At 43.5% G+C, this 70,347-nt stretch overlaps 1 protein-coding gene, 1 non-coding gene and 1 pseudogene across 2 annotated transcripts; 1 reads left to right on the top strand and 2 right to left on the bottom strand.

The window, feature by feature from the left end:
* Positions 1 to 21,864: 21,864 nt before the first annotated feature.
* Positions 21,865 to 28,087, bottom strand: NRN1 (neuritin 1). Its single transcript, XM_086706358.1, is given in 4 exon segments — positions 21,865 to 23,058; positions 26,324 to 26,468; positions 27,920 to 28,010; positions 28,013 to 28,087. Coding segments are annotated over 4 exon segments (525 nt in total). The 5' UTR covers positions 28,073 to 28,087; the 3' UTR covers positions 21,865 to 22,829.
* A 6,929-nt stretch (positions 28,088 to 35,016) lies between these two features.
* LOC112853803 (U1 spliceosomal RNA) lies at positions 35,017 to 35,179 on the top strand. The gene has a single exon (XR_003222932.1). It is a non-coding gene; the product is annotated as a U1 spliceosomal RNA (small nuclear RNA).
* Positions 35,180 to 45,949: 10,770 nt separating this feature from the next.
* Positions 45,950 to 46,381, bottom strand: LOC112853760 (large ribosomal subunit protein mL42 pseudogene; annotated as a pseudogene).
* Between the last annotated feature and the right edge of the window lie 23,966 nt (positions 46,382 to 70,347).

Below are 70,347 nucleotides of genomic sequence, written 5' to 3'. Positions count from 1 at the left end.
TCCTGTCTTACATTAAGGTCTTTCTCCCATTTTGAATTAATTTTTGTGTATGGCATAAGAAAGTATTAGACCCTGAATTTTTGTTCCTATGTCTGCCATGAGCTAAATTTACCCATGATATTGTCTCTCTTTTACATTTGAAGAAAATGCAATGGAGTTTTTTCTGTAGGGAAATGTTTGAAGTATAATGCCAAGTGGGATGCATGGGTGGCTCAGTTGGTTTAGTGTCCAACTCTTGACTTTGACTCAGGTCACGATCTCATGTTCATGGGATCGAGCCTCACATCGGACTACTGTGAAGCCTGCTTGGGATTCTCTCTCTAACCCTCTCTCAGCCCCTCCCCTACTCATACTCATGCTCTTTAAATAAATAAATAAATAAATAAATAAATAAATAAATAAAGTAACTCATATAATGTGACTTTTAGTATGCATATATTTCACAATATACTTTTTCTATAGTCTATAAAAATTAGAATGCACACAGAAAGGATAGTGGAGGAAGACAAACTGAACATAACCTTTCACTTTTCCTCCAATCCTGCATATACTAAAATAAAAAAAAGCTGTATCTTAAAAAGCACAAATTTACAATGACCAAGAAAAACACAAACACATCTAAAGACGAGAAATGTTCAGACATTTCTGAAAAGAAGATAGAAAATGGATGGAATTGTATTGCTAACAGACGTGAACAGAAAACAATCCAAGACACCCATAAAGAGAAGAACCAATCCAGAGAAATTTCAAGATCAGACAAATGGAAGGAGAAGGGAGGGACCATTGAGGACAGAATGGAGAGGACAGTCCAGCAGCCAAGCCTCCCCTGGGTTATACAGCCAACACATGTGTTTGATTCTAGGTTGAAAACACAACCACACTCTGAAGAAAGGAAAATTCCTTCTGTGGAGACAGACTATCCTGATATAGGGTCCTGAGAGGATAGGAAAGCAGGGCTTGGCAGAGCTCCAGACCTCCACAACAATCAGAGATGGAAGCTGGGAAAGACAACTCTATCTGGGAAAGAGCTATCAAAGGGCTTCATCTCCAACACAATGGAAATATCGCCACCTTATCTTGTACATTGGTGTTGAAACTTAAAAGGTGGCATTGCCATATAAAGAGTGGTGTTGCCATATAAAATGTGATGCTTATTTTTCTTTTCATTTTAGGTAAGTGGCTTTCTTCTCTCTTGAGAAGTCACTAGAAAGACTCTTCCAATCTGACAACTCATGCTTTTGCTCAGCCAGGGAAAATTTCTTTTATGATTTCCTGTTTTCTCTGTTTTTTTCTTCTGGAGAGCTCTTTAAATGAAGATGTGAGCTTCTGGGTGAAAACTCTATGTCTTTTAATTTTTCTCTCATATTTTTCTTTTGACTGATTTGTTGGTGTTACTGTTCCTTCCTGGCTTCTCCTTTCTTGGATCCTTGCAAGGATAGGTTCTTAATTTGCTCACGTTTGGGGGTAAATGCATCTTAGTGCTTTGGGGACCTTTTGAGAAACCATGTAGAATGTATCTCAGAATTGCCCAACCAAGGAAGGGAAGATGGGAGTATTTAACTCGCCAGCTCTCCATCTTCCACTGATTAAGAGCTACTCTTAGAAAGTTAATTTTCTAGCACTTTCCAACTGTATATGTGTGAGTACTGGGTGGGGTTCTCCCCAACATCCCTCACTTTAAAGTCAGAGAAGCTCTGGGGCAGGGAGAGGTGTGTGGTGCTGCCAAGTTCTACCTGCATGAAGATGATTGCTACAGCATTGCTGGACTAAAAGGTAGGCTGAGAGGAAGCGAGACAGGGGGACATGAGAACGTGTTGCCAGGGGCCCTCCCATGTAGCTCCCAACTAGCACCCACTAGAGTCCCAGCTTAAACTTTCTTAGCCTCACAGTAAATTCACCTCTGATAGACACTTTATAAATGCACAAAATTGGCTACAACCTCATTCTTTGTTTATTTAATATATATTATTTTATATTATATATTTAAATATATTATATATATTTATACTATATACATTTAAATCCAAGTTAGTTAACATATAGTGTAATAATAATTTCAGGAGTAGAATTTAGTGATCCATTGCTTACATATAACACCTGGTGCTCATTCCAACAAGTGCCCTCCCAAATGCCCATCACCCACTTAGAGCATTCCCCACCCAGTATCCCAACTCTCAGTTTGTTCTCTGTATTTGAGAGTCTCTTATGGTTTGTCTCCCTCTATGTTTTTATCTTAATTTTGCTTCCCTTCTCTTATGTTCATTTGTTTTGTTTCTTAAATTCCATATAGGAGTGAAATCATATGATATTTGTCTTTCTCTAACTTATTTCACTTAGCATAATACACTCTAGTTCCATCCACAGTGTTGCAAATGGCAAGATTTCATTCTTTTTCATCTCCGAGTAATATTCCATTGTATATATACACCACATCTTCTTTATCCATTCATCAGTTAATGGATATTTGGACTCTTTTCATAATTTGGCTATTGTCAATATAGCTGTTATAAACATCAGGGTGCATGTGCCCTTTCAAATCAGCATTTTTGTATTCTTGGATAAATACCTAGTAGTGTGATGGCTGGGTTGTAAGGTAGTTCTATTTTTAATTTTCTGAGGAACCTTCATTCTGTTTTCCAGAGTGGCTACACCAGTTTGCATTCCCACCAGCAATACAAGAGTTCCCCTTTCCCTGTATCTTTGCCAACATCTGTTGCTTCCTGAGTTGTTAATTTTAACAACAGGTATGAGGTGGTATCTCATTGTGATTTTGATTTGTACGTCCCTGATAATGAGTGAGTAACAACCTCATTGTTAATCAAAATCAGTTCTTTGCCTTTGGTGTTGGCCTTTCAAAGGCCAAAGTTGAATGCTGACCTCGTGTCATTTCTGGCATCCCCATCCTTGTGCATCAGCAAGCATGTGAGTGCCTAAGTTATCACATATAATCAGCATAACAACACAAATAAGATGGGTTAGACATTGTTGAATTATAGTGTCAGTATCTGAATAGTCAAATATTCCAGATGTAACTGAGGGTGACCAGTCTTCTTGTGGTGCTTTGCAGGTTGAAATTCCATTGTCAGTTGATGTGGAAATAAGTGTCATTTCAGGAGTAAAATATTATATTATTAATGCTTCCTTCAGAAACTTAATTTTATGGACAAAAACGATTATGAAAACTTTCCAATTAACCGAGTGGATGTGCAAGTGTCTGAGGTTAGAAGAACAGAAGGAGGCATGACAAGTAGATGCAACATGTGGTCCTGTGTTGGATCTGGCTCCAGAGAAACACCCCTAGAACATTATTGGGACAATGTGCAAACTGGCTTCTCTTCTGTTTTCACTCTCCTCATCTAAACTTGTTGCCTTCTTCTTTGCTGGCACCTCTCAGGCTACTATAATCCCTGATGAGGGACCCGCTAATCATGCAAAGATGTATCACAGGGGGAAAAAAAATGAAGCTAAACTAGTGTCCATAGGTGAGGAAGCTGGGAACGGTAGCATGATGACACTGCTTCATACTGATCTAGCGCTCAGGAAAGGAAATTTATCAAATCTTCACAGCTCTTTAAAAAATTGTTTTTAATGTTATTCATTTTTGAGAGAGAGAGAGAGTGGGGAAAGGGCGGAGAGAAAGGGAGACACAGGACTCAAAGCAGGCTCCAGGCTCCTCGCTGTCAGCACAGAGCTGGATGCGGGGCTCAAACCCATGAACCATGAGGTCATGACTTGAGCTTAACTACCTGAACCACCCAGGCGCCTCAAATCTTCACAGCTCTTAACAATCAACATGCTATCCATAGAAAATAACAGGAAAGAGAAGACTGTCACAAAGCCTTTTTTTTCTTCTTTCTTCCCTTTTTTTCCTACTTTAAGACATTTGAATCATCAGATTCCCCATATTACTAACTTCTACCACATGAGGCATGCACCCTTTGATGGCAGAATGCCAAAACATTCTTAGAAAGCGGTTTGGAAGGGAGAGGAATAATCACTTCCTCGGTTTGGGCTTGGTGTTCTGATAAGAACCACTGTCTCCAACACTCAAGTCTAGACTTTTCACCTGACTCCCTGGTAGAACGTTCCAATGAGAACCTGAAGCACAGAGTACAGTCACCTCGTGTGTAACTATCCTCAAAAGTGGTGGGTGTGTTCATTAGTTTTTCACAGTGCAACACAGAGATATTGATACTGTTGGCCCATTTTTTTATTCACATTCATAGATTCATGCATTCAGCAGTCAGAATTGAGTCTCTGTCTCTATGCAAAGACCTGGACCAGGTGCTGTAGATGTGGAAACATAGATGAGATGGGCTCTGCTTATGAGAACAACCAGGCAGTTCCCAACAGTCTGAATTCATTCATTCATTCAGCAAATATTGATTGTCTACTCTCAATCAGGCAATGTTCTAGAAGTTTCTATCTCAATTGGGATGGATAGTCGGCAATTAATTAATTAGTCCTCCACTCCATGAAGGAAATGAAGCTACTGTGTGTAAGTCATATAATCATGTTATTTGACCAAATAGAGCTTAAAATACATTATCTTGTGGAGAGACTTTTAGTGAGATATCAAAGATGACCTACAAAATCTATTTAAGCCATCATGCCTGATTATCAAACAGGATTACCAAATACATCATAGATCTATGGCAGTTTCCCAACCTTACCACTATTTTCTAGCAATCTGAGGCTAGAAAATTCTTTGTTGTGGGGACTGTCTTATGCATTGTAGGATGTTTAGCAGCATCCCTGGCTTCTACCCACTAGTTCCCACCAGCACCCCTTCCCCAGACGTGACAATTCAAACTGTCTCCAGACGTTGCCAAATGTCATCTGGAAACAAAATAGTCCTTGGCTAAGAAGCAATGGCCTATGGGAAAGTTTTCCAAATTTCAGCTAGGGACCCTAGACACAATATATTCTGCCTTCACAGTGTCCTTACCCAATAGTCTCAGGGAACTTCTTTTACTATTTTCATTTTTTCTTTACCTAATCTCTGCCCTGCAACAAGGATTTCATTTTCTTCTTCCCCTCCACTCTGTGGCAGAAAGGGCAAGAAGAGAACTCAAGAGAAGAAAGCAAAGGTGCTTTCCAACGGGGCAGGTCCTCTCTTAGGTGGGAGGAGGAGGGAACTGAGAGGTGCTTCCTTGGAGACAAACTTTGCCTCCTGATCCATTTTGCCAAGAATCTGGATGACCCTCAGCCACAGTTGAAGCAGAACCCTGCATTTACTCATGTAATAATGGGTTGATGAGCTGACAGAGGGCCATGAAGAAGGCTTACTTTCTATTCTTCTGGATGTACAATTAGCTGCATTGCTTTCATATTTTAAGACAAAGACCTCTTTGCTACTGTGCATATCTCTTGAAGGGAGAGAAGTTTTATTGTATCAAATTCTGATATGGTAGCCTGTGGAGTGGGCCTGGTTTTAGGGGTGGGTTTTTCTCAAGAGAGGATGATCAGTCCAAAACTAATAAGACTCCTTAGGTGGCAAGAACTCTAGCTGGGCCAAGTGGAGAAGTGGGAGTCATATGAGTCATTCCCTGAGCCCTGTTGTGGGCTTTGAAAGAATCTAGATGTGCTTCACGATGTCTTTGGTTATTGGGTTTCAGCAGTGATATACATTTAGGAAATTACGGGTTGAACAACCCCAATGGGTTCTTTTAACTGTAGGACTTTTAGGAGATTTCAAAATGCAATGCTGCATCATTGCTGTCAAGATTAGGAGCAAATAACTAGCGTGTTCCAAATTCATTTGACTATGGAAACTTCTTACATGTTTTAATTTTGACATAACTTCTTTCTAGATTACTGTTCCTTTGAAACTGGTGCTGTAGAGAACTCCAGACCAGAAAATTGTAATCTTGCTCATCTACTTGGATGTTACTCTCTGTTTATTTTTCTTTCCCAAGGACTTCCCTAATATCTTTCTAAAATGATCTCGTTTCATCCATGCTGCTTAATGGAAACTAAGGGATGATTTTAAGGTCTGTACATCCACATTTAGTGATCATCACCCCCAACTCTGGCCCAGAGTCATTTGCTAAGTCCACGACCATCACTGTCCCCACTTGGCCTTCAGATGCTATATAGGACTGGGATAGGGTCCAAGCCAGGATGTCCTGTATCAAACCAAACATCACCTAGGAGATTGGGATGTACAGCCAAGATTGAGACCCTCCCCCAGGGAGGGGCAGAACATATTGTCATGGGGGGCGGCACTCCCCTGGGGCCAGTCTGGTGGTAGCAGAAGCAATCTCCCAGAGACTCTCAAAGGAGTAGTAAATCTCCTGGAACAGAAGTCAGGTGGATGAGGTCTGCTTCATATAGAAATTCTCCCTCCATGGCCAACTCTGAAGGGCCAGGGTTTGGTTTTACTTAAGAGAGTGGGAGTTTGTTATATATGTTATATCATATTACAAAGAAAGAGAGATCTTTCTGCAGAATGACATTTGTTAAAAAATGTTTGAGGGGCGCCTGGGTGGCTCAGTCGGTTGGGCGGCCTACTTCAGCTCAGGTCATGATCTCGCGGTCCGTGAGTTCGAGCCCTGTGTCGGGCTCTGTGCTGACAGCTCAGAGCCTGGAGCCTGTTTCAGATTCTGTGTCTCCCTCTCTCTGACCCTCCCCCATTCATGCTCTGTCTCTCTCTGTCTCAAAAATAAAGAAACATTAAAAAATTTTTTTAAAAAATGTTTGAGTTATTTCTAAGGTAGTATGGTTTTCCCACAAAGTGAATATTAATACCTAAATACCACCTTATCCTCCATATTCTGTGTTCGTGCAGATGACAGCTGGACAGGGGCTTTGGGGCCTTGAACCATCTGGACCATTCTACTATAATCAAACATTGATTTCCAGGGGTGTTGACTGCGGCTGGGGTGTAGTCGGCCATCCTTGCCCACATTTGCTCCCACCACCAAGGCCACCCAGGAAAGACCAGGCCAGCCTGCCATTGCCAATTACTACCTGTGCTGGTTCCCAGGGAGGCTCCACTTGATTCTCTGGAGAGCTTTCAGCAGGTGCCAATCTATGTCATTTTGAGACCTGCTTACAGTTAAAACCAAGACAGCCAAACTGTGGGCTGAATAGTGTAGGTAAATTCTAGATGTGGAACTGTAGAAATGTAAATGCAGGGAAGGGAGCAGAGGGGAGACCCAGAGATGAAACTCAAGATCTTTAAGGGGAGAGACCTGCACAGAGGGTCTATCTGCCCAAGGTCTGGGGCACAGCTTTGCCCAGGGCATCAAAACTCAGAAGATACAGGGTGCCTGGGTGGCTCAGTCGGTTAAGCGTCCGACTTCGGTCTAGGTCATGATCTTGCAATTTGTGAGTTTGAGCCCTGCATTGGGGTCTGTGCTGACAGCTCGGAGCCTAGAGCCTGCTTCAGATTCTGTGTCTCCCACTCTCTCTGCTCCTTCCCTGCTCATGCTCTGTCTTTCAAAAATAAATAAATGTTAAAAAAAAATTAAAAACTCAAAACTGAGGATTGATGGGGGTGGGTGATGGGTATTGAGGAGGGCACCTTTTGGGATGAGCACTGGGTGTTGTATGGAAACAATTGGACAATGAATTTCATATTAAAACAATTAAAAACTCAGAAGATACATCAATGTTAGGCAGGAATTTATTAAATGGTACAAGGGTTAGAGGGTATAAACAAAACACAACCAGACAATGTGATCATGCCTGTTTGTGGGAGAAGTTTCAGTGGAGGGTGGCTCTCACTTGCAATGTAAGGTCAGAGAAGGTATCTCCGAAGCGGTGACATTGAGGTTAAAACTAAATGACAAGAAGGAATCTTCCATGCAAAGATTTTGGGGAGAGGCAGAGGAAATAATAAGTACAAAGACATTAAGGCTGATAAGCTTGTGGCATGCAGAGCATCGAAAGAGCAAGTAGGGGCGCCTGGGTGGCGCAGTCGGTTAAGCGTCCGACTTCAGCCAGGTCACGATCTCGCGGTCCGTGAGTTCGAGCCCCACGTCGGGCTCTGGGCTGATGGCTCAGAGCCTGGAGCCTGTTTCCGATTCTGTGTCTCCCTCTCTCTCTGCCCCTCCCCCGTTCATGCCCTGTCTCTCTCTGTCCCAAAAATAAATAAACGTTGAAAAAAAAATTAAAAAAAAAAAAAAAAAAGAAAGAGCAAGGAGGTTGGTGAGGTCAGAGAATAAGGCACATGTAGGGTCAAGTAGGGACATGAATGTTAAAGAAATAGCAAATTAAGATTCAAACCTTGATGGGTCCTCCCATCTCTGCTTTCTTTCCATGTAGCAGACAAACATCTGTGACTTGATATTTTTCACCCCTTTTCATAGTGTTGCAGCATGTGCTCAGAAACCATTGTCTCTATCAGGGAGCTCTTTGAGCTCACTGGCACAGTGCCGACTTTCTTCTTTTCATGTTGACAGCTATATTATAAAAAAGACCCCAAAGAGAGAAGGACAAAACCAATATGCTACTCTGGGATATGTAAGTGTGAACTTTGGAGTTACTATCCTAGAAAGAAAGAAACACATATTCTTTAAAACAAGCCATTCATCTTGAGGAAAAGTTCTGTGTATTAATTCTTCTTTCCTAGTGCCTCCATTCATAATCACACACAGGCACGTGGCCATCAAAATAATAGATCATTTTTTCTTTTTACTTGAGGTACCCAATTTTTCTCCTCTGGCCATGAGTGAGGCAAAAGGAAAATGATTGGTTTATTATATGAGTCTGTACATGAGATGACTAAAAAACAATAAACAGCTTTCTCCATAAATTGCATGGAAACTCGTCTCTTAAGTTATAATCACAGCTGTGGAATCCTTTCTAAGTTTCCATGTCAATGTTCTGTTTTAGATGCCCCTCCTGGAGGTCAGGGATTGGGTCCACTTTGGCTAACCCAAACATACAAGAATACTCTTAATGGGCCTGGAGACAGCTCTGGGCCATGTGAATCCTGCCCTTCTGCCCTGATAGGCCAATCACATTATTTAAGAAGAAGCATTAATGCTTCTGCAATTAGACTCAGTGGCACTAGGTACTCCGGGTCTGCCATCTAAAATTACTGGAGGGGGCTCCTGGATGGCTCAGTGAGTTGAGCATCTGACTTTGGCTGAGGTCATGATCTTGCATCATGAGTTCATGAGCCCCACATTGGGCTCTGTGCTGACAGCTCTGAGCCTGGAACCTACTTTGGATTCTGTGTCACCCTGTCTCTCTGCCTCTCCCCCACTCGCGCTCTGTCCCTCTGTCTGTCAAAAATAAATAAACATTAAAACATAAATTGTTGGAGAATTATGTCACTACTGTCCTTCTGCTCCTTTTCAAACCTAACAGGCAGGACCCACGTGTGGTCTCCAAGAAAAAAGTAACATCTTCAGAAAATAAGGGTGGTTGGCAGGAGGGTCTGATGCTATTATACGATGAGTCCCATTCCCCCACCCCCTGCCACATCTCCTTTCTCTTTAGCCTAGTCTCTCTCAAGGTACAAGGAGGATGTCACTGATGATTTCCAGGTAATGCAAATCACTGGCTCTTTGAAAGCAGCATATCATAGATGATAGGGTGCAATTTCTAAAGAACAAATCTCTTCCTCCTCTGTGCCTCTCTACTGAAGGAAAGAACTGAGGTGAGCTTGTTGACATGACCATCTCTAGGTTTTTGTGTGGGTACAGGGGGCAAGAAGCAGCACCACACTTGTGGTGTTCTGAATGGAGTTTCATTAGTGTCCAAGCACACAGCTTTCCCTCTCACAGGCCCACCCAGGATGCCAGTTATCAATCTTCCTCCATACTTGGGTGTGGTATTTCCAGACTAAGAATACTTTTACAGAGAGCCCCAGATAATTTAGGAACCATGGCCTTTCTAATTCTGAAAGAATTAATAGGTCACATTCTAATAGAGTCAACATTTGGACAGAGTCAAAATTAACCCCATGGCTCAGGGGTTGGGTTTCTGCTGGCTTTGTCTTTCATCCCTTTGAACATTATTAATCTTTTGGAATATTCTAGGCAGAGTTGTAACCAGTGATTAGCTCTCCCTTTCAGGTGGGGTGAGAAGAACACAAGCGGCAGTACAGTGGAGGGGTCAAGCATATGACCTCTGAAGCCAGGCTACTACGTTGGGATCTTGACTTTGCTAGTCACCATCTAGGTGACGTAATTCCTCTGGGATTGAATTTGCTCACCTGTAAAATGGATCCCAATAGGACTGACATCATAGAGATGAGTGAGAGGTAAAGAGTTAATAATTGAAAAGCAGTTACTATAGTGCTGGGTCTATATTGCATGCTTAATGTGTTAGCTCTTCTTATTCCATATGTTCTTCCACAATTAATAACAAGGCCTTTGGTGTGGCAGCTCTTTTGAAGAATTTAGTTTTGAACGTATTGCTACTGAAATGTGTCTTAAAAGATGAATGTGGGGATATTTGAATTTCTCTGACTTTCTCTAATAGCAAATGACTACCTTATGCTGGATATTTTATTTTTGAATAGAACCTCATCAAACATGCACACACTTGTTTCCGTTATCTCTGTTGTTGTTCCCAGTGATAAGTAATGTCTATTGGCTCTCAGCTCCTCAACTGAGATAGGAAAACTTTCTATTGATATCTTTTCTCTAGTACCCATGCAGGAAGCTTGAGAACTACATTTCCCAGACTCCATTGTCTACTGATGTCTCTTAGTTTCTGCCAATGGGAGGCTTTGGCAGGAGACTGGGGTGGCGCGGGGGGAGAATATTGAAACCAGCTTTTTCCCTTTAACTTCTGGGGTATCTCCAGCTGTACAACAGCAGCCTTGATGTTGAAGTGGCCATGGGCTCTGGTTAATGCCATTTTCCCTTTTATTCCTTCAGAACTAAGTATTGTGGTGTTTTCCTACTACTAATCTTTGGGTAGCATGACTCCTTTTTATTCTTTAAGTTTTTCTTTTAAAAAATTTTTTTTTAATTTAAAAATTTTAATTAAAAATGTTTTTAAACATTTATTTATTTAAAAATTTTTTTAAATGTTTATTCATTTTTTGAGAGAGAGAGAGACAGCACACAAGTGAGGGAGGGGTAGAGATAGAGGGAGACACAGAATTCGAAGCAGGCTCCAGGCTCTGAGCTGTCAGTACAGAATCCAACATGGGGCTTGAGCTCACGAACTGTGAGATCATGACCTGAGCTGAAGCAACCCAGGTATCCCTAATGTTTTATTTTTGAGAGAGGGAGAGAGAGAGAGGAAAAGGGAGAGAGGGAGTGAGAGATGGAGCATGAATGGGAGAGGGGCAGAGAGAAGGAGACACAAAATCTGAGCTGTCAGCACAGAGTCTAACATAGGGCTCGAACCCACAAGCAGCGAGATCATGACCTGAGCTGAAGTCAGACGCTTAACCGACTGAGCTACCCAGGTTCTTTCAGTCTTTCTAACACATTTTAACCAATCTTTTATATTAAGTCACCTCTCTTTGAGATACCTAAATTGTTTTCTGTTTTCCTTTTTGGACATTTCTTGATACATTCCCAAACTACTTTATGGTACCACAGTCACTCGGCCAAGAATCACTATTTGAAGTATTTAGATACTCAACCCCCCCCCCCCAAAGTATGTTCTTATTCACTATACAACAGTTCAATACATAATGTCCTTTCTTTTTTGGGTCCCACCAAAAAGAAGTCTTCCAAAATTCATTTGGATATATGGACAAATGAGCAAACACTGAAGAATAAAATGAAAGGAAATACCAGATGCATTTTATTGGCCATCTAGCGCATCTTCAAACATTGGCTTGACAACAGTAATCATCTGTTATCTCTCCTGGTTTCTGTGCACAAGGAATTTAGAGCAGCTTGACATGCATGGTCCTGGATTCAGGTCTTCGTGAGGTTACAGTCAGATATCAGCTAGGGCTGCAGTCATCTGAGGTTCTAACTACGGCTAGAGAATCTACTTTTCAAGGTGGCTCGCTCACATGGCTGGGAGGTCAGTGACACTATTGGCAGGTGGATACAGTTCCTTTCTGTTTGGACTTATCTTCAGGACTGCTAAAGCATCCTTATGGCTGGGAAACTGACTTCCGCTCAAAAAAGTCATCTAAGAAACTAAAGAGGAAGCTGCAATACCTTTTATGACCTACCTTTGAAACTCACACATCATTACTTCATTTGTATTCTATTGGTCACATGGGGCCAACCCTGGTTTGTTATGCAAAGTGACTTCGCACAGGCCTGTAGTCAGGAGTCAAGGATCATTAGAGGCCATCTTGGAGGCTGGCTATCACATGCATAGTCATTGTGTATATGTGAGGTGCTAAGTGTATAATCCAAGTGAAAATGAGTCATGGAAAGTTCTCTTCTTTAAACAAAAGAGCAGGAAAGTGGTCAATTTCAAGAGTTATTTATTTTTTTAAGTTTATTTACTTATTTTGAGAGAGAGAGAGAGAGAATCCCTGCACTAACAGTGCAGAGCCCGATGCGGGGCTCAAACTCACAAACCCTGAGATCATTACCTGAGCTGAAATCAAGTCGGATGCTTAACTGACTGAGCCACCGAGGCACCCCAAGAGTTCTTTAGATAAGAGGGGATGAAGGTCTTCCAGGTTTCCGGGTAGCCTACAAAAAAATACAACAAGCTAATAAAACACTGAGTAAGTTGTTCTGAGAGGCACGGAAAGGGTGTACCAAGGAGTTGCTTCTTTTCTCTTTCCACCCTGTTGTTGTAGCTACCATTCATTAATTCCCTTTTACCGACAGTGCTATGGGCACATCTATTCCTTTGCTTCTAACCACTGGATGGTACAATACTCCATGGCTTACATCCAACAATTTTATGCCTCCCCTCTTCTGGGGGTAAACACCCAGGCCACCACGGAGGAGTTTCTAAGGGAGAAAAGGGATGAATGAGAAGCAGCGTTAACATCAGCAATACTTCTTCCTTTCCTCTCAAAATTAGAATGAACAACTACATATGTGTGAGGCAAGAGGAGCTGGACATGTTCTTCATTCTGTAAACATCTGTGCTGGCACAGTGCTAAGCATTGTGGGAGATTCAGAGATTAATGAGGCATACTTCCTGACCTGAAGGAACTTACGGTTTTAAGACAAAACAGACCAGTAGACAGCTAATTATAATACAAAATTAAGAACAACAAGGGGCAACTCAGTAATTCTGACTCAGGGATCAGAGAAGGACTCATGAATGGTTGAGTCTGAACAGAGTCTTGAGGAAGGAGGAGGGTATCCCCAGGTGGAGGGAAGAGAGTAGAAAGAAGTAACAGTGTATTTCATAGCGGAAGAGCTAAATGAGCAAAGATGTGGAGTGGGGGAGAGGATGTGACAGTAACAGCGTGGCTGCTGTGTATGTGGGGCCTGGAGGGCTATGGATGGGGTCGGGGTGGGGAGTCTGGCAAGGTGAGGGGGACCAGATCCTGATAAGTCGTCATTGCCATGCAGGGAGCCTGAATCACTCAGCAATGATTCAGCAATGGGAAGGAAGGGGAACTTCTTGAAAAAGGAAATGACATTATCACACCCATGTAGGAAGGAGAGAATTAATACAAGAGACACAGAGACCAACACGCATACTGCTGGCTGAAGAAGTTAGGGCTATCTAAATTTTTCCCTTTTTGGCTCATTACCTTTGATTGTTAATTTTCCTACAGTGAGTGTGGATTATTGGCAAATTGTAAAATAAAATACATAAAATAATTTTTATATGGTAAAATAGAAATCATGAATGGGGAGAATGGAGGAAGCCAATGAGGGTGAATGTCTGCAGTGGGTAGGAAAGAACCTGGGTCTCCAGGGGCTCCTGAGGTCAGGGATGGGGCAGTGGAGGGAAAGCTGGCAGAGAAGGGAAAGGGAAAATTTCAATCATGTGTCATTCCAAATTCCCTGAGTATCTGCCCTGGCCTGGGCACTACTGCAAGAGCTTGCTGGAGAAATGGGTCAGTGGAAGGTAGAATGGACAAGGGAAGAGGGTTATCTTTCAAGCTATAAGAGCCCTGAGTGTATTTGTAAGCTGAGGGGATGGAAGGCTTGAATGATGAAACACAAGATAACAATGACAATTTAGTAGATGAGAGGCAAGATCCAAGAGCAAAACAGAGGGAATAAGGTCAAGGCTGCAGGCGCAGTGTGCGTGTGTGTGTGTGTGTGTGTGTGTGTGTGTGTGTGTATCTTAGGGAGAATATATGAAATAGAGAGTATGTAACTATGAGTATCTATATAAGTGGGTATGCATTCATTCAGAAAGAGGAAAAATATACAAAAATCCCATATACAAAACAATTGAGGAAATCCACACCTCCCTCATTCTGTTCAGAAGAGGAGAAAACAGTGTAAGATGAGGGGCAGAAGAATGGTTACACAGCAAAATACACTGCCGACTGGCTGCTCTGTAAAATGTGGTAGGTGTGCAGGATACAACATGACAGCCCCATGTACTGAGCAGATATAAAGACTCCAGACTGTCACAGCTCTGGACTTGGTGTTGATGGGCGTGCCTCTGACCCGCTCTGATCTTTATCCCCTTCAAAGTTGCCTGTTTTGAAGACTTTGTGTTTGGCCGGAGTTAAATGAACCACTTTGCTTGGCCATGTTTCAGGCAAAAGCCTGAGGAGGTGACTGGAGAACATAAGGATCCCAGAGGCATTTTTCACAGTGACTCCCCAGTCATCAGCAGACCCCTCTGAGAAAATGGCAAGACAGAAGTCGGACCAGGCACAGGAATCTGTGGCAGCTCAGTCCTTCAGTCGGGCTAAAGCTAATTATCCCTGCTTGCCCTCCCCTGCTCCGCTAGTCGGCTTGCTCAGTCTTGCTTTTGTCTTAATCAGGAAGAGAGACTCCTACAGTGGTGTCTTAATGTAAACAAAGCAATTTGTGACTTGATTAACCCAGATGGACAAGTGTGTCCTTTTCTCCCTTCATCTCTTTACCAGGTTTGGACTATTTTAAGAAGTTTCTCTCCATGTGGAAGGCAGTGCCCGCCTGTGGTTGATCTGGCTTTGCTTTTTCCTGTGTTTCTATTATCCACCTCCCTCCTATCACACCCATAGTGAGGGATTCATTCCAGACAATCCAAGGAGATTGAATCGACTTCCTTCTGTGTTCTGTTCGGGTAATGTACAAAGTCAGGAATGCCACCACCCTTAAAAATCTACCTAACATATGATTTGTCCAGGTGATAAGTAAGGTTTGTAGTTAATATTAGCTGCTGTGATTTATCAAGAGAATAACTACCTGGTGGTACATTTCACAAATGTACCATCAAACCATCTATCAATGTGATGATGAACTTTTCATATCTGAGGAGGCCAGTGACTGATACAGAACCAAGGAACTTGCCTACATGTCTATTAAATTGCTGGAGGTCAAGGAAGCAAGTAAGAGGCTCTGGCAGGTAAAAGACAGCACAAAATAGGGGAGAAAATAATAAAAAAGGTTTTATGCCAAAGCATCAGAAAACATCAACATAAATTTTTTGTTGTTTGTCCTTTGAAATTCATTCCCCAATGTCTTCTCTCTCTCATATATTTTTGCCCTAGGCTGAATTGAAGCTGTCATCCCCTCCCCATCCCACCTCCCCTGGAAAACCCCGTTCAGACAAAGAAGGTTCCCTGAGGAGATCCCAGCAAACATACATCCTAAACACTCAGGCTCTCTGGATATATGTAAATGCATAATCTAATCGGTTTGATGCAAATTAGGATTTGTATTATTTCTCTATTCACAACTGTGATAGATTACCAGACACTTGGTGGCTTCAACAATGCAAATTTGTTTTCTTACAGTTAGTTCTATAGGTCAGAAGTCTGACACAAGTTTCACTGGGCTGAAATCACTGGGCTGCATTCCTTCCTGGAGACTAGGGAAGAATCGTATTCTTGTCTTTTCTAGCTTCTAGAGACTACTGGAATTCTTTGGCTTTTGGGCCCTTTCTTCCCATCAAAGCCAACAATGGTGAGTCCAGTCCTCCCAGCAGCCCCTTACTCTGACCTCTTCCACTTTTAAGGATCTCTGTGATTACACTGGGACCCTAGGGGGATCCAGGATAATCTCCTGGATTATTTTATTAAACTCAGCCCATTAGCCACCTATGTCCACCTGCAGCCTTATTACTTCCCCTTTGCCATGTAAATAACACATGTTCAGTTTCCCAGGATTAGGACAAAGCATCTTCAGGAAGCGATTATTCTGTCACAGGATTTAAGTTTTGTGGTTGTTGTTTTTAAACTTGTGCCCTGTCTCCCTCTCTCTCTCTCTCTCTCTCTCTGGCTCAAAATAGTAACAAATAAGCAAAGTGACGTCTTAAAAATAGGTTTCCGAAACAGATTACTACTCAAATTTTCACCCGGCCTCTTAACTACCTGCTGATTCCCAGCAAGTTACTAACCTCTTTTCTAAACCTGTTTCTCATCAGTAAAACAATACAATCTCCTACAGAAATGAATGCAGGAAATGGGATAATGTTTGCAAAGCTTTAGCATAATGCTTAGCATGTACTATGCTTAATAAAAGTAAATTAATTTTTTTTTTAATTTGGCCAGGATGTGGGCAGAGAAGGGACAGCGAGGTCTCTGTACACCGTATCCCTACTGATGGTTCAGTCCTCCCCCCACTGGCTCCAAGTTGGTCCCGTCTGTGGAAGCCTCTCCATCTCACTGGGTAGGGAAAAGAAAAGTTCAGCTCTCATCTTTGCTGTCCTCCCTGAGGTCTGCAATTTTCTTTTCTTTTGCTGCCTTTTCCTTCACCCACCTTCCACTGCAGATGGGCCGGGGTTTGAAGACTGGGTACTGACCCATAGAGCCGGTTTGACCCGGAGAATAGCTCCTGCTGTAAGTGGCAGGAGCTGTGGCGGAGGGGAAGGATCCAGTGCTGAGCTCAACCTCTGCCGGCCCACAATCACTTGCTGAACCTGCTCGAAGCACCTTTGCCCTCAGTTCCCCAGGCCTGTGGGTTAGATTAGCAGGAGAGAGTCATAATTTTCCAGGACTAATTACACCTGACTTTGCATGAAAGTCACTACTTGCAGGGCAACATGGCTGCCCTGGGGGTACTCCAAGTCTGGCTGCCTTTCTGGCTAGAGTTCTGGAGATTATCAGGGCCCCAGAGGGGCCCAGGCAACCCAATGTGTGTGCCTAGAAAGGCTGGCCTTCCAGAAAGCCACTAGGTTACCTACCGTGTTGACAAAACCAAAAATGTTTTAACATACAGTATTAATGACGATGGCAAATATGCACTCTACACAGTTTGGGAAGATAATCCAACAGCGGTTTTTTTTTTTTTCCCAAATGAAAAACATATATATATATATATATATATATATATATATATAATAAAAAATAAACACACATACATATCTTTTTGCCCAGCAATCCAACTTTGGCAGAATCTATTCTATAGAAGAAACAAAATACTAGTACATAACATTGTTTGAACAAGAATACTTATTATAACAATATTTGTAGGACAACAAAAAACTGGAAAAACTTAAATGTCCACCAATAGGCAGAGAATTAAATAAACTGTGGTATGGCCATCTAAGAAATATTGTGTAACTATTTAAAAGCAGGAGTTGTTTGTTTAATTATTGATCTTAAAGGATTTGGTATAAGAATAATATATATCATAATTTTGCCCAAATGAAAAAAAAACCCTCTACCTTTTGTATGGGTTCATGTCAATATGTTTTCAGATCATGGAGAAAAGTATGAAAGGATACACATCAGTCTGTTAACAGTGCAGGTGGGTTCATTTGTTTTGTTCTATGTATCAATGTATTGCTTTGATGATTACAATAAATTCTTTATGTTTTAATTTGGAAAGAGGAATTTAATATAAATATTAATTTATAATAAATTAACATAATATAAATGGCAGCAGAGAGAAGATGGAGAATGGAAGTTGCTGAGAAATCTCCAAGGTGAATCTGGCCAGTTCTGGGAAAACCTAGGGATTCCACATTGGGGAATGAAAGCCCCAGCTGGAGGGGTGTGGCTGTACGGTCTGGGGGCACAGTCAATGCAGAGCAGCTGACTAATTCAAGGAGCTTATCTACAGCATCCTCTGAGAAGGCCAGTTGGTGGGGTGGAGTGCTAAGTAGCCTGCAGCAAGAAGAGTTTAAGCTGCTAGACTATGAAGGAAAACTTCCCCAAGGTATTACAGGTCATAATGAGGTTTTCTACTAGAGGTTATTTTTGAAGAATTCAGCGAGACTCACTGAATTAAGCTGGCTTAGAGGCGGGAAGAAACAAAAATAATAGCTAGTAAGAGGCATGTAGTGGAAAAACGCTTTACCTATGTTATTCCATTTGATACAAAATGCAACCCAACGAGGTAGGTAGGATTATCCCCATTTTACAGAGGAGGAAAACAGAGGGGTGATAGAGGGGTTAAGTAACCCACCCATGGTTATGCAGCTGGCAAACAGGTATTTTGGCTCCTTAGTCCTCACTCTAAAGGCCATGTTCTTCCAGGAGAAGAATCTGGATGGAAACGTTAACCTCCTCCTCACCCCATGAGGCACAACTGGGGAGAGTGCCAGAGCCCAGGCTGGGCAGGGCTGGGCTGGGTTTTTTTATTCTAGCATTGGGGCTTTCAGCTGAGGTTGCCTGGCCCCAACATCAAGGAAGTGTCCCTAGGAGATGGTGTTCTCCTTGGGGGAGAGGGGACAGAATATAGCATTACAAAGTTCCCTGATGACTTGTCTTGCAGTGACTTGAGGGGGCAGGGCTTGCCACGGATGAACCCTGAGTCTTGCTCTAGCCACACAGCTGGCATCCTCACTGCCCTCCCCCCCCCCCCCCCCCGCCACTTTATTTTCACAGTAGAAACAAGGGACAAGGGAAGCTTTGGAGCAGTGAGAACATTTCTTCTGGTCCTATGGGACCAGGCAGTAGACTGTTCCAGAGAGTGGACGCCTCCAGGACCACCCTCACCCAGCCTGGAGCTGCCAAGGGTTCAGAGCCTTATGTGTGCGGGGGAGCAGGAGAAGGAGGGAATGGTTGGAGACCTTCCCAGAAGCAGCTCTGCCCGATCTGAAGGAGTTTCAGGAAGGCGGAGAGGGGATAGGCTTCACCTCTTCTCAGCGGTCTGATTTCCCCAGGGTGTGCTCTGGTATGCAGAGGTGAGGGCTGCTGGTGCTCCAGCCCCACAGACACCTCTCTCAGGCCTGCCCAGACCCCAGGCTCCTTGATGACTGTGGCCCTAGCCCTTGAGGCTCCAGCTGGAGTGAAAGCATCTCTGGGGTCACAGAAGGAGAATCTGCATGGTGGTCCTTGTGGGCGTTTGCTTCTCTGAGAGTCCTGAATGAAAATCAGTCCCAAATTCTTCTCTATCCTCCACCCTTCCTCTGAAACTCGACTATCTCCAGCTTAAAGTTTCTTCATCATCTCCTTCTGTGTTTAAGATGATCGCCTCTCTCCCCTCCGCTGACTATTTCTGGACGTTTTCCCAGTTTTCTCTGAGCCCCCTTTTTCAGGTCCTTGTTCCCTCTAACTCCCCCTCCCAAGGGCTCTGGAGCTGACCTCTCTGACATTTTCAGGAGGAAAACCAAACGTTACACTCAAGTGAACTGCTGTGACTTGAATCTACTTGGGCAGGCAGTGGAGTGAAAGAGGGAGCTTCTGCAAGCCCAACAAGTTCTCAAAGGCTCAGAGCCAGCGCTGGTGGGCCACGTGGCAACGGGCTGTGCAAGAGCTGGAGATGCTGCTGGGTGAGGTGGAGGTTGGTCCGACGATCTCCTTGGTGTGGAAACCCACCCGGTCCCCCGCCCCCATCTGGGCAAGGAGTGCGGGCACCCTGGTTAATATCTCCCCGAGCTGGGAACAGGGCTTACTGCGTTGCTGCTTAAAAACATCAGCTAACATACGGAGATGTCATCATGATTAAACAGCAAATTATAGTCGAAGACGGCGCGATAATAATCTAAACAATCACCACAAGAAGAAGAAATGTTCTCTAACGAGTCAGATGCGGCAGCCTGGGTTTCCGAGACTCGCGGCCCTGCGTTCCTGCGGCTCCTTCCAAGCGCACGTGCTCGTAGTGCCCGGCCCAGGACAGGGCGTTGGAGCCCCCGACACGGCACCGAGCTTTCTCGAGGCACCTCCAGGACAATCAGGGGCAGGGCGGAGTGGGGGCCTGGAAGGACGTGGCGGTGCGGCGCCCTCTCTCTAGGGAGGCAGTTGGAGCCGCAGGAGGACGGGGTTCCTTGGAGAGAATCTTGTTGGAAGAGCTAGCGAGCCTCGTTCCCAATCCTCCCCGCCCCGTCGCGTCTGTCCCCTCCCTCAGCCTCGCCTCCTCCCAGATCTCGAAGGAGACTGCTATCTAGGTGGGACAGCCTCGCTGCTAGGGGAGGGGCATCCTCCGTGTGTCGCAGGAGTCTCCCTCCCCGCAAAGCCTGGGGAGCACAGTGCGTGCGTTTCCCTTGCCCAGTTGTGTGCACGGGTTCGCCCCGTTTTCCTTGGGAAAGATACCAATAGGAGGCGGCGAGCTCTCCAGGCAAAAACGACAGGAGAAGACCCTCCCTCTTTCTCTACTTCTCCTCCCCCTCATTAAATAGATTCGTATTTAAAATAGGCAGAGACATTTTAATCTGAATTCCAGGGACTGAGCTCGGGTTAGCATCATCCTACTTATACTTGGGCCGAAAATAACCACTGAAACGAAATGATCAAAACCAAACGCTATTTTCCAAAACAACCGCCGTTCCCTGTGGGTGACCACTCTGCGCAGGCAGCGAGGATCTCCTTTGCTTTTGGCTGAGAACCGGGGATTCACGGAGGCGGGGCTGGGTAGGGGGTGGCGGGTGAAATTATTCCCAGGAGTGGCCGGGCGCGGCGCGTGCGTGAACTGGCCGCGGTAATATATGCTGCCATTAAGAATCCGGGCAGCTTCAAGCGCTCGGGGCTCCGGGACGCATGTGTTGCTGGAATTCAATCCGTGGGGGGAATGCAGATTGGGCTGCGACCTACTGGGTTTGATTTATGAACTGTTACTCTAGCGATTGTTTACACATTGCATTTCAGAGCCCCCGCGCACCCTCCGGGCGGCGGCCGCTCGCTCCGCTGACGCGGGAACCCGCCGCAGCCTCCAAGGCCTCCCTCCACCAGCCCTCCACCCCCCACCCTGGGGGGAGGAGGCCCGCAGCTCCCTCCCACCTTCACCTTGTCCTAGAAATCAGATTTCGATTTCCTTGAACCCAGAGGCGGCGAACATTCGTTTCTGTCGCCACCCACCCCCCCCCCCCCCCAGCCTGCTCCAGTTTCCGAGGCCTTGGACCCCGGTCTCCTCTGCTCGTGTTTACTCTCGAATGTTTACTTCTCCGTAAGGCCATGCGGGGCCTATAAATAGGAGAGGTGGAAGCAGCTCGCCTGCCGGATCAATAGGGCCCCGTCTCCTCGCCATTTCAGCTAAGCTGTCTTATTAATTATGAAAGGATTCACCTGCTCCCTGCCAGGGACCACAGCCTCTAGGCCCCTCTGCTGGAGCCCTTAATGGCGGTTCGTTCAAGCTGCCTCAGGCCACCGCAGAGGAAAAGGCGAATCGTGGTTAGGGCTCGGCCTGCCGGGATGGTGGTTAGGGCTCCGACCCGCCTGGGGCGAGGTCTGCGTGTGTCCTCTCGCGCAAGCCCAGTTCCCCCTAAACCTCACCTAGAACTAACATCTCTGCTTTTCACTTATCAAAGATACAACTGCCTCTTCCTCTTCTTTCAGTGAACAGAATTTCGGAGAAGTGACAAAGTGACCTAGTTGAGGAGGGTCTGCTTGAAGGTGGTAGGTTACCAACTGGCTTGTGAACAGGTGCATTTATCATCTGGCGTCCCGTGTCCCTACAGGGAATCCCGAGAACTGGACCAAGAAAGCAGGCTTGGGGCAGGAAACAAACGACACCCCCGTTTCAAACAATAACTTTTATTTTATACTTCTCTATACTTTGTAGCAAATCTTTTTTTTTTTTGCTGAATTTAATTTATAATAAACTTTTTAAATTACATCTCTCTCTCTTTTTTTTAAAATCAAGGCTCTTTTATGTCAAAATCTTTTTTTAACTATATTTTAGATTAACATTTAACACCCCCCCCCGTGATCTATACCGTTGGATATTCAGGTATTACCGTTATGTGTAACAGCTAAAACGAGAGGGAAAATAAAGGCAGTGGACTAGGAAAGATGCATCAACAACACCAGGTAAAGCTTAACCTCTCAGTGACTTTCGCATGGTTCTGCTGGAAGCCTTTCCCTATACCCCCGAGATTTCCTCAATCCCTTCCCTCTCTCCCTCCTATCCTTAAAACACAAAGTCAACGATCTGTCCTTTCACTTTCCTCGAGGAGAAATGTGCAGTGGAAATGATCAAAACAAGATACTGTGGAAGAAAGACGTGAGCGTGACTTATTCACCATATGCCTTCCTCGCGGACATCTCTCTTGATTTCATTCCCCTGGCCTTCTCCTCTCCTCTCTTTGCTATTAGGAGGAGCCCATCATTTGTCATGTCTTAACATGATTAATATAGTAGGTGGCCCAGGGCCGTTCCTGAGATTCTTGTGCCAAAAAAATAAAAATTAAAAAAGAAATGGGGTGGGTTTGCCGTTTTCCTTATTTTTGTGTGAAGACGGACTAAAGCTGAGGTCCGGTTTTGGCTGTGCTTGCTTGCTCACTGATTGGTAACATTTGGCAAATAAAACACAAGAAATCGAACGAAATCAAAAGGAGAATCGGAATTTCCCACAATCCTATATGAGTGTTTTCAGCATCACAGAGAATCACAACGTCCCCAAAGAACGAATGGATCTTCCTCTCGATTTCCGGGAGCATGGAGTGAGTGTGGGTGGGCGCGCGGGGGGGAGCCGGCCCCGCGCTCAGAAGGAAAGCCAAGTCGCTAAAGCTGCCGAGAGAGACACCAGAAGCACTGGGAGCGCCGGGAGCAGGGACCCCGCCGCCCCGTTGCCGCTGCCGCAGAGTTCGAATAAGCTGCCTTGAATGTTGAGGTTTTTGGATTCTTTTCTCAGTTTATCCCACATATCTTTCGCCCCTTCCTGGCAATCCGTAAGGGCTGTGACCGTGCAGCTGTGGAAATCCTCCCAGTATCTGGCGAGGAACAGAACAAAACGGAAGAAGCAGGTTGACTTTGGGCTCGGGGAGGACCCGGGCCTGCGCCGCTGCGCCCCTGCGCCTCCCGGGTCGCGGCCTCGCAAACCTCCCGGGGACGCCTCCCCCCCCCCCCCCCCCCCACGCCACCTCTTCTCCACCGTCCCGGAGCTTGAGTCGGGCCAGGCGGGCCCTCGCCAGACCTCGGCCCATCCAGGAAGCCGCCGTCCAAGGACAGAGGCCGCCCCCTTCGGCGTCTGGTTTCCCTTTCCCGCTCCCTGGCAGGGACCCGGCAGCCGGGAGCCGGGCCGCACCGGCTGCGCCGCGCTGGCACCTCGGCCTGCTCAAACAGATTGCTCGTCCTCCTCGGGGAAAGCTAGGAAAACAGTGCTAAGCCTTGCAAGCTGCCGCCCATTAATGCCTCTTAGCTTGCAAGATGGGTTACTTGCTCTGAACACGGCCCTCCCCTCTTGGCTTCTCACTTTCTCCTCCCCCTCGTCCCTTCTGTGTCCCTCCTCCCCCCACTCGCTGCGGTACTCTCTCGCCTTCGCCCGCACTCTCCCTCCTCCCTTCCTTTTGTTTCCCGTTCTCCGATTTTCCCATCCTTTCTTCTTCCCTTCTTTGTCTTCCTCCTTTTCCCTCCCCTCGGTTTTCCTCTGTTCACTTCCTCACTTCCTCTTCCTCCGCCTCTTCCCCTTCCTCTTCGGCCCTCCGTGGCCCCTGGCCTTGCTCTCCACAGTCCCCCGGCTCTGATTCGGTCCGGAGACGCCTGCCTGCCTCTCCCCTCCCCGGGTCGGTGAGTGTCAGTGCCCTAGGGCCAGCTCCGTAGCCACCTTCTGCTTTCGCAAATCCCGGAGCGCCCGGCCTGGGCGCTCTGTCCCTCCTCTTCTCCCCCTCCTCAGTCTTTCGTAGGCTTGGGACCCCACGAAGCCTCCTCCCCACGGTCGGCCGGTGTAGTCGCAGCCCCCCAGGCCGGGACTCCGGTGCCGCCGCGGTGCCCACCGCTGCCAGCCTTCTTGGGACCCCTCTCCCTGTCCTCGCTCCCCGCCTCTTCCCGGAGCCCCACGCCTTCTTCCTCCTCCTCGGCTGAGCTCCTAGCCCCGCCCCCACAACCTTCAACCAACCTGTCCTTTTTTATTGTCCCCCTTTCTTCTGAAAACCCAAAATAGATCCCTAGACTAAATATAATTCCAACCCGTGATCGATTCCTGGGGCGCTGTCTCCTTTCGGTGCTCGGTCGATCTGTGCGTCTCGGTAACTCCGGGCTGGCTCCCACTTAGCCCGGGCCTTTAGTGCCAGGTCACTAGCGACCGCCCTCCACGCAATTTGGTTGTATTTTCTCCTATCTCTCCCTTCTGCTCGCTAGCCTGGACTGTAAGTACGTTGAAGGCAAGCACCATGTTTGATTTATCCGTGTTTCCACTCCCACCCCATCCCCTGGCTAATAGAAAAGATATAAATGCTTGTTGGATTGCCTTGAGCTCTGGCTGTTTTGTAATGACCTTTATGAGTCTCTAATTTATGAGGACTGCGGATCCTGAACCACAGGGCTTCCAGGTGCCTCAATTCGTAATAAATAGCAAGATTTAGAGAAACTAAGAGGAGCAGGGACAGCTCTCTGCTGTAATTGCACGTCCCAAAGGATATCTAAATCTCTCCTTTTTTATGCATGCCCAGATGAGGACAGGACCCTCTTGGAAGAGGACTATGGTAGAAAGTGGCTGATATCCACATGGAACTGAGAGGGGGTGGGCTTCAGCAGAGTGTTGAGCAACCAGTGCCACTAAAGAAGTGAGCCCAGACTGCAGCAGGGGTCCCCCTCACTTCCATTCTCCAGGACCAAGCCCTTGTAAAAAATTAAAATAACTTAGAATAACCAAATTCTGGCAAATAATGGAATATTGGGGAGCTGATCTATATTTAACCTTTCATCCAGCTTTATAGATATACTCTTACCTATCATCAGACATTCGGGATTAAAGTAGGTGGGCATGCAACCCAGATCCCACCTTTTGTCCTTTTCTGGTAGAAAAGTACCAGCCACCGAACTGCTGTGACTGTTGGAGGACACCAGGGTATTTAGGAAAGTGTGTGGCAAAATTGACCCCCATTTAAGTGCTCATAATTTAAACAAATAAACACCCCCCTCCCCAGGAATTAGAGAGAGGACAAGGACTTCACAGTATAAAAAAGGTGGTGCAGAAAATGGTTTCTCCAACCTACAGGGAACAGGGAACACCTCTTGTCTTGGCATTTTTTGGAAGGGTCATTATTGGGCAAGGGGTGGGAGTTACAGCTCTTTCTGAAAAATAAAGTAAAATAAGTGTGTGTGTGTGTGTGTGTGTGTGTGTGTGTGTGTGTGTGTGTGTGTGTGTTGCAGAGGATGGAGGTACTTCAAGGTCTGCAGCAGCTAAAATGTTGCTGGTCTACCACAGCTGGGCTCTCTGCTAGTTACTTCCTTTGCCAGTGGGAGCTGTACTTTCCAGTCAAGCTCTGGGAAAAGTCACCCACCCTACCTGACTGTGAACTGGTTTCTAGCCCTTAGCTGCCCTGGCCTGGGGATACCGAGCAGATGCAGAGAGGAGGAGGTGGAGCAAGGAGGGTGGCTATTCTACACCTCTAATCTGCCACAGACTCGGCAGATATGGTCACTGGGTTCCCAGGACTTACTTTCTTTGGGCAAAATCATTGGCACAAAACAAAATATCCCTTCAGTCTCTCTCTTAGAAAGAGGAAGAGGGACCCACGCTCCCTTGCCTACATCTCAATGTTCTTGGTGTGTATTGGAAGGGGGTTTCATCAGGGGAAATGGACCAAACAGGAGAGTGACTTTTCCTTTATGCAAACCTAGTATTTCCTAAAAAGCTCCTCAAACCAGAACAAAACGTTTTTCGGAGAGTACCCAGCAGTCCACTCATGCACACAGAAAAAAAGAACGATGAAGACTGCCTCAAAGTAGAGCGAGGAACTGCTAGCAGCTCTCCAGGCCCCTCCGGGTTCCAGTGCGCTGAGTGCGCGCGCCTCTGTGGGTGCCGGTGGAGCTGCGCAGGGCTGGGATTGGCCCCCGCGTGGGAGGATCATCCTCTGCCCATCTCAGGCCACAGGGTCCCCTTGGGTAGTGCAGACCCTGGCCAAGGTCCGAGGGCTAGCCCGCACGGATTAGCGCTGGCGGGGAATTCAGAGCTGTGGCGGGTAGGCGAGGCCCTCTCCGACCTCAGCAGCGCCCCCCAGAATGGAAACCTAGCATGCCAAAGAGAACACTTACGTGCACACGGTCTTGATGTTCGTCTTGTCGTCCAGGCCCTGCGGGTAGTTGGCCATGCTGTCGCCCAGCTTGAGCAAACAGTCCGAAAAGCCCTTAAAGACCGCATCGCACTTGCCCGCTGCTCTCACGGCCTGCACCAGGTACGCTGCGGGGAGGAGGGGACACCGGTCAGCAGCGCCGCGACCCTGCCCTACAGCCCCGCGGCCCACCAGCCCCGTCGAGCCGCCGCGTCCACTAGCGCCCAGCCTCGCGGGACGCCTGTGTTAAAGGTGAATGAAAGATGTGGCCCAAGAATGACTGACCCGCCCCCAACTAGTGTCCGGTGCCTACGGTCGGGTGGGTGAGCGTGTGCGGGAGGGGGAGTTGAGTCCATTCCTTTCCTGCAGCTCCCTCCAGCATCTCACTCTGCATCTATCTTTTTCTGTTTCCCTCGCCCCCTCTTCTCACCTCCCCCGTCTCTTTTATTTCTCCCTTTCTCCTCACTCCCTCCTTCGTTTCCCAACACTTCCCCAGCAAGTCCGTCCTGGCTCTCGAAGTGCAATCTTGCATTTCTGAGGTGACAGAGGGGGTCACGACAGCAGAGTGCGGGGGAGAGGAAGAGGTGGGCGAGGCGGCAACGCGTGGGGCCACGCCGCTGAACCCCAGGCCACGACGTGCGAGAAAGCCTCGGGCCGGCGCGCGGTGCTTGGTGGGTTCTCAGCAAACACTGCTGAATGAATAAATTAATAAAGTCTCTGGAACCCGGCAGCAGCCACCGAGGTGGATTGTTTCATTATAAAACAGATTGCCTACCGTGGAGTTTGTGTTCCGAGGGAGATCCTCGCAGGCACCCTCCCCACCCCACTGAGAGAGAGCAGCCTCGGTGTCCGGAGACTGGGCGGGGGTGACGAGTGGTCGGGGCAGTCAGGACCCAGCAGAGTCACGGCTGTGTTTGCGCGGGTGACCCCGGGTTATCTCCGCGAAGGCCAAATCCGTGAGCCTCTGGTTGCGGCTGAGCTCCCCCACACACCCGGAAAAACCGGCCACCACTCCCGCCCGCAGCGGGTGGGACCTTTTCTCTCCAGGCCCCAACTCTGAGGGGCACAGGTGGCAGTCGCCTGGGGCTCTGGGCCTCTAGCTCCTGGTTCCCTCCGGAGGGGCGGGAGCCGGGATAGCGGCTGGGACCGTGGGAGGAGGGGAGCGGGGAGGTAACCCAAGCGGCACCTAAGTCCTCGCTCGTGGCTTCGGGGCGGTCAAACCCCAAGGCGCCGGACTGCCGCTGCGAAGGCCATTTCTCTCCACCCCAAGGCCAACAAAGGGCTAAACGTTCGATGGCTCTTGGCCAAAAGCACGCCGGGGGCCAGGAGGGGCGCCAGTAGCGTTGATCCGCGCTGTTGGGGCTGGGGGAGCAGAGGGAAGGGGCGGATCTTAGAATCGAAATCGGCCTCCAGTACCCACGACCCTGAGCGCTCGCCCCCTTCCTGGGCAGTGTTCTGACCGCCACCGCTTTCGTAGGAATGTATCCGGAGAGGACTTTATACCTCACTGCCCCCACCACCCTCAGCCGCTGGTCCCCGAGAGCTGGGCCAGACGCAGACCAGAGGAAGGTGACCGAACCTGCAGCAGCCTCCGAGAGTGCCCCGTTTGCAAATTGCAGCAGGAAGAGCGAGGCGGGCCTTGCGCTTTCTAATCCGGAACGGGAAGCGCCGGGGAAGGGAAGAGACTAAGGTTAACTTCGACCTCCGCTCGGGCAGAGACGTAAACCTTCATAAATCTCCTTCCCCCCACCTCCGAGAAATATTAAAAGGCCTTGCGACTGCAATATTTAATATAACACTGAGAGAGAATAAACGAATCTTTGTTCTGCTAGAATGCGGTCACAATGAAATGAACCCTACGCGTCCTCTTCTATAATGCATGCCACAAATGCTGCTTTGCAGCGTCGAAACGGAATAAAATACAGTTCATCCTTCCCTCCCCCACCCAGCTCCCGTCTCTCCTTACCCTTTACCTCCACCCCCAAAACTCAGTGGCAAAAAAGTAGCCCCTAAGATGTACAGACAATATTTTAAAGGGGAATTGGGGCTCGCCTGGGGCGGGAAGCGCTCCTGTCACGCTATCTTTGCGGGCGCTGCTGGAAGAGAAGACCCTCCCTCCACACCGCGCATGTGTGAGGGTGTGCGTGTGTAAAATAAGAAGTCGTGAAATTTTTTTTTTTTTCAACTATGACTGCTTCGTCTCTAGTTCGCCGTGGGAGCACCGGGGCTTGCGCGCGGGACGCGTTTTGAGGCTTATGCATCTGAGCAGGTCATAGCCCGCGCGACCCTAGCTGTCCTTCCTGAACCCCGCTTCAGCGAAGCTCCGGAGGGCGACCCGGGCTCCTTCCCTGTCCTCTCCGATGTCCATGTCCTGTGCCTTTCCTATCCGTTCATTCATTCGTTCGACCTCTCATTCATTTCAAACTTCCTCCCGCGTGTCTTCATTTGTGCTCACCACCCTCTCCATCTCCCCGTCCCTTCCCAACCCCCACTTTTGTTGCCAAATGTCAATGACTTGGGATAGCTCCCAGCCATGAATTAAAGATCGAGGCTCTGGTGCGGGAAAGGGCAGACATTCGGGAACAAACATGCTCAATTTCAATTCCACAGCCAACAAATGGTCATTTTCCGGCCGAGGTTAATGTGTTCCAAGAGTATCCCGCAAGCACAAACGCTCTCTCTCTTTTTTTCTTTAACCCCTCCAAAGTAAGGTTATATCCCTCCAGGAAAACAACCCCAAACCTGCTCCCATGAAAATCCCTGTATCAAAAATAACCGCTGTCTCCTGCTCTCTAAAAATTTGCAGGCTAATTGCTAAATGTCACATTCACTTATTTCCAACATTTAAGGCATTTGCTGCAATTAGCATTTTTTTATATTTATTTAACCTCTTTGCACTAATGTCAAAGATTCAAAAGAACCAGATTCAAAATATCAAGTCATTTCTTAAAGGAAAACGCCAACATCCTGCACATAGTCTAAAATCCCTGTAATGTTCATGCAACAAAATACACAAAATCATGTCAAATGCATAAAAACCTACTGCAGAGAATGCATTTTTAATATACAGATAACTCCAAACCCTGTTTCTTCCACATTTCTCACGAAGAGAAATGTACATTTTCTGTTGCCCCATTCCCTAAAGCACCCTCCCACCCAAATACTGCAAGGGTTTGTCTGTAAAGAATGCTACAGCCTGAAATGGTAGGAGGCAACAATTCCCTCAGTCTCCAGAAAACCCGTTTGAAGAGTTTCTATTTTTTCTCTTGTCCATTCTATTAATAATCTACTTCACTTTCACTTTTAGGTCAGGTTAATTAATGCTCCGACCTGCATCGAAGAAGTGGGTTTTCTAGTGCTGGCTTCCATCACGTCTTCCTCATTCTGGATGGAAAACGCGAACTTTTAAAAGCCCCAAACAGTATAACTACGACTCAACATTCCTTAACATAAAATGGGGACTAAATAAATCCGTAATAATTACCCCCAAACAAACAAAAATAAGAATCCCCCCATATGGCATATTGCAAACACTTCTTAACCCTTTCCTAGATATAAAATACAGATGCCTATGTGGAAAGGAACAGGCAAATATTCATAGAATATTATACCCACGTATATTTGGCTGAATTCAACCTCCTTAATGATAAGCCTATTAAAATATGTGCTCTGGGGTTCCCTATCGTTCTCAATTTGCTCTCCAGCCGGGTCTGCGGTGCCCGGTGCAAACGCTGCAGCTAGGATATGGGGGGTAGGGGGGCGGGAGAATGACAAAGTTCTAAATGCAGCAGTGTGAGCCCCGAAATATCTTTGCTTTCTGCACATAAACTTTCCATTCTAGCTGCCTAGCCATCTTGTTCCTGCATTCACCTTTCGACCCTTCAAAATAATACCTTGCAGCATCGCAGGGGCCAATGCATTGCCCCAGAGCGCCTGAAACCTGCTTTAACCCGAGAAAGGGAAGCAAAAATGGACGTGCGCTTTGGGGGAAAAAGGGGGGGAAAACCCCTTCTGAAAACGGCCAGCTGCATACATATCCTGGCGAACGTTTGGAGTGTGTCTCTCTCTCTCTCTCTCTTTTTAAGAAAAACCAACCCGGGACGCCCGAGTCCCTAGGAGCCGCTGCCCCCACCCTTGGGGTTTGCCGGCTTCTCCGCACCCCCGGGCAGCCAGTAGGTCCCCTCGGCGCCTCGGGCCGGCCGGCTACCGCCTGCCGACAGCCGCAAGCCTGGCCGGGCGGCCACTTACCTATTTGCACCGCGAGGATCAGTGAAATATATCTGCCGTTCAACTTAAGTCCCATCCTACGTTTAGTCAAACCATTTGCGACCGCAGACCTTTAAATAGTTAGTTTAGAGAACGCGGGGGAAAGCTGAAAAATAGGCATTGCCAACAAGTTCCAAGAGCGACGGAGACTTTATGCACGGGGAAGGCAGAGGGAGGAGAGAAAGAGAGGGAGCGAGGAAGAGAGAGAGAGAGAGAGAGAGAGAGAGAGAAAGAGAGAGAGAGGCTGAGAGAGAGGGGGGGAAGAGCTGGGAATGGTTCACTCCATTAGGAGGGGGCGGAGGAAGTACAGCCTCACGCCCACGAGCAGGCCTGACGTGGGGGATGACACGGAATGATTTTTTTTTTTTTTTAAATAAAGACACCTTGGTAGAGATCGCCATTTATAGTCATCAGAAACTGGAATTAATCAGATATCTCCAATTAATGTACACTCCAAACGAATTCTCGCCTCCTGGGGGTGACCACTTGTCCGTCCCCGCAGCCACCCCCGCCTCCTCGCGGTTCCTGGGGCCCCCCCAACCCCGCCCCCTCCCGGCGCGGAACAGGGGCTCCCTCTCCCCTCCCTGCCTGGAGCCGGGGAGTCCTGGCGCGCCCACTCGATTGTTTCAACTTGTTCCCCCTCCTCCATCAGCTCAACGGAGAATCCAGCCCCCTATCCCTACGTTGTAGTGGGGTTTAAACGAGCGAGAACGGGAAAGGGAAAACAGCTAAAGCAGCTCTATTAATTCGACATCCCCCCCTCCCCTCCGCTCAGTCTCCTGTCCCCTGCACTTGCCTACTCTTTCTCTCCAACCCAGCAGCTGAGCTCTGCGCGCAGCTTAGGGCGCGTGAGCACACACTCACGCACACACACGCGCACGCCAATGAGCCGAGCGCCCCCTTGCCCGCCTGCTCACACCGCACGGGAGCGCGCACACACACCCAGGCCCTGGGGTTTATTCTGCACACGTGGGGCCCCTGAAATCTCCAAGTGCCCTCGGTGAATCTCATCACTTCGGACGCCCCAGCCAGCGAGAGATGGGTTCACGAGACACAGCGACACCTGTTTTGGGGGACAGGAGAGCACGGAGAAACGAGCCTCTCTCTGCAAAGATGATTTTCTGATACTAGAGATTTTGCTAACTCAGTTTAGTTTCAAACTAAGAGCTTTAGGAAATTTCCTAGGCCATCGATGGTATGTGGGGTTCTTTCTGATCCTGATGCGCCTCTTGGGGTTATTTGTTGGGCCACACACACACGTACACACACGCACACACGTACATCACGTACGCACACGCACTCCCGCATCCATATACACCTGCACTGTCTTTTGATGCTCGGGCACAAATCCTGTGTAGACGCAGCGTACTCTGCAACGAAGTGCTTCTGCAGCTGCGTCTGTGCTCAGTGCAAGGTGCTAACGACGACAGCTTGAGTTAAGAATGAAAAATAAACAGGGCTGTTTCCTTTCTAAAGGCCGTTAAGCTTTGGTTTCTTTCCCTTCTGCACGAAAAGATGACTAAATCCCAGTTTTTTTAAATCAAAAGCTAAAGAAGGCATCGGCCAACTTTAAGTCCCCTAAGAAAGAACCCTCCCCCCCCCACACACAAAAAGAAAACGCCCCCTGAAATCTTCCAAAATTACACGAGAAAATATCAAGATATTAAATAAGCAGTAGAAATGCAAACGGATTAAGGAGATATCAAATCAAATTTACTTCCTTCAGGCAGCGTGCCATCTGCGCTCCCATCTCCTGGTCCCCACACTCAGCCATTTGGAGAAGCAGAGCCAGAAAAAGGGGCAAAAAAAGAGGGGTGGGACATGCTGTGGAGAGTGAGGGGCTGAAGGGGAGCGCGGGGGTACTGGCTGCAGCACTTTGTGACGTGGTGCCTCTGCACAGGGCGGCCGCATCCCCGCGTCCGGCGGGAGCCGCAGACTCAGAGGTGTGGGCACGGGCCCCGGCCCCGGGGGCGGAGCCACGTAGCTCCACCCGGTGACGTCACCAGACCGGTGGGTGGGGTGGCCGGAGGCCCGCCTTTCCAGCATCCAGGGGCTCTTTGGCAGCCCCGGTGTTTCCTTTCCTGGTGCTCAGAGGCTCCTGGAAGGGCCGAAAGCGTAGGCGGGCAGAGGGCGGGGCGGGGGCCGGTGGCGAGAGGGGGGGTGTCCCTCGGACCCGCCCCCGACGCCCTCCAATGGCAGGGCGGGAGGTTGGTCCGAGGGGCGGGGCCTCGGGGGAATGGCAGCAGGCCCCGCCCACAGCTCCGCCCCGCCCCTCGGGGTCCCGCGCTCTGCTTGCCCAGTCGTCTGCTCTCCCGCCAGCCGTGAGCGGTGGCGCCGGTGTCTCTCTTAGACTTTTGCAGAGACACAGCTGGGGGCGATTTAAGATTTTTGCCCTTAACGTCCTTGCCTTCCTCCTGCTACCCACCCATCCCGGATCTTCCAAAACGTCGTTTTCTGAGGATGCCCTGGGATTTCCCCCATCCCAGCCTGGGGCTTTGGGGGTTGGGAGGAGGCAGCGCTAAAGGGCTCAATGAAGCAGAATGAAGCGGGGTGCAGGAGAGCTGCAGCCCGCCGACCCGCGCGCGTGCGCACAGCCGCCCGCGCTGGGGCTCTGGGGCCGGCTCTCGGTGGTCTCTACCCCGCCGTGCGGCGCGGCGCCACCCCCGGGCCCCCGCTGGCCTTCCCGAACTCTCCTCTTTCCTCGCCTCGCGTCCTGGCCTCCCCCGCCCGCGTGGGTTGCTTTGAAAGTGAGGAAATGAGAGAGCAGAGTTAGTACTACAAAAGGTTGAAAGCAGATGCTAACGGTGTTTTTTGTTTGGGTTTTTAAGCGCTTTTAAAATTGCAGGTCGTTTTGCAGTTAGGACTCCGTACAGGTTCCGTGGTTGCCAATGCAAGCTAACTGTTTGGGAACGTTGGAGGGCAATATCAGTAGTTGAAGGCGGCATTGGACAACATTTCTTCCTTTCTTTCTTTAATCCGATCAGTCCACCCCACACCGTATTAGAGGTGAAGGAGCAGCGAAGGAAAGCGGGGAAACCCAGGCCTTGTGTTGTGGGTATTGGCATGACCCCGTCTGGTCTCTACGCTTCTCTAGGTGTCAGTTTACTGATCTGAAAAACGGACATAGGACGCGATCTCCAAGATGGTCTAGCCTTTGACTTTTGTGAACCGGAGATTTTCTCCCAACCGTTGATGGGGTTGGGAGTGGGGATGTGCACGCAAAGAACAAAGTCCATGCAAGTGTGCTTGCTGTAGGCCAGCTTCTGGCAAAGGGCATGTTTCCATTAGACAAGCAATTTTGTTTAAAGCTAAAGAAACAAATACGGTGAAGGATAGGGGAAAAAAGCCATTGGTGCTGTTTGGGTCTGCATATCACATTGAGCCAAAGGTACCCCTGAAAGTAGGTCTGCATAATTAAGACAAAAATATGCAAAACTTTTTATCCCTAAAACTGCCAGAAAGAGACCATGTCTAATTTTAAGCCTGGTTGGCATCGACTTCCTCCCTCAGTTCAAGTTTGCTGCCGCCCCAGCCTCAGCAAGTGGGCATGCATATGTTCCACACACACACACACACACACACACACACACACACACACACACACGAGTGCCTGGTGTGGGCCAGACCTGCGTCCTGCGTTCCGTGTTTCCACATTGGCAACAGGGCAAAGCACTGAGCCAGTCCATCCCCCAACTCTCCACCAATCCATCATAAGTGGACTTTCCAGAAGCTGCCATTTCAAAAAACATCCCTTGGAAATTATCTGCAAGAGCAGTTGTCAGGGCCACTAGAAAATTCTACCTCTTTTTGGTCAGAAAGAATCCATTGCTATATTAAAATGGATTGGTCTAGCAATACCTCTCTCTCATAAATGTAGTCTGTCATTTTTTATAACTTTGTTAAAAAGAAAACCGCAGCCCCAAGGTGGAATTACTAACCCCCAGGACAGCAAACCAAGACTTAATTGCAATTTCAACCTCTCTAGGAATGGAATTTTAAAGCAAATCAATCTGGAATTTTCTGGTCAGCAACAATTAGGTAATCTATCACTTGGGCCCTCTCCATCCTTCCCTGCACTACACCACCAAAGGCAGAGGAGATAATCTGTGTGATAAAGCCCCTGCCCTTCTCCCCCAAAGGGAAGGGGAATTTGCCAGAAACAATCCTTTCTTTTCTTTTGCTAAGAACTTCTTGTCCCACTCTCCCTCTAAAATCCTTCAATTTTATACAACTCCTCAGAGCTTCTCTAAACTAGCTAGATGGGATGCTACTTGATTCATGAATTGCTTAATAAAGCCAATTAGATCTTCAAATGTACTCAGTTGAATTTTGTTTTTTAACACCTTCAACTGAAACCTTTGATCAAAATATGAATGTAAAGTATAATACTCTTTAAAATGAGAGCAACTAATACTTATCTGACCAGGGAGATAGCATGATCATGAAGGTGGTTTTCCCATGGCAAGGCTATCCATTGCACTCTGGATGTGCTGACCCCTGCGACTTCCCCAAATGTGGGAAACTCGACTGCATAGTTTGTGGTAATGGGGGACTGTGTTTGTGCTTTCCCCTGGGGGAAAAAAAGAGAGAAAATGAGAACTATACCATGTTTAAGTAATCATATAAATTAGGAGGGGAATGATTTTTTTGTAGAGCTATGTAGGTAGGGGTTCCAATAAAAATCTGTTTCGGATCTCTCTTGGTATCTGGTACTTGGTAAGATGATTTTTCACTCTTTCTCTTTAAGTTTATTTATTTATTTTGAGAGAGAGAGAGGAGAGAACACCAGTAGGGGATGGGCAGAGAGAGAATCACAAGCAGGCCCTATGAGCCCAATATAGGGTTCCATCCCACTAACTGTGAGATCATGACCTGAGCCAAGATCAAGAGTTGGTCACTTAAATGACTGAGCCACCCAGGCACCCTGATATTTCACTCTCTAAGCACTGCTTCAAAATTAGTTTAAATTTCTGGGCTTTACAAATATGGTGACTGAAAAATTATTTATGCAGAAATTTGAATTCTGGGAGCAAATACTGTGCTTGAAATACATCAATATGATTAGCTTTCTATTTAAAACTAATATTCCAATACAAATTAACATTGTTATGGAATATACACACAGAACAATGCACACAAACCAAAGATGCCCAGGACATTGATTTATCACACAGTGGTTCCCACTCACATTGAAATAGTCAGGACAGACATGCCAACTAAATGCAACCTTTTTTTTGGAGATAAGATCCTAAATCAAAAAGGCCAGAGACTTGTTAGACAGTTAGCAAAATTTCATTGTGGTCTGTGAATTAGACATTAGTTTGTACCATTGTGTATTACCTAATTGTAGAGTTGCATGCTGATTATAGAGAAGGATGTCCTTGGTTTTTGTTTGGTTGGTTGTTGGTTTTGGGGTTTTTTATTGAGTAAGGAGAGCATACACTGGAGTATTGAGGGGTAATGAGACATTATAGCTACAGCTTGTTTTCAAAAGCCTCAGAAAAGTAATGGCAATCATGGAGATAAATAAATAGCAATGGAGCAAACACAGTAAAATGTTAATAACTGGGGAATCTTTGGCTGAAGGGTTACTGGAGTTCTTGGACTGTTCTCTCAATTTTTCTTTAAGTCTGCAATTATTTCAAAATAATTATTTACAAAAAAATCTATTCCAGGTGAATTGAGGACTTAAATGTTGAAAATAAAGCCTTAATATAGTAAGTGAAATATATAGACATTTTTAAACCTTAAATAAGCATAAAAAGCATGAACTGGAAAAGACTGATAAATTTGAGCATAATAAATGAAAAACTTCTTTTCATAAAGTAACACCTTAAATAAAATAAAAGAATAAATTATAAACTGTCACAAAACATGAGTATCAAGAACTAAAGAACTCAAACCAAATTTTTAAAAGTGTGTTATGTACACGTACACACACACACACACACACACACACACACACACACACACACATACAATCCCTAAAATTAAAAAATGGTCAAAATACATGAAGAGGTGTTTCATAGATGAGAAAGCATATGTGATTTATTCCAGGAATGCAAGCAAACTGGTTTAACATTTAAAAGTCTCGGTGTCTCCATGTCTTTCCAGTCCTGAGGGTTTTAAAGATTACAGGTTGATCTCACTGTGGTCAGTCTCATGTTTCTGGTGACCACACCCACACCATACAATCACCATAGTACTACTTCAGAAACAAGTTGTGTTCTTCTCAATGCACCTCATTAGGAGTAACACATACTGACCCATTCTATCACAGTTGATGTTAATCTGGATTACCTGGTTGTGTTGGTGTCTGCCAGGTTTCTCTTCCTGAAATTCACCATTTCCATGTCTTCCTTTGTAAGTGATTAGTATTTTGTAGGGAAGTATTCTGAGACTAGGATGATTCCTAGTCCTCATCATACTTCCACACGACAGTCTTAGTATCCATTAGCCCTCCTGCCTAAATCATGCACCTCTAGGGTGGTTGGCCAATAGTGATTCTCTTTCTCATTTCTTCTAAATTTATTTGGCATTCTACTGTAAAAAGGAGCTTTCTTTTTTCCTCTTTCTTTCTTTCTTTCTTTCTTTCTTTCTTTCTTTCTTTCTTTCTTTTCTTTCTTTCTCTCTGTCTTCTTTCTTTCCTTCCTTCCTTCCTTCCTTCCTTCCTTCCTTCCTTCTTTCTTTCTTTCTTTCTTTCTTTCTTTCTTTCTTTCTTTCTTTCTTTCTTTTCTTCTTTCCTTCCTTCCCTCCTTCCTTCCTTCCTTTAAATCAGTGTGAACTGATGGATCCCTATCTTTTTCGATGTGCTGTAATCCCTTCTTATTTTAATGCCCAAATTGTTCCTTATTTAGCCGGTGGGAGGCATTTCAAGCTGATTTTTGTGTCTTTTCAGTGTATCCTAATCATACATTGAGAATTCTTATGTTCTGCCACAAAAAGGTATTCTGTGCTCATCATGTCCTGACCTAGCACTGGACTCAGTCATTTTTCCACAAGCTCTGCTTTTTAAAAAAAAATTTAAAACAAGATCCAGGCCTTGGTAGTGCTTGTTGTTGCTAGAGTGTGGTTGCTTCTAAGTTCCTCTGAGAAGATAGAAGTGAGGAATATGTGTGTGTACTTCTAGGTACACATACATACCACACACACACATTTCTATTTATATATCTGTATAGTCTGTACAAACATATTCTATGACTATGATATAGAACTATGAATTTATATTGACACTTCCAATATCAGTCCAATACCCTTTCAATATGCAACTGAACTAATGTGAATTCACTCCCTGGTGAGCTACAGATAGACTACCCCAGGTGGGATTGTCACACAAAGGAAACTGTATTTATAATAAGTAGGAGATCACAGAGAATAACTCCCAAAATCATGACTCCCCAGATGGGGTGGCCTGAATAGGTTTCTTGTATTTAGGTCTAAGATACATATTCAGCAAAGGGAGTTCTGTCATCACATGTAGAGGTGCGCATAAGGTCATGCATGTGTACTTAGGAAACATGCTTATACATGCATTGTATGTTATGTTAATGAGGTTTGACATCCTTAGGTGGAGATCTTAACATTATAATGAGGTATAACTGTCTAACACTCTGTGGTCCATCTGTGCAGGCCTGAGACGGTGGCCAAGCTCAAAGTGGTTTAGGCCACCTGGAACTCATCCTGTTGTCTTCCTCTAAAAGATAAGGTTAGCATTCCTATGAAGAAGGGAGGGTGGGGGGTGGGTGGGTGTTCCTGGTGAATTTTAATCTAATTCATCCAGTGGGGTGCTGTTTCACATTATGTGTAAATAAACTGAGAATCTGGACTCCCATTATCCTCAGCATGTTATTTTGTTTCTCAATTTACTCAATTGTTCGGTCTAACCAATCTTTAACCTCACTGGCTGTCTCCTCCCTCCGCCTGCTCCCATTTCTCCATGCCCGCCGTGGTTCCCCACTGTTCTTCACTGCCCCACATTCTCAGCAGCAAGCCCTGTCAGCGCATGCGCCAGCCCCCCTTGCTTCCTCAGGCGCATGGGTCCACGCGTTCATCCTCTGGGCTATCTGCCTGCACCAACTTGTGGCTCCTCAGGTCTGTCTGTTGTCCCGTGTTCTCCACCAACGTGTAATTTCTCCATGCTGGGAAGGAAAGCGAAAAGAAGATAGGCTGCCTTGATTTTATATGTGGCTTGAGGAGGGGATCTAATTTCATGTTTTTCTGTATTGTGAGTCATATTTGCCACCACCTTCCCTTATTGACGAGCCCTTTCCCTCCCAGGGCTATTACAAATGGTCTGTGCACGTACCTGAGTTCCGCACAGGGAAGGCTCTGGTTCTGCACTCTTTCATTGGTCCATATGTTTATTCCAAGGTCAGCACCACACTGTTTAATAACTATTCCTTCAGGATAAGTCCTGATATTGGATAGGCAAGCATTCCTTTCTGCCCTTCTTTTTCAGAAGTATCTTGGTTATTCATGGTCATTTTAGAGTGTTTTATTAAATGGATGCACGTTTAGAGTTATTATTTCTCTTTGATGAATTGAATATTTTCATCATTATATAACAATCCCCTCTGTATCTAACAGTCCTTTTGCTTAAAGTCTGTTTTATAGGATATCGGTATAATTAGGCTGGAATTTTTTTTTAAAGATATGTCTTGTTTTCTTCATGTTTTACTTTTAACCTTGGCTTGTTCTTATGTTTTAGGTGTATCTCTCTCTCTCTCCCCCCATTTCTCTCTCTTTTTTAATTACATTTTAGTTTGAATTCCAGTTAGTTAACATATAGTGCTATATTAGTTTCAGGTGTACAGTATAGTGATTCAACACTTCCATACAATATCCGGTGCTCATTACAAGTGTCCTCTTTAATCACCATCACCTATTTCATCTCTGGCCACCTCCCCTCTGGTAATACAGATTTTTATTTACTTTTTAAAAAAATGTTTATTTATTTTTGAGAGAAAGAGAGAGAGAGAGGGAGGGGCAGAGAGAGAGGGATCCAAAGTGGCTGGACACTGACAGCAGAGAGCCCCATGCAGAGTTGGAGCTCACGAACTGTGAGACCATGACTTGTGCTGAAGTCGCTCGCTCAACAGACTGAGCCAGCCAGGCATCCCTAAACAGATTTTTTTATCTTTATTTTTTAAATATGAAATTTATTGTCAAATTGGTTTCCATACAACACCAGTGCTCATCCCAACAAGTGCCCTCCTCAATACCCATCATCCACCCCCCCCTCCCTCCCACCCCCCATCAACCCTCAGTTTGTTCTCAGTTTTTAAGAGTCTCTTATGTTTTGGCTCCCTCCCTCTCAAACCTTTTTTTTTCTTCCTTCCCCTCCATGGTCTTCTGTTCAGTTTCTCAAGATCCACATAAGAGTGAAAACATATGGTATCTTAAACAGATTTTTTTAAAGCCCGATTTGACAATATTTATCTTCTAACTGGTGTGTTTGATCCATTTATATTAATTGTAATTAGTGAAATCTTCAGACTTGTTTCTACTATTTTTATATTTCAGTTTATCTCATTTTCAAGTTATATTTCTTTTTAATTATTTCTTTAATATTTTGAATTGACATAGATATGTTCTCCCAAAGAAAGCAAGACATTAGTCTATTCTTTGATCCCTTGGTTTTCTCATACTCCTAACACTATTATATTGATACTATATAGGCTTTTACAAATTAAAAAAAAATTATTATATTTTTGAGACAAAGAGAGACAGAGTGCGAGTGGGGGAAGGGCAGAGAGAGAGGGAGACACAGAATCCGAAACAGGCTCTAGGCTCCGAGCCATCAGCACAGAGCCTGACTTAGCGCGTGAGATCATGACCTGAGCCGAAGTCGGACACTCAACCAACTGAGCCACCCAGGCCCCTAGGCTTTAAAAAAACATTTTATTTTTTAGATTCATGAAAAGTTCCAAAAGTAGCACAGTGAGTTCTTTATTTTTATTTTATTTTATTTTATTTTATTTTATTTTATTTTATTTTATTTTTATTTTTGGGATAGTGCAAGTGGAGGGGCAGAGAAGGGGGGGTACAGAGGATCTGAAGCGGGTTCTGCACTGAGAGGCTGACAGCAGTGAGCCTGATGTGGGGCTAGCACTCTTGAACTGCGAGATCATGACCTGAGCCAAAGTCAGATGCTCAACTGACTGAGCCACCCAGGCGCCCCTGTTCAGAGAGTTCTCATATATCCTCACCCAGTTTCCCCTAAGGGTGACATCTTATATAACTGTAGTACATTATGAAAATCAAAATATTAATTGACATGATAAAAGTGGCTAAAGATCTTATTCAGATTTCACCAGTGTTTTTATAGGTACTCAGTTTTTATATGTATATAATCTATGACATTTTATCACATGTACAGATTTGTATACCACCACCACAATTTAGGTACAGTTGTTATTGCAAAGGAAGTAACCTGGGCTCCCCCACTTTAAAACAAAAAAAAGTCAACCCCCCCTGTCTTCTTCCCTAATCTTGGGCAATTACTTATCTGTTTTTCATTTCTATAATTTTCTTTTTTCCAGAATGTCATATAAAATGGATTGGGTTTTTTCATTCAGTTCAATCTCCCCTTCCTTTTTTTTTTTTTTTTTTTTTTTTTTGAGAGAAAGAGCAAGAGCAAGTCACGGGGTGGAGAGGGAGAGGAGTAGAAAGAGAGAATCTTTTTTTTAATTTTTAGAAGTTTTTATTTATTTTTGAGAGAGAGAGAGAACACAAGCAGGGGAACAGAAGCAGAGAGAGAGAGGGAGACAGAATCTGAAGCAGGCTCCAGGTTCTGAGTTGTCAGAACAGAGCCCGACTCAGGGCTTGAACTCAGAAACTGTGAGATCATGACCTGAGCCAAAGTTGGATGTTTGACTGAGCCACCCAGGTGCCCTGAGAGAGAGAATCTTAAGCAGGCTCCACGTTCAGCACGGAGCCTGATGTAGGGCTTGATCCCATGACTGTGGGATCATGACCTGAGCTGAAATCAAGGGTTGGATGCTAAACTGACTGAGCCACCCAGGCGTCTCAGTACAATCCTCTTAAGAGCCACCTAAGCTGTTGTACCAATAGCTCATTAAAAAAAAAAAAAATTGCTGAATAGTATTCCATGCTATGGATGTACCAAAATTTGCTTAACTATTCATGTATGGAAGGACATTTGGGTAGTTTCCAGTTTGGGGAACTTTATTACAAATAAAGTTGATATGAACATTTTTGTACAGATTTTCATGTAAGCATAAATTTTGATTTCTCTAGAATAACTGCCTAGGCATGTGGTTACTAGATTGTATGGCAAGTCTGTGTCTGACTTTTAAAAAAATGGCCAGACTGATTTCAAGTACTGTACTGCTGTACTATTTTACATGCTCAGTAGCATGTGTGAAAGATCCTGTTTCTTTGCATCCTTACCAACATTTGGTGTCATCGGTCCTTTTACTTTTAGCGGTTCTGATAGATGTGTAGTGATATATCATCAGCTTTCCATTTGCATTCTCCTCATGTCTAGTGATGGTGAACATGTTTTCATGTGTTTCTTTGTCATGCCCATTTCTTATTTGATGAAGTGTCTGTTCAAGTCACTTTCTCATTTTCTCCTTGGATTGCTTGTTTTCCTGCTGTTAAGTTTAGAGATTTCTTTGCATATGAATTTCTTTGGATATGAATCCTTTGTTAAATTTGTGATTTGCAAATATTTTTTTCCACTTCGTGCCTTTTATTTTTATCCTCTGGATAAAAATAGCTTTTGTTTTGTAAACAAAAGTTTTAAATTTCCATGAAATATAATTTATCTTTTTTTTTTTTTGTTTTTGCTTTTATGGATAATGGTTTTGGGATTATGTACAAGAACTATTCACTGAACCCTAGGTCACAAAGAATTTCTGTTATGCTCTTTCTAAGAATTTTACAGTTATACATTTAGATACTATATAGGCTTTAAAAATAGAATTTTGATTTTTGATTAAAATGGATGCATTATTTTCTTTTACTTTAGTCTTAGCTTTTGTTTTGTTAGTTTTAAAATAGCACAATTAAGTAACCTTTAATTTACCTATGTTTTGAGCATTATTTACATGATCTTTCCTCTGTTTAAATTATTCATCCAAGACACTTTTAACTATGCATCTCAGTGATACCTTTTGATACTTTGTATATTTCAATGTTTTTTATTTATTTGAATGACAATGTGGCTTTTCCTTCAATACTTTAAAAATGTAACTCCATTGTCTGCTTGTATCCAGTATTGCTGTTGGAAAATCTAGTGTCTATCTACCTCCCATACATGAGGCTGTATTATGTTTATACTTTAAGAATTTTTTCTGGGGCGCCTGGGTGGAGCTAGTTGGTTAAGCGTCTGACTCTTGGTTTTAGCTCAGGTTATGCTCGCACAGTTTGTGAGTTAGAGCCCCATGTTGGGCTCTGTGCCTACAGCATGAAGCCTGGAGCCTGCTTTGAGTTGTGTCCCCCCACTTCTCTGTCCCTCCCCGTTTGCACTCTGTCTCTGTCTCTCTCTAAAATAAACATTAATATTAAAAAAAAGAATTTTTTCTTTGACCTTGATATTCTCAAATTTCACTAAAATATGTCTAGTTGGACATTTTCCTCATTGCTCTTCTCTGGAACCCTTTTCAGTCCAAAGTCTTCCTTTCCTAGTTTTTTAGTTCCAGGAAATTTAACTCCATTTCCTTCTCTCTATTTAAACTATTTCTCTCTTTTTAGATCTCCAATTATCTGGATATTAGAGATTACTTTTAGATTTTAACTTACCAGCCTTGGGGATTTGGAGGTGGAAGGATGGAAAAATGAATATCCTTAGTTAGTTGGTCCCTGTTTATTTTTCTAGCTCCTCACTAGTATAGGGCTCTATACTGCCTTTACTTTGCTTCAGTGGACACCTGGACCAGAAGTCTGAGTCACAATGGGACAGAAGGAAGATATGTTTGTTCCTTCAGGGAGGGCAAGGGAAAAACAAGACTAGAATGCCAATAGTTTCTTTTTGATTTTATTCTTCCTCAGTCTTGTCAGGATTTCTGGTCCACTGGCCACAGCCACCACTTAATCATCAGGCGTTCAGAACAAACCCTGTCATCTCAAGGTTTCTCCAAGTTTTCTCTCTAATTTCCTCAGTGTTGACCTTGAAGCTGGGGGCCAACAGTCTTGCTTGTTCAGCATCTTCTCAGGACTGGGATAATCTGGTTGCCTTTTGAGTATTGATTTACAGCTGAACTACAACATAGTTAGAGACAATGCTGCATGATTTCAATCATTTTTTGAGAAATTGTGTGTGTGTGTGTGTGTGTGTGTGTGTGTGTGTGTGTGTGTATAATAGTGATTGGTTTCAGTGTTTTGTAAATGTCCATTAGGCCAAGTTTTCTGATTGTGTTCCTCAAATATTTTATATCCATAGTGACTTTTTATGTGCTCATTTTTTTCATTGCCAAGAGAGATTTGTTGGAAATAGTGATGATTTTCAATTTGTCTATTTTTCCTTTTTTTAAAATTTATTTATTGATTTTGAGAGAGAAGAAAGAGAGAGAGAAAGAGAGAGAGCACCAGCAGGGGAAGGGCAGAAAGAGAGGGAGAGAGAGAATCCCAAGCAGTCAGTGTGGAGCTGGATTTGGGGCTCCAACCCATAAACCATGAGATCATGACCTGAGTCAAAACCAAGAGTCTAACGCTAAACCGACTGAGCCACCCAGGCACCCCTTATTTTTCCTTTTAATTCAGTCGGCTTTTGCTTTGTAGAAGACTATGCTATTAGATACCTACAATAGGTGTCTGATTTTTTAATATCTTCCTAGTAATTTGAACCTTTATTATTGTTAAGTTTCTATCTTTATAAAAATTTTTTTTTTGCCTTAAAGCCTACTTTTCTTAATATCAATATAGCATCTAACATTTTTTAGGAGAATATTTGCATGTGTATCTTTTTCTATTCTTTTACTTTCAAATTACTTGTATCCTTTTATTTTAGACTTCTCTTGTAAACAACACATCCTTTGAAAAAGTCCAGTCTGACAATCTTTGCTTTTGAATTGGAGCCTTAAGTTAATTTACAGTTAGTGTAAGTACCAATATATTTGGGTTTAAATCTACCATCTCCTTATATATTTTCTATTTATCTCATCTCTGCCATGTCCCTTTTTAATCTCCTCTGTTGCCTTCTTTTGGATTGATTATACTTCATTACTTCATTTCCTCCCTTTATTATCTTGGAGGTTATATACTATTTATTATGGTTCTAGATCCCCTAGAAATTACCAAATGTGTGTTAAATTTATCCAAGTCCCATATAAATTATGCTGTTCTTTGATAACACAAATATTTTTGAAACTTTAACTGAATTGCTGCTTATCTCAATTTACGTAGCATCATTTTTGTACATCTTAATTCTCTTTATGTTTAAAACTTAATAGGACATTATTATTGTTCTATACATCCAGAATTTATTCATATTTTTCTACACATTTATCCACATATTTACCATTTTCATTGTTCTTCATTCCTTCCTGGGATCATTTTTGGGATCAGATCCTCTGACCTTCCATCTGGGATCATTTTTGTTTAGTGCAAGTCTTCAAATGACAAATTATTTCAGATTTTGTTTGTCTGAAAGTGGCTTTATTTCATTTTTATTCTTTTTTTAATGTTTATTTTTGAGAGACAGAGAAAGAGAGAGACAGAGAACAAGCAGGCAAAGGAGAGAGAGAGAGGGAGACACAGAATCTGAAGCAGGCTTGAGGCTCTGAGCTGTCAGCACAGAGCCAGACGTGGGGCTCGAACCCACAAACTGTCATGACTTGAGCTGAAGTCAGATGCTTAACGGACTGAGCCATTCAGGCACCCTTATTTCACTTCTATTCTTGAAGGATATTTTCCTCCAATATACAATTCTAGCTTGTCAGTTTATTTCTGAGTTTTATAAATACCTCATTACCTGCTGACTTGTTTCTGTTGAGAGTCATTATTCTTAACTGTTATTCTTTTGATCGCCATTAGTATTTATTTTCTAGCTGTGTTAGCTACGTTTTTCTTTGTCTTTGTTTTTTGGATTTTCATCATGCGCTTTGGTTTGACTTTCTTTCTTTCTTTCTTTCTTTCTTTCTTTCTTTCTTTCTTTCTTTCTTTCTTCTTTCTTTCTTTCTTTCTTTCTTTCTTTCTTTCTTTCTTCTTTCTTTCTTCTTTCTTTCTTTCTTTCTTTCTTTCTTTCTTTCTTTCTTTCTTTCTTTCTGAAAAAACATTTTATTATTGTCTTGCTACATAACAGTGAACATAATTGCATTTTGTCATATGGCAAATGAGATACAAGATAACATCCTTTTAATTCCTGAAAATCTCAATATCATCTGTCTTTTGGTGGATCCAGTTTCCTATGACTGAATCTATGATACAGTCTATGAGGATACCGATGGTGCTAAGTAGTGAAGAACATTTCGCTAAGTTGTTCTATCATTGGTCCTTGCTCAAAGTGTTCATTTTTTTCTTCTAATATGGTTTTCAGCACTTGATCATGTGTTTCTTCATTATTATGTACAGGATCTGGCTGAGGGATAGGTTTTATAGGTTCATATGGAATGTCCACAGAAGGGTGGTATCATACTATTGTCCTGCCATCAGATGTCAAAGCAAGCTCTACTTTGCAATTATAGTCATCTGGAAGAGGAGAATATGTAGATTTATGACAAACACAATATAAATCTCTGTTTTGAATTGGAAATAAATGTTTCTAGATAGTTATAGTTGATATCACCCATTTTACTGATGCTAATGCCATGGTGAATCAAGATGCTTATCAAGTGGCATGAAAGATGATTTGAAGAGAAACTGCTTTTCCAGGCATACCTGTTTTCATTCCTGATAGCCACTCACTGCAAGTCTGCCATCTTATGCATTTTTTTAAAAAAAATTTTTTTTTCAACGTTTATTTATTTTTGGGACAGAGAGAGACATAGCATGAACGGGGGAGGGGCAGAGAGAGAGGGAGACACAGAATCGGAAACAGGCTCCAGGCTCTGAGCTATCAGCCCGGAGCCCGACGCGGGGCTCGAACTCACGGACCGCGAGATCGTGACCTGGCTGAAGTCGGACGCTTAACCGACTGCGCCACCCAGGCGCCCCTCTTATGCATTTTTAAACTGTTCTGCTTGGGCTCCTTAAGACGTCTGTGTTTTAATGCCACTATCTCTTCAATTATTGCTTCTTTTCTAAGTATACATATATTGCCCTCCCACCCTTCCCCAAATGTTCTATGGGTTACTCTTTCATATTTCCATCCTTTTGTTTTACCATGTCTCATTTTATATATTTCCTTCTATTTTCCATTTCATAAATTCTCTCTTTATCTGTATCTATATTGTTGTTAAACTAATCCAGTAAATTTTTAATTTTAACCATTAACCATTATTCTTTTTAAAGTTTATTTATTTAGAGAAAGAGCACAAGTGGGGGAAAGGGAAGAGAGAGAGGGACAGACAGAATCCCAAGCAGGCTCTGTGCTGTCAGCACAGAACCCAACTCGGGGCTTGATCCCATGAACCACAAGATCATGACCTGAACCGAAATCAAGAGTCAGATGCTTAACCAACTGACTCACCCTGGTACCCCATTGATCATTATTCTTAAAAACAATTGTAGAAGAATTTCTAGCAGAGTCTTCTTTTTAATAAATTTTTATTTTATTTTTTTCCTTTTATAAATTTAATTTTAGTTAACATATAGTGCAGAATTGGTTTCAGGGGTAGAATTCAGTGATTCATCACTTACATACAACATCCAGTGCTCATCACAAGTGCCCTCCTTAGTACCCATCACCCAACTAGCCCATCCCCCACTGTCTTCCCTCCATCAACCCTCAGTTTGTTCTCTATCATTAAAGGTCTTTTGTGGTTTGTTTCCTTCTCTTCTCTTTTTGTCCCGCTTCCCATATGTTCACCTGTTTTGTTTTTTAAATTCCACATGTGAGTGAAATCATATAGTATTTGTCTTTCTCTGATTGACTTATTTCGCTTAGCATAATACATTCTAGCTCCATTCTAATCAAAGTTTTACTTTTAGAAATGTTTAGTTTTGAACAGATTTACAGAAAAAATTGTTCAGGCAGTACAGAGAATTACCATATACCACACACCCACTTTCTCCTATTGTTAACATCTTACATAGATATGGTATATTTCTTATAATTATTAAAGGTCATATTTTATTCAGATTTCCTTTGTCTTTACCTCATGTTCTTTTGCTGTTCTAGAACCCCATTTAGGATACCACATTACATTTAGTTGTTATAGCTCTTTGGATCATCATGGCTATGGCTGTTTCTCAACTTTCTTTGTTTTTGATGACCATGACAGGTTTGAGGATTGATTACTGGTCAGGTGTTTTATATACTCTCCTTAAATTGAGATTTGTCTTATGTTTTCCTTATGACTAGTCTGTAGTTAAGAGGTTTTGAGAATAAGACCATGGAGGTAAAGTGCCATTCTTATCACTTACTATCAGCATGTATGCAATGGGCTGAATGTTGTGTCCCCCTGTAACTCATATGTCAAAGCCCTAACTCCCAATGTGATAGTATTTGGAGATGGGATTTTTGGGAAATAACTAGGGTTAGATGAGATCAAGAGGGAAAGACCCTCATTATAGTATTAATGTCTTAATAAAGAGGCACCAGAGATTTTACTCTTTCTTTCTCCCCAACTGTGCACAAACACTTGGGGAGGAAGAATGAGTAAAATGAGCACTGAGTAAGAAAGTAGCTACTTACAAGGTAGGAGAAAAGACCTCAGAATGAAATCTACCTTTCTGGAATCTTGACCTTGGACTTCCCAACATCCAGAACTTTGAGAAACAAATTTCGGTTGTTTAAGCCATTGGTCTATGGTATTTCATTATGGCAGCCTGAACTAAGATGATGACTTAATCACTGTCCATGTTAACCTTGATCATCTGGCAGAGGTAGTGTTTTTGAGGTTTCTCCACTATAAAGTGACTCATTTTGTATCCTTTTCCCTTCATCCTCTTTGTCAAGAAGCCATTATGCACAGCCCACACTTGAGGAGTGTGGATTATGCTCGACCTCTTTGACAGTATCTACATAAATTATTTGGAATTTTTCTGCATGGAATATTTGTATTTTGTTGTTCACTTATTCACTTATGAAAGCCTTTCTCCCCCCCAATAGTGAGGACTCACTGATATTTAACTTATGATTTCACAGTGTTAAATACTACTTTACTTATTTTATTGCTCAAATTGTTAAATTTTCACTGCTGTGAACTGTTTCAGTTGGGTCTTGTGTGCCTTTAAATACCCCATAGTTGTTGGCCTTTTTTTTTTTTTTTTTTATTGGAGCACTTCTTTGCTTTCTGGCATACAAATGCTCCAGGATCATCTTATCTATTTTCCACCCCTGTCCTAGAATCAACTATTTCTTTAAGGAATTCTGGTTCCTTTTATTGTAGAATGGTATTAGAAACCAAAATCTAAGCACTTGGTGTGCTTGCTGCAACTGAGGTGTTAATTCTTCCAGGCTCTTTCATCTGATTTAGCAATAAAATACATATAAAATATGTGTGCATATGCACAGATGTATAAATATTTGGCTATGTAACCATTTGTGCTAAGTCATTAAGTCAAATGTGAGTTCATACTAATGTCTACAACTCTAATCCATTACCATATAGATCTTTTTGACCTCCTCCCCATGCTTCTCTGTAACCTCTCACTCCAACAATGAGAAACATTACTCCTACCATCTCTAACCCAGTTACTTAATCGTTCAGTTCTAGTATACATGTATAGTGGCCTCAGAATGGTCAGCCTGCAGGGGTGCCTGGGTGGCTCAGTTGGTCAAGCATCTGACTCTTGATCTCAGCTCAGATCTTGATCTCAGGGTCATGAGTTCAAACCCCACAGTGGGCTCCATACTGGGAGTGGATCTACTTTAAAAAGTTAGACCTTTCTTTTGGGACACCTGGGTGGCTCAGTTGATTGAGTGTCTGACTTTTGATTTTAGCTCAGGTCATGGTGCCAGGGTCATGGGATTGAGCCTTGTATTGGGCTCCGTGCTGAGCATGGAACCAGCTTGAGATTCTCTCTCTCTCCTTCTGCCCTCTTTTCTACTCATACTCTCTCTCGCTTTCTCTCTCTCTCTCTCTCTCTCAAAAAAAGAAAGAAATGTTAACCTGTACTCCCATGGGAAACACCCTGAGTACTGTGCTTATGTAAAGTTCTTACTGCTTTTAGTCTCACAGACTCCACTCAGTTCAAAGTTACTGAGATCAACGTCTTTTTGCACCATTCCCTTCAGTGAGATTATTTCATAGATTTGTAATACAGTTAGACTCTTTTGTCATATTCTGTATTCCATCTTGGATTCCTCAACCTCCTAAATGATTTTTTAAAAGATTTTATTTTTAAGTAATCTCTATACCCAACATGGGTTCTAACTCACAACCCTGAGATCAAGAGTTGCATGCTCCACCAACTGAGCAGTCAGGCACCCCATAAAGGATTTTTAAAAATTTTTTTACACATTAAGGCTCACTTTTTGTACCGTAAAGTTCTATGCACCTTGACAAATGAAAATTGAAGTGGACTGACTTCTGTGCTGCTTTACAATTCTTGTGAAAAGAATAAGTTCAGTTAGCTAATTCTTAACTCAGGGATCACTGTGAAAGCCTGAGAGCCCCCATGGAATCATTCTGTCCGATGGAAATATAACATGAACTACATATGTTATTTTATATCTTCTAGTAGCCTCAAATTAAAAAATAGAAACAGGTGAAATTAATTTCTGTAATATATTTTATTTAACCCAGTGTATCCAAAATATTGTAATTTCAACATGTACATATAAAATAAGCTACTTTACATTTTTGGACTAAGTTTTCAAAATCAAGTATGTATTTTACACTTCTAGAATATCTCAGTTTGTAATAACCACATTTCAAGTCCTCATTAGATACTTGTGGCTAATGATTACTGTACTAGACAGTTGAATATTTAAAGAGAACCTTTTATTCAATAACCTTATTTCAGAATGTGCTGAAAATGGGACCCAGAATTTAATTTTAAGGATATCGGAGCTACCAGAGTGAATGCATAGGCTTGAATAATCTCAAATGTGAAAGTTAGAACCTTGATAGGAAAAGAGTGGTGCCTTTCACCTGATGTGACATTTGGGTAGGTGAATCTGATAATATTTAACCTGGAATTATCTGGAACCTTACAGGCCAGCAGAAACATTTCCCTCCCCATGCAGCCTCCCTTTGAAGATGTTAGAGACTGCAAAAACCCCATCCAAGGCAGGTGTATTATTCTCAACCTTTAGACCTGCCTCACCTCACTGCCTTCGGAACAATAAATTAGGGTCAAGGTGCATACAACCTCAGTAAGAAATATAGTCCCTACTCCAGGGCAAAAAATGCACTCACCCAAGGAATTACAAGACCTGGAAAATATGTAACAGTGTGAACTGGCAATATACAAGTGGAAGTGGGTATTGAAAGTGGTAGATGAGGGAGGGTGGAATAAAGTCGATGAGGGTGACTTTACTGCCATGGGACTCCTGTGGCTAGGGATTTAAGATCCTAGGAAGGAGTCCCAGAGCCAGTGCTGACATGCACTGGGGTGGCTCTGTGAAGCTTGCACACAATGCTGGTATAATCAATCCAGCTGTAGATACCTGAACTTCCTTGACAGAGCAGCACAGAAGAAATCAGAAGGCTCAAGGAGGTGTGTGTATTAGAAGGCATTTATTGCATGAGACCAAATGCCTTACCACTTGGATGTATTCTCCAGGAGAGCCCAGCTGACTTGGTCTTCACTAAGGCAAATGCACTTTGGATATAAATTTTGTCTTTTCTGTACACATTTCAAATATTTCCCCATAACTATTATTTTCTTTTTTGACTTTGTCTGTGATGTCTTCTGCTATGAAAAGTCTATAATTTTCAAGTACTGAGGTTTGTCCATATCTTCATGTTTGGCTTCTGGATTTTGTATCTCATAAATAACCTCACCACCTATTGCTTATAAAACTATTAATTTTTTAGCATTGAAAACGGATATGTATCTGATATGATTACTAATAACAGCTATGCTTACTCAGGAGCTTTTTATCCTGCCATCCACATATTCAAAAGTTAAGAATTGTCATCTTGGTTCCCTTTTCTAAAGCTGACCTGATTCCATGGAACACACAGGTATCTCTCCTTTTTTGCTGCTTTGCATTTTGTTGATGCATACAGTCAATATGTCCTAATAGAGACACATATAGTGTGGGCTATATTATACTTTCTCCATCTTTGCTTGAGCATCTAATGGTCTCCCCTGGTGATTCTGATCATGTCTGGATAATGAAGATGACAGAAAATGTTTGGTCCATGTATAGTCTTCATAGAGGCAGGCTTTTGTTCTATGAATCACTACAAAAACACATTTTACCCAAAAAAAATGGGACTGTTTGAGCATAGTTTAGTATTCTAATATTTAAGTTTTTGTATGCTTGGAATCTTTGATGCTGTATGGAAGGTGACTTTACCCAGAAGGTACTTGAGAGTCACATGCTTTACTGACTGAGTCAGCCTGGCGCCCCAACTTTAAGGGAATGTGATTTCTGGCCACAAGTTTGTGTGAGGTCTGGCTTGGAGATCTCAAGACCTCTGACCATAGATTCTCTGAGGATGTCATTTTCTCTTCCATCCAACCTTCCTTGCATTTGAAGAAACAAGTATATGCCTATGTTGTAAGAAAATTATAAACAGCATGTTTCAGTGATCAAAGGGAATGTGACATTTATGTCACTGATATAACCGTGAGATCGCAGGGCACATTCACTGTGGGTTGTACAGTTTCTCAGTGCATCAAGGATCTGCTAGTGGGACCCTGCCTCTGCAATCAAGCTTTCTATCATGAAGAGTTAAAATATGGTTGAGCTCATAGTGCATCTTTTAAGTAGGGCTATTTTTTTTTTTTTTTTGAGAGAGAGAGAGAGAGAGAATGAGCAGTGGTGGGTCAGAGAGAGAGGCAGACACAGAATCTGAAGCAGGCTCCAGACTCTGAGCTGTCAGCACAGAGCCCAATGCAGGGCTCAAATTCAGGAGCCGTGAGATCATGACCTGAGCCGAGGTCGGATGCTTAACCGACTGAGCCACCTAGTTGCCCCAAGTAGGACTTTTTTTAAAAACTAAAAAATAAAGCATGGCCGTAATAAAATAAACATTCATTAAATGAGAATTATCTACTTTTACATATTTGGATAAAATTGTTTACTTTCATTTATTTATTTATTTATTTATTTATTTATTTATTTATTTTAAGAGGGTGAGTGAGAGAGACAGCAAGCATGTGAGCAGGGGAGGGGCAGAGAGAGAATCCCAAGCAAGCTTCACTTTCAGCACAAAGCCAGATGTGGAGCTCAATCTCACCACTGTGAGATCATGACCTGAGCTGAAATCAAGAGTTGGACGCTTAACCAACTGAGCCACCCACATGACCCTGGAATAAGATTTTTTTTTTTTTTAATTTTTTTTTCAACGTCTTTTATTTATTTTTGGGACAGAGAGAGACAGAGCATGAACGGGGGAGGGGCAGAGAGAGAGGGAGGCACAGAATCGGAAGCAGGCTCCAGGCTCCGAGCCATCAGCCCAGAGCCTGACGCGGGGCTCGAACTCACGGACCGCGAGATCGTGACCTGGCTGAAGTCGGACGCTTAACCGACTGCGCCACCCAGGCGCCCCGACCCTGGAATAAGATTTAACTAGAAAGCATTTGGAATAAGATTTAAAGAAAAATAACAAGACAAATGAGTGGATTTTTCTTAAACTCAGTTCTAAATAATTTCTCAGACTTCTTCCCCAGGACAGCCTCTGAAAGGTTGAAAGTATTGTAGATTACTTTTATGTACTTTTAGAATTGGAGGCTTTTTTGCTTTCAATGAATTGTTCACAAGGATTTCTTAGACATTAGGCTAATGTTGAATTAGGAAACATTATGCTGCTACTAAAGTTTTTCATTTTTGCTTCATTTTAATGGTACCCTCTTCTCCTCTGGTTTCAGCAGGGGTGAAAGCTTCCCCTGACCATCAGCGTCCTGTGGTCACACAGGAAAGAGAATCTACTTCTTTCAACACTGCATGTTTTCTTCCTGCTCCTAAAGATTGTGTAATTTTTTTTTTTTTGAGACAGAGAGAGACAGAGCATGAATGGGGGAGGGGCAGAGAGAGAGGGAGGCACAGAATCGGAAGCAGGCTCCAGGCTCTGGGCCATCAACCCAGAGCCCAACGCGGGGCTCGAACTCACGGACCATGAGATCGTGACCTGAGCCGAAGTCGGACGCTTAACCGACTGAGCCACCCAGGCGCCCCAAGGTTGTGTAATTTTTTAAATAGTTCAACTGATACATCTGTTTGAAGTGTCATTTTATCAGATAAATATTTTTTCCAACTGTAATTTTGAAAAAATGTGATTATATCTTCAAGAGTTTATGGTGCTCTGGTACTGAGACAGTCCTGATATGGAAGCCAGGCTGGTCACAAATGCCACCAATTATTTTGTGAGAAGGGTGGGAAGTGAGCTTGGCTGGCAGCACAGCAGCCACCACAAGAGAATTCTCCCTCTTCCTCTCTATCCTGGTGTGAGGCTGGGCTCCAGAATAATCTTTTTTTAAATGTTTATTTATTTTTTATAGACAGAGTGTGAGCAGGAGAGGAGCAGAGAGATGGGAACAAATGATCCAAAGCGGGCTCTGCACTGACAATGGTTTGTGGGACTTGAACTCATGAACTGTGAGATCATGAAATTGAGCCAAAGTCAGATGCTCAACTGACGAAGCTACCCAGGTGTCCCTCCAGGACAATTTTTTTTAAATATGAAATTTATTGTCAAATTGGTTTCCATACAACACCCAGTGCTCATCCCAACAGGTGCCCTCCTCAATACCCATCACCCATCCTCCCCTCCCTCCCACCCCCCATCAACCCTCAGTTTATTCTGAGTTTTTAAGAGTCTCTTATGGTTTGCCTCCCTCCCTCTCTAATTTTTCTTTCCCTTCCCCTCCCACCATGGTCTTCTGTTAGGTTTCTCAAGATCCACATAGGAGTGAAAACATATGGTATCTGTCTTTCTCTGACTGACTGATTTCACTTAGCGTAATACCCTCCAGTTCCATCCGCGTTGCTGCAAATGGCAGGATTTCATTCTTTCTCATTGCCAAGTAGTATTTCACTGTATATATAAACCACATCTTCTTTATCCATTCATCTGTTGATGGACATTTAGGCTCTTTCCATAATTTGGCTATTATTGAAAGTGCTGCTATAAACATTGGGGTACATGTGCCACTATGCATCAGCACTCCTGTATCCCTTTGGTAAATTCCTAGCAGTGCTATTGCTGGGTCATATGGTAGATCTATTTTTAATTTTTTGCGGAACATCCACACTGTTTTCCAGAGTGGCTGCACCAGTTTGCATTCCCACCAACAGTGCAAGAGGGTTCCCGTTTGTCCACATCCTTGCCAGCATCTATAGTCTCCTGATTTGTTCATTTTAGCCACTCTGACTGGCGTGAGGTGATATCTGAGTGTGGTTTTCATTTGTATTTCCCTGATGAGGAGTGACAATCTTTAAGATAACTTTTTGCATAGACTTCTTTTCTGTTTATGGGTATAAAGAAGCTCTTGGTAAAAATCTCCCTATAGGGTATAGAATCGGTAAGGCAGTAATCTTCTCTGCCTTCTATTTTCAGACCATGGAACCTTCTTACCCTCTTCACTCAGGGGAGCATTGGTACAACACTTTTGGCTGCTCTGCCTGATTCCTGTTTCCTTAGAGCCTGGTTTTTTCGAGTCACCTCTCCAGTGTGGGTCAGGTCATTGTGCTACGGGTCAGTTCTGATTCTGGGTGATGGTCTTTTTTCTGTTTCCAGGAGCCTCTGACAGGGTTTGCCTGTAGTCCACCTCTGGACAACTTGCTATATACGTGAACTTGGAATCCACTCTACAGCCTGCATACACCACCTTCTAGAGACAGATGGGTATGGTACACTGCCCTGAAGGCCTAAATTTGGAGTTGTTAGTAGGAAGCCCATTAGGCCTCAAATTAAGCCATCTTCACTACTCCAGTTTTTATTAGAGCTTTGCTATGGGTTGTCTAGTGTTTGCCCAGATTAATGAAGCTCTTCTCTTCTCTGTTTTCCATCAGCTTTGTGTTTCTGTGCGTACTCTGCTCAGAACCTTATGTCCTTCCTTATTTCCTTGAGTGAGGTAGGTTTTGGGTGAGAAAGCAGTTTTTGGCAAATCTTAACTATAAGCAAAATTCTTTTGATGATTAACATGCCTGAGTGCTGGGCTAAGCAGAAGTTCCTAAGCTACTTTTCCCACTGCAGCCGTAGAAGCAAACCTGGAGTCAGACATGCTTAGTTTCCCCCTATTACAAAAGGTTTCTGGTAAACCGCCAGAAGCTAGGACAGAGGCGTGAGACAGATTCTCCCTCACAGCACTCCGAGGGAATCAACCCACTGACACCTTGATCTCGTACTTACAGCCTTCAGAAGTTGGAGACAATACATTTCTGACTTTTTAAAAAAGTTTTTATTTATCTTGAGAGAGAGAGAGAGAAAGGGGGGGGGTGAGGGGCAGAGAGAGGCGGGTAGAGAGAGAATCCCAAGCAGGCTCCGCATTGTCAGCGCAAAGCTGGTTGTGGGGCTCGAACCCATGAACCATGAGATCACGAACTGAGCCAAAATCAAGAGTTGGATGTTTAACCCACTGAACCACCCAGATACCCCAATAAATTTCTGTCTTTGAAGACACCCAGTTTGTGTCACTCTGTTAAGGCAGCCCTCGCAAGTAGTCCAAGGGGCAAAAGACACCACTGAGGGTGGTGCTTCATGGAAGGGAATCAGTCTTGGTGCAGGAAGTGAGCTGGCCAAGGAACTGAGCTGAAGGAAGGGCTTCTCGCCTTCCCTGTGGCCACAGGGCCACTGGGATGAGGCTCTGAGGCCTGGGGCATCCGGACCTGCTTCCACTTGTGGTAGAAACTCATATTCTCCTCTGACCACAGAAGGCAGGCTGAAGTTGTGGGCTCGGGCTGTAGCTGTATATTGTTTTCTGGGTTGAATATGGCATTTCCCTTCTATTACTTCATTATTTCTTTCCAGAAAGTCTCACTAAAACTTTATAGCACAGAATCTGTGTAATGTGAGAAATGGTGCCCCACATTTGGGATGCAGGGGCTCAACAGAAAGCAAGAGAAGAGGCCCCTGAGTTTTGTGTGAGCAGCGGGGGAATCTGAGGGCCATGGTAATGGCCTGTTTGAGGTAGCCCTTAGGGAAATGCTCAGAAATAGCCAAGGGAACTCTTTGGGAGTTGTTAATTGGTAATTCACACCAATAAATATTGCTAAATTTAACAATGTATATAACCAAGACATAGTCAATTAGATGAGGGGACGGTGTTGCTCATATGATGTGTAAAGAGGTTGCTTCCAGGCTTAAATTTCTATTATTGCAATTAAATAAAAATGTTACCAAGCAGTGAAGAGCTGTCATGTGCCACAGACTTTCTTCTGCAGGTGAGGGAAAGCCGCCTTGGGACCCTTAGGGGAGGCAGTTGCAGGCAATCTAGTGCTGCTCTTTAGAAGCAGGGGTAGACTGACATCTGTAAGAAGTGACAGCTGGTATCATCTGCAGAAGACACAGTTTTCACATCTGAAAAACCAGTGAGGGCCTCTGGTGGGGGCGGGGGGAGCTGATGGATTTCTAAGATTCTTTCCAGCACTACAAATCCATGATTCTGGACCAGTAGGTATCAGTCTGGCAATGTGGGACTATTTAGTTTTAGGACAGTCCACCCCACACATTTCAAGAGCCCAAGAGAGTGTGAAGTATTAAAGTGCCATGAGTAGAACTAAAGAAGCCTTCAATGAGCATCTTCTAGAAGACAGGTGCCATCTGGAGGTGTATAGTATATGGAGGTGAACAAAATGCACCCAGATTCGACCTCATGCCTCCTTTGGTATAGTGGGAGAGACACGGGTAAACACACCGATGAATGATTCTGATCTATGAAAGGTGCTCTCAGTTTCTCAAAGCATAAGAAGGAAGAACCTGGAACCTATGTGACATTGGGGGATTGTATCAGCTTTCCTAGGGCTGCTGTAACAGATTACCACAAACTGGGTGGCTTAAAACAACAGAAACTCATTGTCCCACCATTCTGGATGCTGGAAGCCTAAAATCAAGGTGTCCTACAGCCGTGCTCCCTCTGATGGCTTTTGAGATGACTCCTTTGCTCTCTTCCAGCCTCTGGTGGTTACCTGGCTATCCTTGGCCTTCTCTGGTTTGTAGTTGCCTTCAACATCAACCTGCCTCATGTGGCATGTGTGTCTGTGTCTTTGAATCTTTCTCTTATGGCACTGGTCATTGGGTTTAGGGGACATCCTACTCCAGCATGACCTCACCTTAACTTGGTTACATCTGCAAAGGCCCTATTTCCAAATAAGGCCACATTCACAGGTATCTGGGTTTAAGACCTTTATGGGGGACACAATTCAACCCACCCTAGTGATTGTGGATGTTTTCTCCTAGGAGATGACACTTAAGTTGGGACCTTAAAGAAAAAAATGAGAAAGGTGGGCAAAGAACCAGGGGAAGACCATTCCAGGAAAAAAATTAAAGCTGTAAACTTGAGGTCTGTTTATTACTTGAGGGAAAGAGCTTGCATGTGTGAGAGTCTAAAACCTCATGGCCTGTGAAGGTGGAGTATAGTGAAAGGGACAGTGGTACCAGATGAGTTTGGAAAGTAGCTGGGATCAGATTAGTCAGGGCCTTGCAGTTCATCATAAGGAATTTGGATTTTATTCCAAGGGCTATGGGATGCCACTTAAAGGTTCCAATGGAAGGCAGTGTTATGTGTTAATGGTAGAGGTAGAGACATGATCTGATCTGGTCTGGATATAGCACTGAATCTCTATAGGGCATGGACTGAGTGGGGCCAGGGAGGAGGCAAGGAGGCCATGCAGGAACTATTGAAGTGGCAGGTGGGGAAAGACAGTGGTGGCTATGAAAATGGAAAGAAGTAGATGGATTCCTGAGACATTAAGACACCGAATCATTAGGATTGATTTGGATTGATTGATTGATTGATTTTTTTAATGCTTATTTATTTTTGAGAGAGAGAGAGAGAAAGCAGGGGAGGGGCAAAGAGAGAGGTAGACACAGAATCCAAAGCAGGATTTGGGCTCTGAGTTGTCAGCACAGAGCCTGATGTGAGGCTCGAAATCATGAACTGCGAGATCATGACCTGAGCCGAAGTTGGAAGCTCAACTGACTGAGCCACCCAGGCACTCCTGGATTGATTGACTTTTAATATAGGTCTTGACCTAAGGACGGTTGTTTATGCTCATTGTATTTTGTTTAAGAAAGCAGGCAAATGTATACTATGTTTTTTAAAAGTTTATTTATTTATTTTGAGGGAGAGTGTGCCCACACACATGCACAAGTTGGGGAGGGGCAGAGAGAGAGACAGCGGTGTCGGGGGTGGGGGCTGTGGACAGAGGATCCGAAGTGGGCTCATGTTGACACCAGAGAGCCCAATGCGGGTCTTGGATTCATGAACTGAACTATGAGATCATGACCTAAGTCTAAGTTGGGCGCTCAACCAACAGCCAACCAGGTGCCCCTGTTTAATATGTTTTTAAAGGAATTTTCACAAACATAAAGAAATCCTAAAAAAATAAAGCTTGTGTTCAACTCCCATTTTCAGAGAAGTTAATAATTGTAGAATACTGTATTTCCTCATATTGTTGGAAAGACAAGGCATTTTGTTAATTAAAAGTGCCTTAGAAAATTGAGTTGAATATTTTCCCATGATCTGATCTCTAAATTATGAAACCATGAAGAACCATAAATTGCAGAAAACTTTAGCTATGGAAACAAGTATTTTCTTCACAAAGGCTTCCCAGGCTAATATTTATTTCTTTAGATACATGACCAAAGCTAGCGTGAGATCATCTCTCGCCCAGTCTTTTAGGAGCATACTGGCTGCATAGTTAAGTGAAGTTTTAGTCACAGGCAAGTACCTAAAAGGAAATTCTTGTTTCCACTCATCAAGAAGTAACTACCATTTCTTTTTTTCTAGTTTTTTTTTTTTTTTAATTTTTTTTTTTTTCCAACGTTTATTTATTTTTGGGACAGAGAGAGACAGAGCATGAACGGGGGCGGGGCAGAGAAAGAGGGAGACACAGAATCGGAAACAGGCTCCAGGCTCTGAGCCATCAGCCCAGAGCCCGACGCGGGGCTCGAACTCCCAGACCGCGAGATCATGACCTGGCTGAAGTCGGACGCTTAACCGACTGCGCCACCCAGGCGCCCCAGTAACTACCATTTCTAGGATAGTCACAGAAAGGAAATTGCTATCTCCACTTACATGTTCTCCAAACAACAATAAAATATTTATTAGCCGCAAACTAAAAGGACAGACTACTCTTTAGACCTTTAGAACTTTATTGAGCTCTACTCCCTGTACCCTGTGGCCTAATTGTTTGGTGTTTTGTCACAAAACAGGATAAAATGTACCAAAAATTTGTGACAGATTGTTCCTAGTCATAATCTGCCTTGAATTGAGCCTGAAGTTGAAGTGACATTTATATTCCCCATTAAATGATGGTGGTGATGGCATTTTAATGGAAAAGTTGGAAGGTGGTTTTATTAATATATATATTTTATTGGTTTAAAGTAGAACTCCTTAATAATATTGGCATTGGAAAATAGGGTCTGTCTTATTGGAGTGCCTTATGTTTCTTAAGGAATACAGACAAGGTGGGCATGACATGACTGACCAGTAGTTTATCCAACATTCTGTCATTCTGTGGCATCTAATGAATTGTTGATAATGCTCCTTCAGCCTGACGTTGGTGGTGAAGAAACATCTTTCTTCTTTCCCTCCCTTCTTTTTTTAATATGATGCTTGAGTTTTATTATATGCATAGATGAATAAATAACTATTAGCCTCAAGAAACTGGCTGTGTCCTAGAAATATATCTTAGGTAATATGTCATGAAATTGAGTGCCCAAGAAGCAATTTTATAATGGAGATGACCAGATAGTGAAAGCTCCACCTCAGGTCAGGCAGGTGAGAGAACATTTTTGTACTCATCAGCAAAAAGTCAATGTTAGCCTGACATTCAAATCCAAAGACCTACGTTGGTCAGCCTAGGTTCCCTTCCCTGCCTGTGGCTTTCCTGTCTGAGTCCAGACCTTCATGACAACATACTTCATCAGGTTTTTTCAACACCCTCCAACACCACCTGCACTGGGGAGGGCCCAAAGAGGTGACTTTGCAGCAAAGTGCTCCCCCACCTGCCAGAAAGTTGCTTGTATCCCAAATCTGTCTTGTGTTCATCACACTGAATTGAAGTGAACAAGAGATATCAGCCATTTTTTTTTCCTCAAAACTTGCCTATTGGTTGCAGAAGAGTGTTTGAAATTCTTTACTCAAGAATCTGTTGGAGCAGCAGATGTGGATGGAGGGAGGAAGGTTGTGGTGAGTGTAATAGACATTTTTCTTTTTCAGAGCTGGAGACAAAGAAAGTTTACCTCTGCTTGGCAATGTAGGTGTATAAATGTGATGGACTCTTAAGTGACGTTTTGGAATGTCGGGGAAGCTTGGTAAATGAGACTCTAGTTCACTCTCTTCTCTATTAATCCAAGATAGAAATGTTGGCCTGCTTGCCTGTAAATATTGACATTACCCTTTCTGCCCCACTGCTGATGTTGCTCTAAGGCCATTACAAAATACTTGGAAAATGGGTACACATCCCCCAGTCTAGGGGAATAAGATTGCTCAAACAGCATGTATTTATCGTGACCCCTCCCTTTTTTTTAATCTCCTACACTTCCCAGCCTTGTGAGAGATATAGAAGAATGTTGTTCTTTTCTTGTCTCCTTTTGATGGTATAAAAGACTGATGTCTCCCCCCACCTTTTTTTTTTTATTCTTTGTGAACATTAGAAAAAAATTAGCAAATGGTAAGAGACAGGATGTAACTCAGGTGATTCAGGTTGGATTTAATTCAGAAAAGAGGAAGTTCACTACAGGCCCATGTTGTTGGAAAGATTTTTTTCTTCTCTCTCTTGCCACATACTAGATGAAATACTAATCTTTGAGCCCCAGGGATTTCCTGGGCACATCTCATGCCCTCCCTTGCCACATTTTATAATGATGATAACTAGGGCGACTGGACATCCTGGTTTCACCAGCACATTCCTGATGTATATCTCTTATTCCAGAATAATTATTAATAGTTCCCCTTTTAACTCCCCAAGGTCACAGTTTAGATTATAAATATAACTCTATGAACTGAGGACCACCTGGCCCAGGCTTTATTTTTTTATACTTTTGCATTCAAATAAGCACAATCTAGTAACTAAAAATAATTAAAAATATTTCTTGTGTCTCAGGAAGAACATTAAAGGTGATCTATGTCATAACCTTCAGTGACATTCTTCAGAAGTTTATTTCCCCTCGTCCCTAAGTGCTCTTGATAGCAGTGGCTGCTCTAAAGCTTTTCAAACAAAACACTCCTAACTTTCCTAACACCCAAACCACACCTTTTGGTTTTGTCTGTCTTGCTTCTCTTAGCTTTTTAAAGTTTTTTTGGGGGAGGGTTGTCTATGTGGCTTCTCTTTTCTCTATCCATTCCCTTAATCCTGCTTCACAAAACTGCTGAAGCCAGTCAGGCAAAGATAGAACTCTTTCCAGAGGGTGATGGAGGGAAAGAATCTGAACTGGACAGACAAAATTGTTTTGAGTAGGCTGGATGTGGGGTGGAGGGAAGCCTGGGAAGTCTCGCTGATGGCTAAATCTGATGTCTGTCACAAGGTGCCTGAGAGTGAGGCTTTGAGTTCTGCATCAGAGTGGGTGGCACAATGCTTGGCACCAAGAGGTATTCAAAAATGTGAGTGAATGGAAGTGAATTGAAGAGGATTTTTACCTGACCTAGAAGGAAGAGCAATATCTGAGTAGGTGTAGAGGCAGTAGGAGAACATCCCATGGAAATAAGAATCAGAGTGTGGGTAGTTGTGGATTTATATGTGTGTGGTGGGCTGTGAAGAAGACTAGAGAGATGGCATTGGAGCCTCTCAGAGGGGAAAGGAGAAGAATTTTATTGCCTTCCAAAAGGAGAGACAGCTCAAGAGGAGCCCTGGAAGTCTGGGAGAGGACTGTGTAGTAGAAAGCCAAGGTCAGTTCGTGAAGTAGGGAATGACCTGGTAGAAGTCATATTTTATTTTATTTTATTTTATTTTATTTTATTTTATTTTATTTATTGTATTTATTTTTAAAGTTTATTTATTTATGTGTGTGCGTGTGAGAGAGAGAGAGAGAGAGAGGGAGTGAGAGAGAGAGAGAGGGAGAACGTGTGCACGTGCAAACAGGGGAAGGGCAGAAAGAGAGATAGAGACAGAGAGAATCTCAAGCAGGCTCTGTGCTGTTAGCACAGAGTCCAAAGCAGGGCTTGATCCCACAAACTATGAGATCATGACCTGAGCCGAAATCAAGAGTTGCCTAACTGACTGAACCACCCAAGTGTCCTGAAGTTATATTTTAGATTAATCTGCCAACTTCATTTTGGGTAGTTAATATGCTTGGTATATTGGATTGCATTGTGATGGGTGAAGAGCATATAGTACATGGAAGGAGCTCAACAAATTATGGCTAACATCATCACCCCCACCACCATCACTGTCATCTTCATCACTGCCACCACCATCATCACCACATTGTCACTACCACCATCATCATCAACCCCATCCCCATCATCATCTTTATCACTGCCACCATCATCATCATCACCATCCCCATCATCACCATCATCATCACCACCATCATATCCTCACTGCCACCACCATCATCACCACCACAACTGCCACTACCACCACCATCATCATCTTCATCCTCATCATCAACACCATCATTATCATCCTCACTCTCATATCATCTTGATTATTTGGAAAGTCTTGAGGCAGAGAGATAAACTGGTGAGTTGCTTAAGGGAAGTATTTAATAGAAAAACTTCTCTGGGAAGAAAGGAAGGGCTGTGTGGAGAGGGAGGAGGGAGAGGAAGAGGGAGGAGACACCTTCTATGGGGTTCCCTTGGGTAAAGTTAGGATGAGAGAGGTAATCACAGGCAAACTGATTTTGGCTCAGCATTAATACACTTCCTCATATTCAAAATGCCTAAGCATTAAATAGATTATCTCATGTGGAAGTGAGCTCCCTGATGCTGGGAGAGCCAACCAGAATCTTGGTGATTATGTTCCAGGATGTTACAGATGCTTTAAAAAACATGTGGAAGAGATGATTTATTTCCTCTGAGATCCTTTTCAGCTGAATGTTGCAAGGATCTGTAGACCTTCAGGGCATGGGACAACTTAGTAGCAGGTATAATGGCAAAGAAAAAAGGTCATGGTATATACCAGTGGATCTCAAATATGGGTGATTTTGTCCTCTGGGGAGCACTTGGCAATGTTTGGAGACATTTTGGTTGTCAAAACTAGAGGGATACTGGTATTGACATCTAGGGAGTAGAAGCCAAGAATGCTGTTAAGCATCTTACAATGCACAGGTTCCCCCCCCCCCCCAAAGAATTATCTGGTGCCAAATGTTAATAGTGGTGAGGTTGAGAAATTTTGGTGTATAGTTTCACAAATCCAGTGACTTCTTTATGGAAGAGTGTAGAGAGTTGCTGGATGGATAAATGTTGACTCACAGTCAGTGGGTAGTATTTTCCTAAGCTATGAGCTAGAAATACTGCTGAATATGCCCTTTATGTTGTAGTTTTCACACACATATTAAAGATTTCTTCTTTTTTCTTCAAAGCTCCTTTGAAGCCAGTAAAACTGGTTAAGAAATGCAGTAGGTGATAAGGACAAACTTACTGTTCGAACTTGTTTGAAACCTAACTCTGGCTGCTGTCCAGGAGGCTCTGTGGAATGTAGTCTTGTATTTATCATACTTCCTGGAGGGTAACTGACTTTCTTGAAGGCTGAAGATGAATAAAGAGGATTCAAGTTTCACAGATTTTTTTTGGTAACCCGGCCATTTCCCCATTTTGTACCTGGCTCTAGGTTTGCCTGAAACAGTCATGGTTTGCCCATATTGTACTGGATTATTAATAGTACCTCTTTTTAACATCAAAAGTGTCCTGGCTGAGACAATAAATTGTATGGTCACCCTACTATTTATTGGCCAGTGGGTATTTTGGTGACACATTAACACCATTTAAAATAATATATATTACCTAACTTTAGTGCTATCAGTTTAAAAATAACTCCTCAATAATAGTTAATTTGACTTATTATCATCACTGCAGTAGCTAATTTGAATAACTTGTCCAGAATAGTGATGACCTCTGTCCCTCAAGCCCCATTGTGGGCAATTTCGTCTTGTGATCCACAACCCACATTTGTGACTTGCTTTTGTAGACCATGGAGATTGAATCTGTGGCCCCAGATAAAACTAAGTAACTTGCATCAAGCCATATCGACCTTATCCAATTCATTGCCCAACCCACAAACACATTTCTATGAGACAAACAGAACTTCTCTAACCTTTTATGCAAAATGTTTCTAAATCATATCTATTAATCATGATATTAACTTCTACATCCTAATTTGTCTTTTTAAAAATATAAACTTTTGATTTTAGAATAGTTATAGATACACAGAAAAATTGTGAATATGGTACAGGAAGTTCCCACATACTCTTGGCCAGGCTTTCCTATTATTAACATCTTTCACTAGTATGGTTCAGTTGTCACAATTACTAGAGCAGTGTTGATACACTATGCTTCTTTTGAAGTATAATTGACATACAATGTCCTATTAGTTTCAGGTGCACATCGTAGTGATTCCATATTTTTAAGCACTGTGAAATGATCCCCACAATGTCTAGTTACCATCTGTCATGATACAAGATTATTACGATATAATTGACTATATTTCCTATGCTGTACATTATATCCCCTGACTTACTTTATAACTGGAGGTTGATACCGCTTAATCCCTTTCACCTGTTTCACTGTCCGCAACCCCCCCCCCCCCCGCCATGCCCCCGTTGGTAACCAACAGTTTGTTCCCTGTGATTATTAGTCTGTTTGTGTTTTGTTTTGTTTGTTTTGCTTTTTAGATTCCACATACAAGTGAAATCGTATGGTATTTCTCTTTCTCTGTCTGACTTATTTCACTTAGCGTAATACTCTAGGTCCATCCATATTGTCACAAATGACAAGATTTCATTCTTTTTTTATGGCTGAGTAATATTCTGTTGTGTATAATATCCATTCATCTATTGATGGACACTTACATTGCTTCCATATCTTGGCTATTGTAAATAATTCAGTGAACATAGGGGTGCATATATCTCTTTGAGTTGGTGTTTTTCTTTCCTTCAGATAAATACCCAGAAGTGGAATTGCTGAATTGTATGGTAGTTCTATTTTTAAATTTTTGAGGAACCTCAAAATATAGTGGCTGCACTGGTTTACATTCCCACTAATAATGAGGGTTCCCTTTTTGCTACATCCTCACCATCATTTGTGTGTGTGTGTGTATGTGTGTGTGTGTGTGTGTGTGTGTATTTGATAACAGCCAATCTGCCAGGTGTGAGGTGATATCTAATTATGGTTTTGATTTGTATTTCCCTGATAACCAGCGATGTTGACTGAACACCTTCTTCATGTACCCACTGGCCATCTGTATGGCTTCGTTGGAAAAATGTCTATTCAAGTCCTCTGCCCATTTATTAACCTGGCTGTTTTTTTAAATATTAAGTTGCGTAAGTTCTTTATATATTTTGAATACTAACCCCTTATCAGATGTATGCTTTGCAAATATCTTCCCCCATTCAGCAAGTTGCCTTTTCGTTTTGTTGATGGTTTCCTTTGCTATCCAGAAGCTCTGTGGTTTGATATAGTCCCACTTGTTTATTTTAGCTTTTGCACATTTTGTCTTTTTATCCACAACTCAACTACGTTTCCCTAAACCATTGCCATTTCTTTGACTTTGATTCTCAATGAACTTATTTTGAAACATAGTTTCATTGGTTTCCTGAGGTCCATAAAAATGATAGATCTGATAAGACAAATGCATATTTTACAAATACAACGCATAAGGTCTCATCGCTGAATATTTTAAACAGAGAATGGTATCTGTTCTATGAAGCTTTCTGCTCATAAAGACCACAAACTACTTTCTGTTGCCTAGATTATGTTTTTCCTGCATTGTATTCTTCTATATTGTACTCTTCTCAGCAGTTTGGGGATGCAGTTGTTTGTTCAGCAGGTGCTATGTATGGTCAATTGCTGCATGCATTTATGTTGCTATATAAATAATGAGCATTTCTGCATTCACAGACACTTTGATAGCCGTAGTGATAATATATCTCTCTTATTTTAGAGAAAAATGTAGATAAGAGTTTTACCTTGCCTCAGCAGATAAGACATATCAAGTTGGCACATGACCTTATTTTTCTTCTTCAAAACCATAGTGTAGCAGTTCATGAGATTAGTCATAAAATATACCAACTGCTTGGAATGCAAAAAAAAATGATGTTCAATGTACTCAGTCCCAGAAATCATCCCATTTTCTCTTCCCAGTCGACTCTCTAAATTTGGTATTTATAGGTTAAATTATTAGGAGATTATTTTCCTACTTCTCTCTGCCTCCCAATTTGATAGGCATTGCACATGGGGTAGTCAGAAGCAGGGGCTTGAGAATCCATCAGGAGTTAGAAAAATCAGACCTGTCCTTATCTCTAGATGGTGAGCAGCCTAAGGGCAGGAGCAAGGCATATTCATCTAGATAGCTCTGAAGTTTAGCTTAGCAAACATTAAGCATTCAATACACATTTTTGAAATCAATTAACCAATGGAAGAATTCAACATTTTCTAAGGGTGGTAATTTATTGTTACTCAGTCTTCCTACAACCAAAACATTCCCTCTACAAATTCCAAACTATGAAGTATTCCAGCTCTCCCATGACTCTGCATACAATATTGATTCAGCTTTGGGAATAATTGTCCCTCTATTACCCCAGCACTGGAAGTAGTTGTTGGTTGCATCTGCGGAGTAGATGCTGGTGGTGCTCTGCCCACATCATCTCTACTTGGGCTGGTGCCTCCAACCTGTGTTGTCTGCTAACAGCACACAGCTGCAGCTTTTTCTGGTGCCTTCTCCTTCATTAACAGGAGCCCCTTGTCCACAGAGGTTGGGAGGTTATACCTATCCTCCCTGCTACATAACCTTCTGCAGTCAATGACTGACTGATACAGGTATAGAAAAGCCTGGCCTCTCTGGGATCAGACTTATACTAAAACCAAGTCAGATAGATAGTATTGTGGATCTGGTCAATTATGAGGCCATAATTTACTAGAATATGAATATGAATATGGTCGATGCCCACATATGGGACAAAGCCAAGACCTCTCTGCAGAGCTCTTCTTATAAGGGCCTCATCCGACATGAGTCTTCAGACCCATTATAAGCTTGGCAGGTTTTCTTCCCCTGCTTTTTGTACTTTGTTCACATTTGGAAAAGACAGGTCTTATTTTAGTATTTTAGATTTTAAGGTTATTAGACTTATCAAGATTTAACAGTTTATAAGGATCAAAATGAGTTTCTCATGAATGTTTAATCATTCCTCACATTTGACTAAGGAAAAGAATATTAACAAAAAGTAGCCTTAAAAATATAAGTCCAGAATGCCAGAGTGTTCTAACTATATCACTGGCGAAGTACAAGTTTAACTTATATGCGGTAAATGATCTATTTTCCATAATGCTTGGAATATGATATTCTGGTGGCATAGGGAGAGATGACAGAACTGATTTTCCAAAGACTATATTCAGGTTGATTAAACTAAACTGAATGTATTTTCCCTCTGACAATATCAAGATTTTGTAGTGCTTCAGGTTGGAAATTATGAACATCTGTTAGCATGAAAGATATGTAGCAAAAAAATTGAACAATAGAGATTGTTTACTTATTACAAAATATTAGAGAGTTTGGAATCAATGCAGAAACTGAGTTGACTTGATCAGTTTGCATGATGGTCAATAGGTTCCTCCAAATGGGTCCTGTTACCACATGTAGTATCTCCACTCAGAACCTTCCAGTATGGTTGGTGCTGGAAATGTTATCAAAGCATTCCTTCTAATTCACCTATTTTATTTTGCAGATGAAGAAACTGAAGACTGGGAAATAGAGTGGCTGAAACTATACACTTTTTTAAAAACCAGGCAATAGCTCCACTCACTGTACCCTTCAGATGGAAAGATTGCAAGGGGCTCTTGCCGAGTCGTCCTGCACTGGTGAGGGTATGAATGAACCAGGGTTGTGGAGGTAATGTTTTCTTCCATCTTCTGCAGTTTACAGGAAACAGGTTGTTCTTTGTTGCCATTTCCAAAGACACAAGAGGGAAAGTGAACTGTGACCCAGGCCGATTCTAGATATGCTCAGATCATTGTGGCAGTGCTAGTCCAGACAGTGCATAGGAGGCTGAAAGTAGGCTGGAGTGAGGGAGAGATTTGTGTTTTGGCTGTTGCCATGAACACCTCTGGGAGGGTTTTCTGATGGTAGAATTTCCCCTCCTTTCAGTCTCAGAGGAACCCATCATATTTCAGAGATCAGGAGATGTGGGAAATGTTCAGAATTTGGAGTTTTAAGGGTCTGTGTACAAGGAGACTGAATATTTCCAGTGGCTCCATATGGAGAAGAGGCCTTCTTGAAGATGTGGGGAGCTGCAGCTGGGTAGGATTCACAGGATCCTGTGGGTGGGTGCTGAGCAGAGTTCCAGGGCTGGAACATCACTGCACTGTGCATCAGACCATGCCATGCTACCTCAGACCTGCTTGTGCCCAGCCTACCCCAATGATCAAAATATTTTGGAGTGTTCAGAGGTCATTAAAAGAGAGCTGAGTCAGGTAGGGAGTGGAGACTGAGGAAGATAAAAATGAAGTCTAGAATTGGACTGTGTGTAGACTGAGTACTAACTTTAGGGATCCCTTATTTGCATTTGCCACAGGGTGCTGCAGACTGGAGTCCATATATTAGCAGATTTGAGAGAGCTGCAGGGGGGTGCTAACTGTTCATACACATCACGCATGTTGAAGGCGAGCTGAGAGAGGGCACAAGAGTAACCCATAAATGAATAACCCGCCAAGCAAACAAACAACCCCCCCACCATCACCGCTTGAAATGGCCTCATTTTTAAAAACAACCACACACAAGTAAACAAAATATATTCTCCCTGTGCCGTTCTCTCTCAGGAGTTACAAGCAGCTAGAGGAGATAGGAAATAGATTGTGTTGGTAACAAAACAATTGCCCATGACATTTTTGGGAGGAATGGAGTATTAGCTGAGAAATGACACAGACAGCTGTGAGAAAACACATGCTTAATGTTTATGTTTATTTCATAAACTTATTTTTAATACCAGCAGATATTTTTAAAAATGACTGTGCCCTTCCTAAGCTCTGAAGTCACATCACTTAAGATTTATGGTAATTAGCAATCAGGACAGTCATTGTCATCACTGTGGATGTTCTGACAGGTGGACAAATGATCTCAGAATCTGGAGCATGAGACATTTATGGTGCCTTTTCTACTCGGTCTATAGGGAGCTGTCCAACACCAGGTGCCTCACTAAGGTTAGATCCAGGGACCCTCTCTGAGAACAACCCTTT

The sequence above is a fragment of the Puma concolor genome, chromosome B2 (genome assembly GCF_028749965.1).
Source record: "Puma concolor isolate L17-30 chromosome B2, mPumCon1.1.hap2, whole genome shotgun sequence".
NCBI lineage: Eukaryota > Metazoa > Chordata > Mammalia > Carnivora > Felidae > Puma > Puma concolor.
Note: the sequence above shows the minus strand (reverse complement) of the source record. Positions and strands in the feature narration are given on the sequence as shown.